This window comes from Phocoena phocoena, chromosome 9 (genome assembly GCF_963924675.1).
Source record: "Phocoena phocoena chromosome 9, mPhoPho1.1, whole genome shotgun sequence".
NCBI lineage: Eukaryota > Metazoa > Chordata > Mammalia > Artiodactyla > Phocoenidae > Phocoena > Phocoena phocoena.
The window spans coordinates 99,801,591-99,872,636 of record NC_089227.1 but is presented as its reverse complement, the minus strand read 5'-3'; the positions used below and the strand labels follow the sequence as shown (position 1 = coordinate 99,872,636).

The 71,046-nt window shown below is 44.6% G+C and overlaps 4 protein-coding genes across 4 annotated transcripts; 2 read left to right on the top strand and 2 right to left on the bottom strand.

Annotated features, from left to right (window-relative positions):
* Positions 1–17,470: 17,470 nt before the first annotated feature.
* Positions 17,471–19,347, top strand: LOC136127993 (GTPase IMAP family member 5-like). Its single transcript, XM_065883622.1, has 2 exons — positions 17,471–17,513; positions 18,467–19,347. Exons 1-2 carry the CDS (start codon positions 17,471–17,473, stop codon positions 19,345–19,347), a joined length of 924 nt encoding a protein of 307 aa, XP_065739694.1.
* A 3,506-nt stretch (positions 19,348–22,853) lies between these two features.
* LOC136127992 (GTPase IMAP family member 8-like) lies at positions 22,854–36,380 on the bottom strand. The gene is made up of 6 exons (XM_065883621.1): positions 36,338–36,380; positions 34,493–35,349; positions 29,231–29,399; positions 27,562–27,590; positions 25,228–25,276; positions 22,854–23,740 (listed from the first exon to the last, which is right to left on the bottom strand). Exons 1-6 carry the CDS (start codon positions 36,378–36,380, stop codon positions 22,854–22,856), a joined length of 2,034 nt encoding a protein of 677 aa, XP_065739693.1.
* Positions 36,381–53,291: 16,911 nt separating this feature from the next.
* On the bottom strand, positions 53,292–53,646 carry LOC136128351 (large ribosomal subunit protein eL43-like). Its single transcript, XM_065884164.1, has one exon. It carries the CDS (start codon positions 53,619–53,621, stop codon positions 53,343–53,345), a length of 279 nt encoding a protein of 92 aa, XP_065740236.1. The 5' UTR covers positions 53,622–53,646; the 3' UTR covers positions 53,292–53,342.
* A 7,158-nt stretch (positions 53,647–60,804) lies between these two features.
* LOC136128463 (GTPase IMAP family member 7-like) lies at positions 60,805–61,686 on the top strand. The gene has a single exon (XM_065884310.1). It carries the CDS (start codon positions 60,805–60,807, stop codon positions 61,684–61,686), a length of 882 nt encoding a protein of 293 aa, XP_065740382.1.
* Positions 61,687–71,046: the final 9,360 nt, after the last annotated feature.

Sequence of the window (71,046 nt, the reverse complement as noted above, 5' to 3'; positions counted from 1 at the left end):
TTTTTTTTTTTTTTTTGCTGTACGCAGGCCTCTCACCGCTGTGGCCTCTCCCGTCACGGAGCACAGGCTCCGGACGCGCAGGCTCAGCGGCCATGGCTCATGGGCCCAGCCGCTCCGCGGCATGTGGGATCCTCCCGGACCGGGGCACGAACCCGTGTCCCCTGCATCGGCAGGCGGACTCTCAACCACTGCGCCACCAGGGAAGCCCCACACAATTGTTTTTTAACCTGGGAAACTCTGAATTATGCCTTTGAACAATTCCTTTCCCACATTCTCCCTAATATTTCCTTCTGAAATTTTGGTTTGCCGCATGTTAGACCCTCTCACTCTAGCTTCCTTGTCTCCTAACCTGGTTTGTGCTTTTTATTTTTCATCTCTTTATTTCTACCTGCTGTGCTCTGGTTAAATTCTTCATAATTATTAACCAAGTTACCCAATTTCTGCCTCAGTTATGTATAATCTGCTTTTTCCGTTCCATTAAATTTTAAGTTCCATTAAAATTTTCTAGATATGATATTTGCTTCTTTTTCAGATCTTCCTGCTCCTTCTTGATATTCTCTTGTTCCTGAGTCATGCCACCAATGACCTATTTTATTTCTCTAAGCTTACTACATTATTTTTTTATTTTCTGTAAGAGAAGTACCAAATTTGAAGTCTTTGCCGTTTTTTCTCCCAACTCTCCCAACTCTCACCAGTACTGTCTTATTTATTTTATTAACATCTATTTATTTTTATTAATTTTTTTTTTTTTACCATTTTGACCATTTTTAAGTGTATAGTTCAGTGACATTAAGTACATTCGCATTGTTGTGTGACCATCACTACCATCCATCTCCAGAAATTGTTGTTATCCTAAGTGGAAACTCTGTACCCATTAAATACTAACTTCCCATTTCCCCCACTCTCCAGCCCCTGCTAACCCCCATTCTGCTTTCTGTGTCTATGAATTTGACTATTCTATGTACCTCATATAAGTGGAATTATATAATATTTATTATTTCGTGTCTAGCATATTTCACTTAGCATAATGTCTTCAAGGTTCACCTATGTTGTAGCTTATATCAGAATTTCCTTCCTTTTTAAGGATGGACAGTATTTCATTGTACATGGCACATTTTGTTCATCCATTCTTCTGTTGATAGGCAATTAGGTCTTGAATTGTAATGCTAAATAAACCCTCCTGTCTTGTCTATACAAGAGTGATATTAGAGGGAGTTGGGAGGACAGCTTCTAAATATTTGCTGGATGAATCAATAAACGGCATGAATTATTTTTTGCAGTGTGAGTAGGGTTTTGTTTGAACTAATTATACTGTCTGCGGTGGGATCAGTGGAATGTATTTGCGGGGTAATTGAGTAGGGCAACGATTCTCAATGTGGGATTAGAATAACATTCCCACTAGGAATGAGAACCACCTGGAGGCTTTCACAAGCTATCCTAACGTTCTTGGTTGAAATATCTTGGTTCCACCTCTGGAACCAATGGACTAGTGTCAGTATGCAGTTTCATAAGTAGATGGCCCCAGCATTCATCATTCCCCAATCTTCTAGGCACAGCCCTAGATTTCCATTTGGGGATCCAGTTTTTCCTCATTGTCTGGCTGTGTGTTCATGGTGGGGCTTTATCCTCAGTTCCAGGCATAAGGCATGTGACCCAAACTTAGATTAAGCGCAGATCATTTCCCGCAGACCACGGTGATTGTTTCAGGAGTGGGCCCATGGCCAAGTCCGTCACATTACAGCAAATCTTAGGGCTACCTGGAAAAGCTCTTGCACTTGAAGAGTGCAAGGTTCACTTGAAGAGTAAACTTGAACCTGCAAGGATGTAAAGTTGGAGCTGTAGCAGCCACCTCGCCCCCACGAGAGGTTCTCCTGGAGCTGCCAAAGACCACACCCCCTCCACGGGCTCGAGAATGAGGACAACCTGTGGAACGCAGAGCTGAGAGGTGGGAAAGAACCACTCCTGAAGGTGTTGCTCGAGCTCTGAACTCAGCAGTGCCTGAAGCTGGATTGAGCCTTGACATTTTAGTACGTGCCCAAAAGTAGTCTTTTGCTTAAGCCTCTTGCAGTTTGAAAGAGTTCTAATTAATAGGCTGAGAGACTGGGCTAAGGTAACTGGCATTTAAATGGGTGCCCAGGAGTCCCCAGGTCCCACATCCTAGGGTGCTGCACTCAAAACCGCCTGGGTGGGCTGCTGTTTTGTGGGGGTGAACCCAGGTGTACTTACTCCGTTGCTGTTACTTGGGGGGATAAAACATTGTGATTTGGGGGTTGGAGGGAAATCACATGTGCCCCAATATGGTTTTTACATTCTACTGCCTCCCTTCCCCCCATTTTCCATGCCCTTAGGAGAGAATTTGGTTACAAAAATATATGTACAGCTAACAAGTTGTATATATTCTTTGCAACGAATGCAAATATACACATGCATATATATACGTATATGTATTTATATACTCATAGGATCGGTTTTTGGAAGGAAACACCAAAACTGGCTACCCTGATTGCCTGGAGGGATGGAAATTGGACATCAGGAGATGAAGCAGGGGGACTTTTCATTGTAGACTCATTCCTACATTTTGAGTATTCCCTAATCAGAAAAGCAGTTTCAATTAAATTATTAAAAAACTAAAATATTTGAAGACTTCCAGTAGATCCCTTCTATCCTCGCTAACCCAGTGCCTGCTCGGCGTTATCACCAAGCCCATCTGCTTTGTCACTTTACTACTTTAAATGGAGACGACAACATGACACGATCCAGGGATGGTCCGCATGCGCAGAGAACCCAAAACACAGTCAGGCCCTAGGCAAAAGAGCACAAAAACCACGTCAACTGCCAAGAGCCTTTCTCTAAAATGATTGCGCAATCTCTCTGGGGAGAACTGAGATTTCAAGTAGGGCTATGATACTGCATAGGAAAGCCCCTGTTTCTGACATTTGGGGGGTTGGGAGTCCCTGCCTGATGGACCAGAGTCGCTAATCAGGCTGCCTGGGCAGGGAGGGCCCCCCGGGAAAGTTCCCGCGTGGAGGCCACAAGTTCAGGCTGCCGCCACCTTCATTTGTAGGAATGAAGACCAGGTACCTGAGGAAAGCAGAAGCCCAGTGAACTGACAGAGAAGCCCTGAGAGATGCAGAAGGGAAATTAAGACCATTCAAATAACATCTTTAGCAAGATGAGGAATTGCATTAAACATTGCATCTATCAGCTTAAGAATGTGCTATCGATAAGGACAATTAGCAGACAAGAGTTACTTAGAGACTAAAAATATGGTTTCTAGGGCTTCCCTGGTGGCGCAGCGGATGGGGGTCCGCCTGCTGATGCAGGGGATGCGGGTTCGTGCCCCGGTCCGGGAGGATCCCACGTGCCGCGGAGCGGCTGGGCCTGTGGGCCGTGGCCGCTGGGCCTGCGCGTCTTGAGCCTGTGCTCCACAGCGGGAGAGGCCACAGCGGTGAGAGGCCTGTGTACTGCAAAAAAAAAAAAAATATGGTTGCTAAAGTTAAAAAAAATCCAAAGAAAATCTAGAAAAGAATGAAAAAGAGGCATGAAATACGAGAGAAGAAAATAAGAGCAAAAGAAGGCCATCCCTGTGGCCATGGCTCTGTTAGAGAAACATCCACCAATAGCGGTGTCTGCAAGAGGGAACAGAGGAAAATCAACAGAAAGAAAACTGCAGAGTTAAGAAACTTTAATTTGCAGAGTGAGAAGGCCCATTTAGTGGCCAGCACAAGAAATACGAAAAAAAATAGACTCTTTCCCACGCAGACCCATCTTCATGAAAGGATAAGAAGATTCCAAAAGTTAAATAACAAAAATAATGTTTTGGTTGCTTGCAAAGGTATAGGAGTTAGATTGGCATCAGACCCAATCAGTCTGAGCTGGAGGACGAATGGAGAAATGTCCTCAGCATTTTGAGGGAAAATGATTTTGAATCGGCGTTTTGAAAGTGCAGTCAATCCAGTCCTTGAATGAAGGGGCAGAGAAATACTTTTATTTTCACAACATCTGGAATTCAGAAAGTTTGCCTCCTACTCACTCTTTAGTGATAGCTATTTGAAGGTTTGCGCTGGCAAAACTAGGGAGAGACCCACCCAAAGGAGAGATGGGATCTCCCAGGGCATGTGATCCAGAAGAAGAAGGACAAGAGGTGCGGTTGGCGGCAGGAGGGAGGTGGAAGTTGGGGGGGGTGGATGAGGGAGGAAGGGCAGGGTGAGGATGTTTCATCTTCCCTGTGAGAACCTAGAAAGTCACTCCTGTTGATGGAACAAGACCGGTACTCATAGATAATGAAGGCATCATTGGCCGAGAAAAAAGTAAAAATGCCAAAGAAAACTCGAAAATAGCTTAGAAAGGGCATATATGAACTTAAGTTATGCATAAATAAGTCCTCAAACCACATCATCTTGGTGTGCACCAACGTTATCAATACATGAATGAAACATTCAATTTTGATTAATCTTTATTGTCTACATACTTCATTTTATTTTGAATATTTATAATTTCAAATAGCATTACTTAGGGATTGAGCCCTAAAAATACAAATGTTAAAGGACATTTTCAAGCACACAAAACTATAGCCAATTGTAACACACCGCACCCACGCGCCCTCAGAACACATTTTCTACTTTCAGCGATCGGATCTAGTTTCATCTATATCCCCCTCATATTTCCTCTCTTTGGAGAATTTGTTTTATTGTGAAGGGTGTTTGCTGGTTTCTGTAGTGAAGAGCTGTGTTTAATACCAGATGAGACTCGCATTATCTCCGCTTCCCAAACTGATCTTCAGAGGACCTGGTTTCAGAAAATAATACAGGAAGGATCTGCAAATGTTTAGTGATTATTTCTGGTATTGCATTTTTCATCATTCGTGGACTGATGACCATTTATGGAAGATGCTGGGAGTCAGAGGAAATCACGGCTACCCAACTGGAAGAATTAGCGGCATGTGTAATTAATCAGGATCAAATTGAGGCTTTAGCAACAGAAAAACGGAGAGACGCCAGCTCAGTATGATCTTATATCAAACCTGAACATCTTTGGGTATTTGGGCCTTTTAAAAGTTTCTTGAACACTTAAAAAATAGAAATAAATACTGGCCTTAAAAACTTAAAAAAAAATCTGATTAATCTTTTATGGGTGACATCACTAAGCGTTGGTTTTTCGGCAGCTCAGCATGCATTCCTGCTCTTTCTGGGAACAGGCCCCTGGTCTCCTTTGGAAACAGTCCTCCTCGGCTGTAAGCCCCTGAACCTTAACTAAGTGACTCTGACTTCACCAGCTCTCAACCCAGGACTGGCAGGATGCAGGGCATCGTGCGATGCGGGGTAATCGGCGTATCCCAGCCCCATGGCTTAGGTATGGGCTTGGGCTCCAAGGCTGTCCCACAAGACTCAGTCCTGGGATTTTTTTTGTTGGAGAGTTGAGGAGAGAGGGAATATAGCAATGACTGAAGCTAGATAAATTTCCTTTTCTGTTTAAGCTGTGTGAGCTGTACTTCTGTTTCCTGCAGCAGGAGGGGCCTGAGGGATTGATTAGCTTACTTAGAACTAGAAACAAAATTGTAAAAGTGTTGAGAATGTTGCCAAGCACACAGAACAGGCCAGGCTGACGTCATTGCTGAGAGTGGACCAAAAAGTAGGAGAGCGCACCAAAATTGGCAAAGGCATCTCAGGTTTCAGAAAGTTATCCACAGATATCCGTCCCTGATCCTGGGACCGGACATAATTGCTTACAAGTAAGTGAGTTTGGGGCTTCCCTGGTGGCGCAGTGGTTGAGAGTCCGCCTGCCGATGCAGGGGACACGGGTTCGTGCCCCGGTCCGGGAAGATCCCACATGCCGCGGAGCGGCTGGGCCCGTGAGCCATGGCCGCTGAGCCTGCGCGTCCGGAGCCTGTGCTCCGCAACGGGAGAGGCCACAACATTGAGAGGCCCGCGTACCACAAAAAAAAAAAAAAAAAAGTAGGTGAGTTTGAAAGACAGCAGCCATCGTGCACAAATTGTAAAAACGTGTAAAACCAATCACTGGAACCAGTAATTTAAAGTATTTTTTCATATTTTCAACTGTGACCCTTTCATACTTGCTTTGATTTTCAGTGCAGTATTTTTCTTCTTTTCCTTTCTAAAATCCCTGGTCACTCCTTTGGCCAGCCCCGCCCATTCCCAAGTGATGTGTCTTAACGACTGATGCTTGTTTGTACTTTTCTTGGTACTTGCTTATCTCTATTGAGGTATAATTGATACACAGTGAACTGCCCGTAATTACAGGATGCAATTTGGTACGTTTTGACAGATATACACCACGATTAAGGTGATGAAAATATCCATCACCTCCCGGAAGTGTCCTTGTGCTCCTAGGCAATCTCTCGCCCCTGGCCCTCCTCTCCCCCCATCCCCAGGCACCCCCTGATTTGCTTTTCGTCAATGTAGATTAGCGTACATTTTCTAGAGTTTTCTATAAGTGGAATCATACGATGTGTGTTCGTTTTGTCTGTTTGTTTACTTCTTTCCCTCAGCCTAATGATTTTTTTTTAGTAAACCTGATTTTGTTTTTTTAATTTAATTTTTATTTTATATTGGAGTATAGTTGATTTCCTAAGCCTAATGATTCTGAGAGCCATCCACGTTGTTGTGTGTCAGTAGTTCATTTCTTTTTATTTATAATGCTATTCCATTGTGTGGATATACCGAAGTTTCTTTATCTGCTCACCTGTTGCTGGATTTTTGGGTCGTTCCCAGTTTGGGGCTGTTACAGGTAAACAATCAGGTACAAGTCTTTGCAGACATATGCTTTCTTTTCTCTTGGGAAACACCTAGGATTAGAATGGCTGAAACATCACAGGTGTATGTTTAGTTTTTCTTTTTTTTAACATCTTTATTGGAGTATAATTGCTTTACAATGGTGTGTTCGTTTCTGCTTTATAGCAAAGTGAATCAGTTATACATATACATATACCCCCATATCTCTTCCCTCTTGCGTCTCCCTCCCTCCCACCCTCCCTATCCCACCCCTCCAGGCGGTCACAAAGCACGGAGCCGATATCCCTGTGCCATGCGGCTGCTTCCCACTAGCTATCTACCTTACGTTTGTTAGTGTGTATATGTCCATGACTCTCTCTCGCCCTGTCACAGCTCACCCGGTTAGTATGTTTACTTTTTAAGAAAGCTACCAAGTGTTTTCCAGAGCCATGACACCATTTTATACCTCAACCATTTCCCTCACATGCTCACCAACACTTGGTGTGGTCAGTGTATTTAGTTTCAAGCATTCTAGTAGTCCTTTTTAATGGTTGCACAATAATTCCATGATATCCTTACCGAGGAACTTTTACCTCACTACCTGTATTTTTGCCTCTAGAAAAAAAGCTGTGCTCCTGGGCTGCGGTAACTGGAGCTTTTACTGCTGTGAGATGGAGTCTTTGGAATAGGATCACTCATTAAAGGGTACAGCTATTTAAAAGTGCAATAAATATTATCAGAGAGCTTTCCAAAAAGGCTAGAATCATTTTCATTTTACCAGCAGTGCATTAAAGTGACCTTTGTCCCTCTCCCTAACCTCACTACTGACTTTTGCCAGTAGGAGATATTGGAGCTCATTTTAATTTTTGCAAATTATTTTAACTTTCACCTCCTTGACTATTTATGAAGTTGAGTATCTTTCCATATATGTATTGGCTCTTTATTGTTCATCTTTGAACAATCTACACATATATTGCCCAGTTTCCTTGATTTTTGTGAGCTTTTTTTATGACATGCATTTTAAGATTTCATTGTATTTTTCAAATCTGTTTTTTTTTTTTTTTGTCTTTAACTTTGAGGCCATAATAAAACATTAAAGAATCTTTTCTTTGATAACTTCTGGCTTCATGTCTTGGTTAAGAAAGTATATCCAACTCTTGTACATACAGTTTCCTATATTTTATTTTATTATTATTATTATTTTTGTGGTACGCGGGCCTCTCACTGTTGTGGCCTCTCCCGTTGCGGAGCACAGGCTCTGGACGCGCAGGCTCAGCGGTCATGGTTCATGGGCCCAGCCGCTCCGCGGCATGTGGGATCCTCCCGGACCAGGGCACGAACCCGTGTCCCCTGCATCAGCAAGCGGACTCTCAACCACTGCGCCACCAGGGAAGCCCTTTTGGTTTGTTTTGAAGTATAATTGACCTACTACACTATGTTAGTTCTTGTTGTACAACATAGTGATTCAATTATTTTGATACATTTCAAAATGATCACCATTATAAGTCTAGTTATTACTCACATCTTCTTTATCCATTCATCTATTGATAGGCACTTAGATTGCTTCCATATCTTGGCTATTGTAAATAACGCTGCAATGAACATAGGGGTGCATATATCTTTTCTAATTAGTGCTTTTGTTTTCTTCGGATAAATACTTAGGAGTAGAATTGCTGGATCATATGGTAGTTCTATTTTTAATATTTTGAGGCATCTCCATACTGTCTTCCATAGCAGTTGCACCAATTTACATTCTCACCAACGGTCATGAGGGTCTCCTCTTCTACACATCCTGGCCAACACTTGTTATTTATTGTCTTTTTGATAATAGCCATTCTGATAGGTGAGAGGTGATATCTCATTGTGGTTTTGATATGCATTTCCCTGATGATTAGTGACACTGAGCATCTTTTCATGTGCCTATTGGCCATTCGTATGTCTTCTCTGGAAAAATGTCTATTCAGATCATCTGCTCATTTTTTAGTCAAATTATTTTTTTGATGTTAGTTGTTTGAGTTCCTTGTATATCTTGGATATTAACTCCCTTTTGGATATATTATTTGCAAATATCTTCTCCCATTCAGTAGGCAGCCTTTTCATTTTACTTTTTATTTTCCTTTGCTGTGCAAAGCTTTTTAGTTAGATGTAGTCCCATTTGTTTGTTGTTGCTTTTGTTTCCCTTGCCTGAGGAGACAGATCCAAAAACATATTACTAAGACGGATGTCAAAGAGTTTACTGCTTATGTTTGTTCTAGAGGTTTTATGATTTCAGGGCTTAGATTTAAGTCTTTAATCCATTTTGAATTTATTTTTGTATATGGTGTGAGAAACTAGTCCAGTTTGATTCTTCTGCATGGAGCTGTCCAGTTTTCCCAAAACCATTTATTGAAGAAGCTGTCTTTTCCCTATTGGATATTCTTGTCTCCTTTGTGTAGATTAATTGCCCATGTAAGTGTGGGTTCATTTTGGGGCTCTCTATTCTGTTTAGGCTAACTTTTTCTTCTTGAGTGAGTTTTGGTGGTTTTTGTGTCTTTCCAGGAATTGAAAGACTATTTCACCTAAAGTGTCAAATGGATGGGCATATAGAGTTGTTCACAGGATCTACAGCCACCTACATATTAAATAGCCATCTAATAATGGCTATTTAATATCTGTAGGATCAGTAGTAATGTCTTCTCTTTTACTGGTGATATTAGTAGTTTGTGTCTTCTCCCTTTTTCCCTTGGAAAGTATATTTTTAAAATTTTTTACATAATATTTTTTGTTTTTGGCTGCACTGCATGGCATGTGGGATCTTAGTTCCCTGAACCAGGGATGGACCTGTGCCCCCTGCATTGGAAGCATGGAGTCTTAACCACTGGACCACCAGGGAAGTCCAGGAAAATATTTTTTAGATGTTTATTAATTGGTCTTTTCAAAGAATCAGGTTTGGGGTTCATGTTGTTTTTTCTGTTTTTAATTCCATGATTTCTACTCTCATTTTTATCATTTTTCAATCTTCTTGCTAGCTTTTGGGTTTATTTTTGCTCTTCTATTTCTAGTTTCTTAAGGTTGATGAAAAAATAGATTTTTTGAGAACTTTCTTCTTTTCTGATATAAGCATTTAATTCTTGCTATGGTCTGAATGCTGTGTTCCCCCCAATTCGTGTGTTGCTTTAGTGTGGTACATTTGTTGCAGCTGATGAGCCAATATTGATACAGTATTATTTACTTAAAGACCACAGTTTACATGAGGGTTCCCTCTTGGTGTTGTCTAGCCTATGGATATTGACAAGTGTATAGTGAAATGTATCCACCATTATAACATCAGCCAGAATAGTTTCACTGCCCTAAAAATACTCTGTGCTCCACTTACTCATCCATCTCCCCAAACCCTGGAACCATTGATCTTTTACTGTCCCCATGGTTTTGCCTTTATTAGAATGTCGGAGTTGGAATCATACAGTACGTAGCCTTTTCAGATGGCGTCTTTTACTTAGCAATATGCATTTAAGGTTACTCCATGTCTTTTCATGGCTTCATAGCTCATTTCTTTTCTGTTTATTTATTTATTTTTAATTTTTATTATTGTCTGCGGTGGGTCTTCGGTGCTGCGCGCGGGCTTTCTCTGGTTGCAGCGAGCGGGGGCTACTCTTTGTTGCGGTGCGCGGGCTTCTCATTGTGGTGGCTTCTCTTGTTGCAGAGCACGGGCTCTAGACGTGCGGGCTTCAGTAGTTGTGGCACACAGGTTCAGTAGTTGTGGCACGCAGGCTCAGTAGTTGTGGATCACGGGTTTAGTTGCTCCACGGCATGTGGGATCTTCCTGGGCCAGGGCTTGAACCCGTGTCCCCTGTATTGGCAGGCAGATTCTTAACCACTGTGCTACCAGGGAAACCCCTCATTTCTTTTCAATGTTGAACAATATTCCTTTGACTGGATGTACCACAGTTTATCCATTTGTCTACTGAAGGACATCTTGGTTGCTTGCAAATTTTGGAGATCATGAATAAAGCTATTATAAATATTCATGTGCAGATTTTTGTATGGAGCTAAATAATATATTTTTAAATAAAGGGATGAGAAAGGAGGGCCTTCTAAGAATGATAGAAGCCATAAAGAAAATGTTTGTTAAAATTTCCAGACTGAGCAAAAAACTTATTGTAGCTAACTTAGATGAACAGCAGGGGGTAGTATCTGCAAGACATTTGACACCAATTGACAGTTCTCTTTTACTGAGCATATTGTCAATTTAAATTAGAGACACAAGTCCCAAACTTTCTTGACTCTTTTATTTTGTTTTATTTTATTACCTCCATGCCTATGGCAGAAGAAAGAAGTATCAGTGATCTCCTTTGGATCTGTCCAAGAAACCTTATGAGTATTTAGACCTGTTAGGAATTACTAGATTTCAATTTACATCTCACAATGAGGAAAAACATTATTATTATTATTATTTAGTTATTTTGCGGTACGCGGGCCTCTCACTGCCGCAGCATCTCCCATTGCAGAGCACAGGCTCCGGACGCGCAGGCTCAGCGGCCATGGCTCACAGGCCCAGCCACTCCACGGCACGTGGGATCCTCTTCGACCGGGGCACGAACCTGTGTCCCCTGCATTGGCAGGCGGACTCTCAACCACTGTGCCACCAGGGAAGCCCTATTTTTTAAAATAAATTTATTATTTATTTATTTTTTGGCTGTGTTTGGTCTTCATTGCTGTGTGCGGACTCTCTCTAGTTGTGGTGAGAGGGGGCTACTCTTCATTGCAGTGCATGGGCTTCTCATTGTGGTGGCTTCTCTTGTTGCGGAGCACAGGCTCTAGGGTGTATGACCTTCAGTGGTTGTGGCGCATGGGCTCAGCAGCTGTGGCTCGCGGACTGTAGAGCGCAGGCTCAGTAGTTGTGGCGCACGGGCTTTGTTGCTCCACGGTATGTGGGATCTTCCTGGACCGGGGCTTGCACTGTCCCCTGCACTGGCACGCAGATTCTTAACCACTGGGAAGTCACCAGGGAAGTCCCAGGAAACACATTATTAAATAAGACAACCATAATTCTACAAGCTTTGAGAGACCAATGGTTATTTTCACAGGGCAGAGCTACAGTTTTCAAGGACTGGATATCTCACAGACTCTGTTGCAGGAATAATATTTGCTGTTTTCCTCTGTAGCTGTAGGGGCAAAGGAACAATTTCCCTCCTTTTATTTGCTGGTATTTCTTTCACCAACCATTAGAAGCACTTATGGTTTGAAGAGCCATCACTACAATTCCAAGAGCTAACACTGAAGGAAAAAGAGGAGTCCTGAATAGTCACAAAACTCTAAATAAAGAAAGGAAAGGGGCGAAAAGGAGTGTTAACCAGTGTTATATAGAGTAGGTAGTATTTTGCTTTCTTGAGTAATAAATAAAGGCCTTTCTTGAATCAACAAGAAAAATACATATAATTTAACAGAAGAAATCAGCTAAGTATATGAAGAGGCTGTTTAGAGGAAAAAGCATACAACTGTCTCCAGTAGAAAGCAGCTCATCTCACCCTATGTAGTAGCTGAGGAAATTCCTGAAGACAGAACTAAGATGATTGTTTTCAGTGATTAATTTGCATTTTTTCTAATGCACAGAAAGTAGCCGGTCAGGATCTGGAGTCTCTATGGTGTGGGGTCATGTGTATTAGCCTCAGCAGCTTAAGACAAGTAAAAGGACAGGTTTACCTCAACCGTGAAAAAATCACGTGGCAGGTGTGGATTTGCTACGGTTGAGCAATGTCTTGCGTACCAGGTATTTACAAAATGTGTGCTGAGATAACTGAATAGGTTGACTTCGTGCATAGAAGTATTCACGATAAACCAGTTGAGAGTTGATAAATGTCTAGCACAAAGAGTTATTTTTGTTTTAGAGGAGTTGATCTTTTAACCTCCTTTCCCCTACCCACCCACCCCCAACTAAAATGAGATATCAGAGGGATTTCTAGCTAGCAAAGACCAAAAATGTCTTCTGTATGTTAAAAGCATGCCTTTCTGTCCTCTACAGCAGGAGGGCATGTGTCCACCTCATTTCAGTGTAATAGCTATTATTGTTTGAAAAGTTAAAATGACAGTATCGATATGGGAGAATATTTTGTAAGTCAGGCATGGCTTTCATTGCAAATGTGAAACGTGGGTGTTATCTGCATTATAAATGCCCTCCCCTCTCAGCAAAGAACCAAGAGGTACTTGCAGCTCAATGTCCTGATTATAGCTGTTTCTCAACTTACAGTTTTGAACCCAAATGTGCAAGTAATGGTTCAAACTCTGCCCCCTTCACTCTAAGGATGTCTCCAGAGAGGTGCTTCAGCCCCTGCAACCCAGGGGCCCCCAGCAGGGCCTTTGCACAGAAGCAGAGGAAGAACATTAACCAGGGCAGTGGGAGGCGCCATGTCACCCCTATCCACTTAAGTGCCTGTCACTTTGCCCAAATCGCACTATGGGTGGGGTCGGATGTGTCCCTGGCTTCTGTGGAAATGCAAGTCCACCTAGGTGAAGAAACCTACCAAACTTTGTTTCCTCCTCAGGTCAAAGCATGGGTGACTCGAGAGCAGGGCATTTGACAGAGAAACAAGAAGGGGGGCCAGAGCCAGAGGAGGTCTCAAGCAAGATGCCTGCCTTAAGTTCAGCCTTCACTGCCATCTGGAGTTACATCTAAGAAGCTATCTTTATGCAGGAGACATAAATGGTGGGCGTGGGGAGATGCGAGTTGGTCCAGTGTGGGCCAGTGAAGGGCGGTGGATGCTTGGTTTGGGATGCAACCGTGCCCCAGATGTTCATTGGCTTCCCCGAGTCTCCAGACTAACTCAGGTAGAGACCTTGTTCTGCAGAAAAGCCTTACAGAGATGCGGTGGGGAGAAGGAAATGGAACTGTTATTAAAAAGAAAACAAAACCAAGCCAAACCAAAAAAGAAAACCCTCTTCCTCTGGCGTCTCCGAGGGCTTCTGAGTCACTCTCTGAGGACAGCTTGGTGAGGAAACTCACACATTGTCCTTTCCCTCCCCCGGGGCTCACGGTCTTTTTCTCTCTCTCTCTTTCTCTCTGGCAGGTAGAATTGGTGGCCAGGTTTTTTCATCTGTCACTCCTCTTATGTTTTTGTGAAGAGACTAGAAGCCAATGAGAGAGGCTGCCTGGGAGAGGAGGGAAGATTGCAGCAAGATTGTCTGAGAACTTGCAGAACTTTCCAGGACATACCAGGTAACAGGGCTTGTTCGTCTCTCTACCTCTCTCCTTCCCCTTCCCTCCCTCTCCTTCTCCCTCTCTGTGCAGTTCTCCCAGTAACAATCTGTGTCAATCTGCACACTTGATCTTTCTAAGCCTGAGTTTCATTATTCCTAAATTATCAGGGTCAGGAATTACATACCCTAAAGCCCCAAATAACTGCAAACAGAAAATATTACTAGTACTATATTTTTCAGAACCTAAAATTTTGAACAGAATGAGCTCAGAGAGTAGCCCTTTGGTGATACTAGCTCGTTTATTTCTCGCGTTTGTGCAAAAGTGTATCCACATAGGCACCCACATCTGGGTGCACCTATAGAGTTCTCTGCGCGTTGCTGGGTGAGGGAGGACGGTCTGACCCTCCTCCCTGCAACCTGCTCCCAGAAGTCATAGGATGCCTTCTGAAGAACAGGCTGGAAACCGGCCTTGCGATTTTAATCTGACTTGATGTCTGTCGCTTGTCTCTGTCGCACACACCACTCAACTCGAAGGCAAGTTTCTGTTTTCAAGAGGGAAAACGATTTCAGGAACAGGACAAGGTGATCCGCTTGGGTAAAACACGTGCTTTATTTCTGAGAAAGACATACAATTTATTGTTTTGAAAAATGATTTAACCTGCTCACTGACCAGGATGGAGTTACGAGGGCGTTATCCCTGGAGGATTACCCTGCTTGGCACCCTTTGACAGCGACCGGTGTCTCACCATGGCATCTTGTTTATGATTCCTAATCGGCGTGTCACCTTCTCCAACCCTCTCCCGTGGGGCCAGTAGGGAGGAGATCCTGAATACTTTTGGCAAATGAGAGTGAGATAATCTGCCTGGGTTTTGGCCCATTTCACAATTTTGCCAAGGGTGCCTCTACCTTTCCTGTCCCCACGTGCTCCTTTCAGCCCTGCCCAGTGGAGACGTCGCAGGAAGTGGGGCTTCCCAAGGGTGGTACAAGGAATCACCTTCTTTCCCTGTCTTTGGAAGGAGCTGTTCTCTAAACTGGTCCAACCGTCCTCCAAGTGTAGGGAGAGAAGTGTCTAGCAAAGCCAGGTATTTAGTAACATTTTCAATGAGTGGATGGAAGGATGATGGCTCTGCAGTGAGGTTGATGGCCAGAAGGAAGCACGATGATGGTGATGTCGGGAGGGGACTAATGTGGCGACAAGGGCACAGGGATCTGCAGGGGACAGAGTAGGGGAGGGTGTACAGCTGGGACCCGGTGGCAGCCTTCTGGCCAGAGGTGTGGCCGTTTGGACTAGAGAGGGAAAAAAAATCCTCCCAAAATAATTGAGAAAGATGGTTCTTGAGAAGGGGCCCCTTTTTTCACTTCTCTTTCTGCTCAGGCTAGACTCAGAGAGAGCAGGAATTCAAGCCTCTCATTCTTGTTCCAAGATGGCTGGCTACCAGTCGCTTGGCCATACACATCACGTGAGTAGCGTTGCTTGACCCGTTCCCGAGGGTCTGAGGGGCAGCCAGAGGGGAACATCCCTCCCAGCACACAGGGCAGGCAGCGCACTCTGGTCCTGCCTGCACTCCCAATTGGCCGGGAGACACCGTGAAGGGGTTGCCATCTCTCTCGGGTATCCCTTCAACCCACAGTCCTGGGTGCAGGTGGCTTCACATTGCTGCTGTATTCCTCATATATAAAAGACGTGGACGGTGTTACCTGATTTCTCTGAGTCCAGGCATATCAGCTCCAGCCCCCCTCCAGCTCCCCTTTCTGCAGCTCTTTCAGCATCACCTTCTCTGCCCCTTAACATTCATCCAATCACTTACCTGGTACCAGCCTGGTGTCCTCAGATGCTTGGGAGCCCCTCCTTGCTGGTCCTCTCTGGAGACCACCATTCAAGATGATCCAAGGGCAGTAAATGAGAAAACAGAGCACCTTGGTTTCAAGATCATCAGCACAGAAAACAAGCTGATATCTAAAAAACACCGGTGTCCCCATTTGCCTCCCCTATGCAATCACATCTTTTAAAAAGTCCTCCCTGTAGACTTCATGCTTGAAAAGATCCAGCCAAAGGTGAGAATTATTTTCAGGTTTGCTCCTTCTCCAGATTTCAACAGAGAGAATTAGCTGGATCGATGTATCAGTTTTCTCCAGAAAAAACGGAACCAATAGGATGTATATATGAAGAAATCTATTTGAAAGATTGGCTCACGCAATTATGGGGGCTAGTAGGTCCAAAACTGGCAGGATAGAAACTCAGGCAGGAGCTGATGTTGAAGTCTTGAGGCTGAATTCTCTTTTGGCTTGAAAATACCATTAGAACGAATTACAAGATATTACCGGGAAACTGTCTGATAGAAGCTGAATTTTGACATTCAAATTAAAATAATTCCCAAGTTATTTATTTATTAAATTATTTTTCCTTCAAAGGTAATCACAGTGGCCAGTTTCAGAGGTGGAGGGGCTAGATAACATCCTATATGGTGTGATTCCAAGGAGTGTGGAGGAAATCTACTTATTCCAAAAAGTAGTTTTTTTCGGTTCACCTGTCCTAGATGCTGAAATTCCACAATTAGAGATTCATTCTTTAGCATTAACTCCTTGAGCCTTAGAAAATACTCTAAAACTTGGCACACAGTGAGGTCCTGATGCAGTTTTGGCAAGGGTCGTGAAGTTCTTTCCCAATAGTGAAGCTTGAGTAGTCATCCTTGGATGGGGCCTGAGTGGCCCCACTCGCTGAGCACAGGAAGTAGGAAGTAGGAAGAAAGACAAAGATCAAGAAAAAGGCATATGGGGTACAATGAAAGAAGGGGAGTGGACTGGAGAGGGATGCCCCTGAGGTAGCTACTGGTCAGAGACTATTTGAGCTGAGAATATGGAAGCATAACTCTTTGGTAACATAAGAGCTGGTCTGAGCCTAACAGATCAGGTCTTCCCTCTGTTTACCGGACGTATGCTCCACCCCACTGCCCACCTGGGGTCATGACAATCTCCTACTCCTGGCATGACCAACTCGTCCTGGTTTGCCTGGGGCTCTCCCAGTTTCAACACTGAAGTTCCTTTGATCAGGGGATCCTCTCAGTCCTGGGCAAACTGGGATGATTCGTGACCCTCTCTACCACCATCACCACGGAAACTTAGGGAAGAACGTCTTTTGTGAGTTTACCCAAGGCGAAACTTTGCGAGGCAATCTTGAGTTTGGGTGCCAGGACTGAGATCCTGAAGACAGAGAGCCAGGAAGCCAGGATATGACCAACTTCCTCAGTTGGTCTTCTGGGTGGACAGCACGTTTTCAGTGCGTCCTGTTAGTAGCTAAATCCAGGCGGCGGGAAACCACGTGCGTTGCTCTTGTGTTGGGACTGTGTATATACTCTTTGTGAGGAAGTTCAGTCTAGTGCCGAGAATGGCTGAGGGTCCGCAGCCCTGGGTTTTAGTCTCGGCTCGTCCATTAAAGTATGTGTGACCTTCAGTAGTCGTTTTTTTCTCCCTTCAATCTCCTCATCTATAAAATGTGGTGTTTTGTGTCGGATGTCACATCCGACTCGAGTATGAACAGTCTCTGCCTGTTTTCCGTCTAGAACAAAATGGAGGGGCTTCAGAAGGGTGGAGAAGACACGTGCATCAAAGGTAAGATCTGGTGGAGCCCTGCACAACACCTGGGGACCATGAACTCAGCATTGGGTCAGCAAACTTCCCACCGGTAGGGAAAGGTACAAGACTAGAGTCACCTCAACACAAAGAAAATGCATGTCCCCCAAGAAATAGAACTTATTAGGCTATCTGCTGTCATGCTCTCCTTAGTGAGGGTAAGTTCTTTCAGGTAAAACCCTGCCATCTTGTAAAACAGAGACCAGGCAGGGATGGGAGGAGATGAAAGTATGCAACTGACAATTAATTTAATGGTTGTAGGAAGCTCTGAGCATCAGAAGGCCTTCAGGGTGGGAACTGAATAGGGAGAATGTTCTGGAAAGGGTGGAAAAATTCAGCATCCCAAAAGGAGCGATCCTGATGACTTTGGCCAGCTGGGATGATTTATCCACCAACCCTGCAAGACTTCCCTTTATTCTCTATGTAACAATATTTACTCTGAGCCCAGCCCTGTTCTGGGAAAAGAGAGTGTGATAGCCTAATTGATCCAGGGAGGCTATTCCTTCTAGGTCTTTTCCTTTTTATCTTTCGTTCTCTTCCTCCTAAAAAGGCATTTATTACTCTTTTTGTCAGTTCAGGCTGCTAAAACAACCACCACAGACTGGGTGGTAATCAACGAATGTTAATTTCTCACTGATCTGGAGGCTGGAAGGTCCAAGGTCGAGGTGTGGTAGATCTGGTGTCTGGGGAGAACACTCTTCCGGGTTGCTGTGTCCTCATCTGGTGGAAAGAGAGTTCCAGTCTCTTTCTTTTCTTAGAAGGACGCTAATTCCATCATGGAGTTCCATCCTCACGCCCTCATCTAGACCTCAGCACTTCCCAAAGACGCAACTTCCAGATACCATTGACAATTAGGGTTTCAGCATATGATTTTGGGGGGGACACATTCAGTCCATGGCAATGGCACATTAACTTTCTGTGTGCTCTGACAGGCGGAGGAGAAGAGAGCTTAAATCCAGGATCGTTTTGGTTGAGGATCATCCTGGTGGGCAAAACAGGCAGCGGGAAGAGTGCCACCGGGAACAGCATCCTCTGCCAGCCAGTGTTTGAGTCCAGGCTGGCGGCCCAGTCGGTGACCAGGAAGTGTCAGGGCGCAACGGGCACGTGGGATGGGAGGAGCGTCCTGGTGGTGGACACGCCCCCCATCTTTGAGGCGAGGGCCCAGGACCAAGAGGCGTACGAGGACATCGGGGACTGCTACCTGCTCTCGGCCCCGGGGCCTCACGTGCTGCTGCTGGTGACCCAGCTGGGGCGCTTCACAGAGCAGGACGTGGTGGCCGTGACCAGGGTGAAGGAGGTCTTTGGGGCGAGAGCCCTGAGACACACGGTCATCCTCTTCACCCGCAAGGAGGACTTAGCGGACGGATCCTTGCATGACTACGTAGCAAACACAGACAACGTCAGGCTGAGGGGCCTGGTCCGGGAGTGCGGGCACAGGTACTGCGCCTTCAGCAACCGGGCCTCCGGGGACGAGCAGAGGAAGCAGCTGGCCGAGCTGATGGCCGTGGTCGAGGGGCTGGAGAGGGAGCTCCAGGGCGCCTGCCTCAGCAACGACCTCTTCTTTGATGCACAGCGGCTCCAGCAGGGCGGGGGCGACCCCCGTGGAGAAGGTCACGTGCGCTACCTGGCCAAGGTGCGGTCGCATATTGCAAAGCAAAAGCAAGACCTGAAAGAGGCCCAGAGAAACCGCGCCTTCAAGGCGCTCCTGCGAGTCAAACACTGGATCTTCGTGCACGATGCTCTTTGTGTGTGTCTTGTCTGGTGCGGCTTACTTTTTCTTCTTATTCTGCTGATCATTTGGTATCATCTTTAATCCTCCTCTGTTTCATCTGTTTGTCAGAGGCTTTTCTAAAGTATCACCTCAAGGATTCTTTGTTCATTTCAGAAATAAATTCTGTTGGTCTGCAGGGGACATGGTTTGTCATCTCCGCAGCTCCCAACTTCCTTGTGGGTTTCTGGCTCGGTTCACGCCTCCACCAGTCCCTCGGTGAAGCCACGTGCCTCAGAGGAAGATGACGATGGCTCAGTTCGAGGGATGCCTGGCTGGTCTATATACAATCTCATTTTCTTTGTAGTGAGCAGCTCAGGCATAGGCCTGAGACCCAATTCAGGCCAATGGGAAGTGAGAAAAAGTCTGCAGAGCTGGGGCCAGGTTTCTGCTTGCCCAGGAAAGACCCCCATAGAGAGACAGTCTCTTCCTCCTCTGAGCATTGTTCGACCTGCGTGTAATGCTTGGAACGACAGCAGCCGTGTGGCTACCGACCTGAGGTTGAAGCCAAGCAGAATGATGGAGTCAACCCGAGCCACCGACTCAACCGCCTTGAAGCTTGCACTGTCTCTGCGTTTCCAGTATGTCAGCCAATAAATTCCCTTATTGCTTAAGCTATTGGAGTTTGGGGTCTCTTCTACCTGCATTTGAAAACATTTGAACTAATGAAGCGTTCTCCATATCCTTTTAAAAAAATCCTTAAATCTATCAGAACTTCCCTGTTTTCATGCTTCCTGTGAGTAAGTGAATTGAGACTAAATAAACGAATTTCTCTTTTCTTGTTCCCGGTATCAGGAAGGACCTCCCTCTACAGCCAAATTTCCTGCTTAGAGTAGACACTCACTGAATCCTGAAGAAAGTGAAAAATCCCTAGAGTTGCATTATTTTGGAAATGACAAAAGGAGGGGGCAGAGGAAATGGGACGATCCCTAGGGGGGTCTTTTCCATGCTTCCTTTATCCTTTGAGGGAGAAACAGAGCCATATTTGAACACTTTCCAAGGAGTTACTGTGGTGAACATTCATGTGTGAGTACAGGCTGAGCAAAACCCTTTCTCCTTCTCTGCTGTAAAATATCCTTGGGTTAACCCTCCGGCTTTATTCCTCTTGGAAATCAACAAAGGTGGAATGTCGTCTGGATCACTGGGCAACGCTGCTCCTGGGGAAAGATGACTTCTTGGTGCGGGGAGGCCTGGGAATGGACCATCTACACACCTGGAGGGAGACCGTCCTCCTGCAGCCCTGCTCTCTTAATACTTTCTTGGGCCGAGTTCCTGCCTGGTAGGGATGCCTTCCCTGGAGGGAGGATGAGACCGCCCCGCCCAGAGGGCTTCAAGGACAGCACACCCAGATCCAAAGTCTGCCTTCCTCTGCGCAGCCCACTCTCCCTCTGAGGGTCCGGGACAGTGCAGGGAGCCACCGTCACGGGGAGGCGAGACGGAAACCTGGGTCCCTCCCGACCTTGCTGCTAGTGCCCACACTGTGTCAGTTCCACCCCGTCGGTGTCGCCCCTCCGCGTTCCCTCCTCTCCTTCCCCACGCCTCGTGTTATGGCGCAGACTCTGACGGCCAAGATGGAATTCTTTTCTTCTGAATGGTATCCTTTGTTCTCAGGCTTACACTTATTTAGTCCAATGGCCACATTGCGGCAGCATGGTCTTCCTAAAATTCCTAACTTACTTAAAAGCTTCGGGAAGGTAGCCCTTGAACCCTGGGGGTGATGCCCAGGGCCCCGCCCAGCCAGGTGCCTCCCTGCATCCCTCCTACCAGGATTCTCATTCCCCGCGTTGAGCGTGGGCTCCCTCCTCCTGAGTGAGTCCCGGGTGGGAGGGGCCGGCACATTCCTAGAAGCCCAGCCCTGGCTAGGTTGCCTCTGCCCACCCCCGAACCCCACCCCCCGCCCCCCCTCGGAGCCCGCCCCCTCCTTCTGGCTGACACATTTCTCTCTCATACCCATTTTTATATGCCTTTATCCCCCTACCGCGCTGAGCATAGAGCCCGACACTCAGTGCTCACACAGGTGTTGGTGGAGCGGGACTGGATGAAGACAAGGAAGGGAGAGACCGAGTTAGGTCGGACCGTTTGGAAACACTGCATTGAGGAGGGGGTCCTTGGGCTGAGAACGCAAGAGTTCCTTGGGGTTTCAAGAGTTTGTGGAGCTCAAACATAGCACTGCTTGCACAAGATTGGAATCAGTTATGGGGTAGCGCTGTAGAGACCAACACGCACCTTAGTACCAGTGGAGGTTTGCAGAATGACGCTTGGGAATCACAGTTAAGTTCCTGAGATTCACTCTAGCGTATTCATCACTTGCCCATCCAGTCACAGGCTGCCTGGGACGACTGCGGGTCTCCCCTACAGGGTACGAAGCAGGGGCTGGGGGCGGCAGCTATCCCAAAGGAGAAGCTCAGAGGGGCCGCACAGGGCCCTCCTCTTCGGATTTCCCGTTTCCACTGACTTCGTGACTTCCACTCAGATTTCACGCCAATGTCTGCCCTCTTCTCTTTGCTACCATTGAAATGGGCAACGCCACCCTTTCCCCAAATTTCTGCAGGTATCACACACGATTGTGCTGACTTTGGGGTTCAAGATGTTCCAGTACATCAGAGCTCAACCCATGATGGAAAACTTCCTAAGACGGGAGTCGGCTAACCGCAGGCTGCAGACCTAATCCAGCCTGCCGCCCGTTTTGCATAACCTGTGAGCTAAAAAAGGGCTTTTACATTTATTGAAGGGTGAAGAAATCAAAAGAAGCAAAATGTTTCACATACGAAAAGTACATGAAATTCAAATTGCATAAAGTCGTATGGGGATGCAGCCTCGCCTGGCGCCTGCATCTTGTCCCTTTGCTCTGCAAGGGAACGGTTGAGTGGCTGCAATGGAGACCAGATAGTCGGCTAAGCCTGAAATACTACCCTTACAGTCTGGCCCTTGTCAAGCCCCGCTCTAACAAATTCCAGTTCCTTAATTTCCCAGGCACTGACTCTGCACGGACCCCATTCCTCTTCTCCCTCACCCCCAGTCCCCTCCCCCTTTCTCCCTCAGCCTCTTCAGGCCCCCGAGACCACCCCCGCCCCCCCACCGAAATGTCCTCATCTTTCTCTCTTGGGGGGGGGTGCCTTTTTATTTTTTTTCCACAGCCTTCAAGGAAGTCAGAGTACGTTTCTGAATACAATAAGGAATTCCACCACCAGCTTTTAATATAACATGTTTCTCTCCTCAACAGCAAGACTGTAAAAAGTAGGTCACAGAGGTGAGATGCCCACACAGCATGACAGTCCACTCACTTTCCTTCCTGCAGGCTCCCTAATATTTCACGACTGTATCCAGTTAGTTTATTATTTGCTTTCACCATTTTTAACAAAACAAAAAGGGGATTTTCCTTTGGATTTTACCTAAAATGCAGCTGAAGAAAATGGATGGTGTGTCTGATGCAAGGAAGGGAAATTGAAAGTGAAACTACACGAAAAGCAAATAAAGTTCCTTATCAACACAGACAAAGATACTGACTCTGACAAAATGGAAGCTGATGGCAGGTTATCATCTGAAAATGCTCAGCATTCGTGACTGCTACACAAGATAATTAAAACGGCAAGAAAACTCAAAAAGCATATAACAAAAAGAGCAAATATTCCGATGTGAGAAACGATCCAGTGTTTGACTCGCAGGAGCGCCTTGAAGGCGCGGTTTCTCTGGGCCTCTTTCAGGTCTTGCTTTTGCTTTGCAATATGCGACGACACCTCGGCCAGGTAGCGCACGTGACCTTCTCCATGGGGGTCGCCCCCGCCCTGCTGGAGCCGCTGTGCATCAAAGAAGAGGTCGTTGCTGAGGCAGGCGCCCTGGAGCTCCCTCTCCAGCCCCTCGACCACGGCCATCAGCTCGGCCAGCTGCTTCCTCTGCTCGTCCCCGGAGGCCCAGTTGCTGAAGGCGCAGTACCTGTGCCCGCACTCCCGGACCAGGCCCCTCAGCCTGACGTTGTCTGTGTTTGCTACGTAGTCATGCAAGGATCCGTCCGCTAAGTCCTCCTTGCGGGTGAAGAGGATGACCGTGTGTCTCAGGGCTCTCGCCCCAAAGACCTCCTTCACCCTGGTCACGGCCACCACGTCCTGCTCTGTGAAGCGCCCCAGCTGGGTCACCAGCAGCAGCACGTGAGGCCCCGGGGCCGAGAGCAGGTAGCAGTCCCCGATGTCCTCGTACGCCTCTTGGTCCTGGGCCCTCGCCTCAAAGATGGGGGGCGTGTCCACCACCAGGACGCTCCTCCCATCCCACGTGCCCGTTGCGCCCTGACACTTCCTGGTCACCGACTGGGCCGCCAGCCTGGACTCAAACACTGGCTGGCAGAGGATGCTGTTCCCGGTGGCACTCTTCCCGCTGCCTGTTTTGCCCACCAGGATGATCCTCAATGAGGACGAGGCTGCAAACAGCTTATGTTCTATCCCGCCTATAAAAAAAAAAAAAAAAAGAGTTTTTCGTGTTTTACTAAGTCAGTGATTTAAAAATTTTTTATTTTATCTTGGAGTTTAGTTTATGAGCAATGTTGTCTTAGCTTCAGGTGTGAAGCAAAAGAATTACTCTATACATACACGAGCATCGATTCTGTTTCAAGCTCTTTTCTCATTTAGGTTATTTCGGAATATTGAGCAGAGTTCCCTGTGCTATACAGTAGGTCCTTGTTGGGAAAGTTAGTGATTCTTAAGATTTTTAGGTCACGGACCTTTCATGGTATCTCATGAAAGCTATGGACCTCTCTCCCTGCCAAATAGTGATATTTAAATACATACAAATGTTTGCATACAACTTTAGGCGACTCTTGACTGGCAGGAAGCCACACTGGGAGCCCGAACTTGGACCCATAGCCAAGAGTAAGAACTGCTACACCATGAAGGATGCTCCAAGGACTTCATCAGGACCAGGGAAAATACAGCTTTCAGAAAGCTGGTCCCTGAGCTTCTCCAGGGATGGTGCTTAGCCCAGTTTCATGCTAAATAAATGTGAGATTAGAAAGAGGCGGAGGATGAGAAGTCATCAGTGAGAAACTATGATCACCTCTCTTTCACCCACCAATTAATTCCCAGGTACACAGGCTGCCAATCACATTCATCTGAACCTTGGGGGTAAAGGAAGTCTCAGATGTCAGAGCTCCAGTGACCAACCAACGAGGACCAGCTGAATGTCCCCGGGTTTCCTCTTTTTGGGTGGGGAGTTGGATGTTTGAACGTGAGCCTACAGAAGTCTTGTCGTTAAAGTCAAGGACGGAGTCTGACAGATGACCCTGGATCGGTGGCTGAAGAAGAGATGATAAGACCATCATGTATGAGAAATACATGCGTTGGAAAGATCGTCAATTTGGCTGATAGAATGACAGGAAATTAGAACAAAAGTGGTGTTGTCGAGGGTGACCCTGCATCAGGAGCTAAAATCTTCTAGGGATGAAGAGAGCGAGAATCCGAGGATGTCTGGAGTTCTCATGAGCTCAAATGAATTAAGTTCATTTTAGTCTCCTAAAATCTGTTATTGTTATTCCTGTAACTCTGTGTTGGTTCTTCCCTTTCTTAAGTATCCTGGATTTTTTTTTTTTAGCAAACACGATCACTAAATCTTTATGGGGAACTTTTCCTCTTTTCAGTTGAGTGCAGGCAGGGAAGGATATCATTTTCACAATTTGTTTCCAAGTCCCCCGACTTCTGACTTGAAGTTTCATTTCCTCATTTCCCATGCATCAGGGCACAGGGGAGAGCTTCACACTCGGGTGTGTGTGGCTGTGATGATGGTGGGGAAGATAAGAACATGGTAGCTGCCTTTTCTTCTGCAGTGGAAAATAACTGGGTTTCTTTTCTGTCACTGTGTTTGAGGTGAGGGAAAGGAGGAGAGAAAACAGTGACTCTTCCCTGATGCCTAGAGCTCTTGAGAATTTGGAGGCTTTCTTACCTTCAGCCATAGTCCCGTATCTGCTCCTCTGAAGCCCTTCCATTCTCTTCTGGAATAAAAAAAGGAAAGGAATAAAAAGCAGGTGTCCATATGGGACTTGGTGAGGCCTGAGAACACCTCCAATTCAGACAGCCAAGAATAATTATCCTTAGATGAGCCGTTTCCATCGCTAATTTTTTAACTTATATTTTACTTTCAAATATCCATATATAACTTTAAGCAAGCCAGGTGACGCTAGGTTGTATTAACACAATGAACTCCTGCTTTTTCCTCATCCTATAGGAAAGCATGAAATGTTTGAAAACAAGTCAGTTGATTATCTCCCCTCTACTTGAAAAGGCATGAAATAAAGAAAGTCTTCTTCTATGGAATGAGAAGCAGGATTTTGTTTATTGTTTTATTATCACTATTGTTATTGGAATCAAAGTAAGCAAACTTGCTAGACTAGAGAACAAAAATTGCCTTGCTGTAAATGACATTGGCTTGTTTGAAGTACTGGCCATTTCCAGCCCCAGAAACTCTTTGTACCAGATGGATATCCCAGTGGCAAGGAGGAAACTACAATGTACCTTCCAATGGGAGTGTGGAATTGGGGAGCCAGGGCTCCTTTGAGCAGGGACATGAGAGGATGCAGTAGAAGACGGAGGAGCACAGCCACCATCCTCCCTCCCCTCTGAGCAGCTGGTGGAGAGAAGCTGGTGCCATGACTGAGGGCCAGAGTCAACATTCAGGACAAATTCAAGATAAATTCATTTCCTGCTCAGTTTTAAACCACATGTCCTTCCTTGTGGGTCTCCCAATAACCACTTAAAAATTTTTCCGGTAGATATACCCAGAAATTGGCAAAACTATGGGGATAAATGTTTCATTCGGATGAGACATAATATTGTGTCGTTCTTCTTGGTGCTAGAAAGGGCGAGCATTAGAAAAGGCAAGCATGCAATGTGCCACTATAATTAAGATGATCTCCGAGACTGTATTTTATTTATTCAGTTTTAAAGATTATGCAGTTCTGAAACAAACATTTTAAGGAGAGAAATACACAGAGTAGTGAAACAAATGCCCACTAATTGCAGTGAACAGATCTAAGTATTTTGGCATTTTCACTGCTGCTGTTTGGTTTGACTGAAAAAGTTAAAACATTACACATATAGTTCCATTTATTTATTTTTTGACTCCCCCCAACCCGTCTCATTCTCCCTCTTCCCTTCAGAGGCAACCAATATTCTGAGATACACGTGTATGTATAGGTAATACATAGTACTTTTTGGCATCTTAATCTTTTATGCCAGTGACATTATTTATGTAGCATTTTATCCAACTCAATTTTATTAACAAACACTTGGTGTGCCAAAATACGTGCTTGCTACTACAAACAACGCTGCAGAAGAATCCCCCTACACGTCTCCTTGTGCACATGGACGATTTCTCTGGGATATATAGTTTCCACCTGACAAGATACTGCCAAATATGACTCCAAGAAGCATGTGCTAAGTCATACTGGCAGCAGCCATGGGTGAGGATCCCCCAAATCTTCACCTACGCTGGGTGATATTAGACTTTTCATATTAGACTTTTCATGTCATCCTGATGGGCACATACTAGGATGTCTTAATTGGCTTAAAGGTGCATTTTATTGATTAACATTGAATTCAAAACGGTTTCCATAGTTCACTTGCTATTCAGGTCGATTCTGTTATCTCTGCCTCTTGCACATGTTTCTGTTCACTCAGGAGGGAAGAACAGAAAAATGGCCCTCATTAGGGAAACCAGCCCTTGTCACATTCTCAGAATTTATTAAGGCAACTTCCTTCCTTTCCTTTTCCTTCTGCACCACTTTCCTTTCCTTAAGCCCAGAGAAGAGCATCTTCCTCACCACGTTCTCCCACACGCTGTCCTGGCCTCTGGTAAATAACACTCCAGCTTTTGCTAAAACTGCTCAAATCCTCTGACATCTTTTCTACTTCAGACGGCAGTTGCTATATATTGGAATCAACATATCGATGTGGTAAAGCCGATGACGACAGTGGTGACAATGTCGATGATGAACTTTACCATGGTAGTAATCCTCTGTGCAGCCATTTGTAATTTTCAAGTTTCTTTCATGTCCATTCTTTGAATCGTTCTCCTAAATTCCCTATGATGTGATCAAGATAGGTATTAAAGTTTCTATTAAAATATTAGGAAACTGAGTCTCAACTGACCTGCCCACGATCACACAACTTCCATGGAGCTAAGACCAAAACATGGCTCGTTTTGCCTGTGTATTCTCCTAGATTTATCAGGGTGGAGAAGAGATTATACAGTCAATGAACCTCTTGGAACACCACATACCATGCTGCCATCCACGGTCAGGACATAAACTGAGGCAGGCAGGCTGGACGCTTACCCTAAAACTAACAAAGAGAACTGTATTGCAAAATCTTGAGTGCACAATTTCAAAGAAAAAAAAGAATTATTCAAAGGTAAAATCGCAGGGCCAGAAGTTGCTCGGAATGGAAGTATCTCAGTTTAAAGCAATCTGGTGTTTCCCCATGACTTGATGATCAGTGTGACCCCAATGGAGCTCTGTGGCCTCACAAAAGCCAGTCGAAGTTCAGGTTACATCAGCAGAGGCGCGCACGGTCCTCCTGAACCGTCTTCTGAGTGGGTCAGGCTGCCGGGGGAGACACGTCCCCCCGAGGAGTGGATTATTTTGGACAGATACTAACAAATAATAAAGTGTGCAGAGGCTAGTCAGAAAGGATATTGATGGAGATGCTAAAATGAGTCATAGAATATTAAAAGGACAGAATCAAGCCTAAGAAAAGATCGGGAAACATCCTAAACTCGAAGGAATGTGACATGTGTCAATCACATAGTAGACAGAAGAGGGAGAATCGGGAGTGGAGGCAGATTTCTTCTCCACAAGGAAAACCCTTTTAATGTTCCCCCAGGCGGGATCAGGAACCATGAGGGAGTCGCGGGCAGTATGCGGGCAGAGATTATAAGAGTATCTGACAGGAACAGCAGGACGATGTAGCTTAGGTAGGAGGTTGAAGCCAATGAGCATATAATGTACCTCCTGATTTGTACATTACACGAACCTGATTTTATCTTGACGGCACCTTACTTTATCAAACCATTGGAAAGCAGGCTCTCTCATGCTGTTTTAGGAAAGATAAAAATATTTTCTGTCTTCCTGATTCATATTCTCCTTCGCCCATCTGCCCCCTCCCTCTGTTTCCTGGTATCACTTGTGTCAGAGTTCAGCATTGTGATTTCATAACGCGGCTCTCACAGGAGCTTTAGCAAAGGGTTGGTTCCTGTACACGCTGGAATCTGTCTGCCGTACGGTCGAGTTCGACATCGTGTCGTAGGAAAAGTGTGGGTATTTGGGGGAGAATGGGCTGGTTTGCAGAAGATCAATGGAACAATGTTCACTGAGAGGTTCCGTTTGGAGCGCGTGGCTCAGTGAGGGCGGGAACATAATGACCCCGAACTTGTCCTGTGGAGCCCTAGGAATAGACTCTCGGTACCCAGGCCTCTGCGGGTGTGGTGCTTGTCAGGGATGGGGCGGGGCTGGTACGGGGAAGTTAAGAGCTAAAACTGAGACGTCCGCCCCACCTAGTTAGGGCACCTGGTGAGTTTCAGTTTTCTCATCTGTCAAACGGGATGAGAATCTTAGTGAAGCTTTATGAAACCCCGTGAAGCTTATGAAAGTCAGAAGAGCTAAGAAGTAGGCAACTAGACGGAAAAGACCTCCACGCTGTGGAAAGCTGTGGGCCGTGAACGCGGGGTGAGCGGTTCCCGAAGCCGCTTCCCTCCCGCTAGGAATCCGCGGTTGCCCATAACGCTCACCATCGGCGCCCCGTTTCACTGATGGGAGAGCCCAGAAGTATGGTAACCGGTGTCAGATCCCACGAGAAATCAGTAGCCCTGACTCAACGGCGGCCTCCAGGACGCGCCCCCCCTCCCCGGGCCTCCACCCAGGACGCTGGGACCCCCGCCGGGTTCCCCTTACCAGGCGCGGCGCTGCGGGCTGGGTGCCGGCGGGTCGGCGCGAGAGCGCGGACGAAGGTTTCATGGAAGGGGTGCAGGGCAAGAAGGAAAATGGGGCTAACGGAGTGCACCCCCTGTCCCCGCAGCTGGGGACACCCCCTCCGGATGGGGCGGAACTGCTGCTGCGGAAACTGGAGAGCAGCGAGTTCGGAGCGCGCTGTCCCCCTAATGGGATGCTTCCTGTCGGAGCCCGCGAGCCCCTCGCCCACTCCCATTTCCTCTTTAAGACGTGTGCAAAGAAGTGATGTTTGGAGCGTGAAAGAGAAGAACACGGGCCCCAATCCTCCCAGTTCCCCCGTTGCTAAAGACCCCTGTTGCCTCCGCGGGCGTGTCGTGCTCTCCGGCCACCATTCCCGGAAGATCAACGTTTCATCTCTCCTGTTGAGTCCAAGTACCTCTCACTCTAACACAGACCACGCTGACCTGAGTCTCCCTGTGAAAGCACCTACAAAGAAATCTACTGAGAAAATTAGTTATTTTCTTTGGCACAGGAAAGAATCACTGGCTTTTCAGGAAGGAGGACTTCTCTACCTTCGTGAAAAGCTGGAGCCCAGATGTGGAACAGGTTAGAATGGAGCCTTCCTCCCTTCCAGAAACTCCCCAGGGCTGGGAGGCAGAGAGTGACTACCCTTGTCTTTTGTTTCTTGGGGTTGGGTGTCTCTTCTTGGGGGTGTGTGTGTGATGTTTGAGGAGTGGTAAGCAGTTCTCTTCAGCGTATCCATGAGCTATTTCGCCAGCATGTGGAAGAATAGATCTTAGGTGTTTTCAGATGTACTAAATCAAGGTATATACACGATTTAACACTATTTCCAAAGTAAAAAGGAGTGCCTAAAATTAATGGTGTAAAGAGTGAAAGGAAATGTAAAATAAATAAGAGTTGGGCCAAGAATGAGCTTGAGTGTTAGGTATAAAGATAATTAAGACCCCAAATAATGATTAAAACAAAATACATCATTTTGGAAGATAACTACTTAAAATAAAATAGAGGTAAAAGACAAATTTAGAAAAAAATCTCAAAATATTTTATTGCTGGAATAAGCAAGCACAAATGCAGTTGTATAAGAAAAGGCAAACATTGCCACTAACAGGTGAAGGCTCCCAGGGCAGAAAAAAAGAGTCTTGGGTCATAGTCTAGCTCTGGCTTCCCCAAGGAGTTATAGGAATTCCTCTTCTAGGGAGTTCAATCCATAGGATATTCTCTGGAAGGCGTAGTGGCGTCTGCCCAGCCAGGTGATGAATATTGAATATTGTACAAGAATTGAATATTGTACAATACTGAATATTGTACAAGACTATATAAGAGGGTATGCATTGTTTGAAATCTTCTGCTTGACAATCTCATCTTGGGGGCTTCCCTGGTGGCGTAGTGGTTAAGAATCCGCCTGCTGATGCAGGGGAGATGGGTTCGAGCCCTGGGTCAGGAAGATCCCACATGCCGTGGAGCAACTAAGCCTGTGTGCCACAACTACTGAGCCTGCGCTCTAGAGCCTGTGAGCCACATCTACTGAAGACCGCGTGCCTAGAGCACGTGCTCCGCAAGAAGAGAAGCCACTGCAATGAGAAGCCCGCGCACTGCAACAAAGAGTAGCCCCCTCTCACCGCAACTAGAGAAAGCCCATGCGCAGCAACGAAGACCCAGTACAGCCAAAAATATAAATAAATTTAAAAAAAAGAAAAACTCATGTCCAAAAACAACTCTCAGAAGTAAGTCAACTATGAACCTCTTTAGATAAAATGACAGTTGATCCAGGCAGCAGGGCATGGAAATATGAAAGAAACTTCATCAGCACACGATCAACGAATTTTTATTCTTGAAGAGATAAAAGAAAAGGTGAGGAAAAAAAAAGAAAGAAAATGAGAGGACATGTAAGTAGTCGAGATATATATGTGTATATATATATATATATTCACTCAAATAGACAGTTTTTGAGAAGTTATAGCATTTTGACCCTGTGTGTCTGGTTCAGGAAACTCTTCCTATAGGACAATAAGGAAAAATAAGTTCCAGTTCTGATTTGCCACGTTTTGCCCTTAGAAAATCACTTGACTCTCAGTACATTACTTTCCTCTTCAAATAAAAGGCTGTTAATGATAATTACCCTTCATACCTCATGAGGTATTTTTCATCATAAAATATTAAGGCAATAAATTGTCATTATATTATAGTGTTCTCTCTACAGCTTCTGTTTTCTATTTTATGATCAGTCTTATATTATTTTGTTTTATGATCTATCTTGTATAACATGTGTAACATTAAATTGTATATATTTAAAATTTTTTTGGCTGCCCGCGCATCACGCGGGATCTTCGTTCCCGACCAGGGATGGAACCCGTGCCCTCTGCAGTGGAAGCGTGGAGTTTTAACCACTGGACCTCCAGGGAAGTCCCTAAATTACATTTTAAAAACTAAAAATTGTGTCTTCCATTTACTTATGAGTCATGTTGCATAGTTCTAAATCTAAGGGTTAGAAACTAGCAATATTTTAGAGAACAAATACAACTTTGACCGCACTTTGTAAATATATTTGATGACTAATCATGCCGACCTTATATTACCACTAGCTCCCAACTCTATACATAGAATAATGAGGAGTAGTTATTGTTATGAAGAATAAATGCGGAGTATTCATGAGTGTGAAATTTATGTATTTATGAGTATGAGATTTATTTATGAGGATTATTATGAGAAGTTTCTTCTTAGACTTTTTGTTTCTGTACTGTATTCTTATGGAATTTAACCTACAAAGTGCTTTCACTCATGTTACTTCATCGTACGTGAAAGCTATAAGGATTAATATTAATATATACATCTCAAGAAAAGCTGAATCCCCTTGTGCCCAAGGTCCTGGAGCAAGTTCATAGGGGACCGGCTTTGTCACACAAGCCCTCTGCACATCTCCTGCTCTTTCCACTGTCCCGCACAATGGTCCTGGTGATGCCCCAAGCAGGGTGTTTTACCCACGGATGTCAAGCCTTCCTCTGATCCTACACATTTCTATATGCTACAGTCCGCATGAGAATTTTACAATCCTAACACTCATATTTATTTTAAAAATCACATGTCCATTTACAAACAAGACAAAACTAATAAGCAATGACAGAAACTGGAGGGCATATGTGGACACCCTGACGTGAGAAAACGAAAAATGAAAGAACAAGCAGGTTACAATCAACCCCATGGTAAGCGAAGTCTTTGGCTTACAATGTATGCCCGTGCGCACGTGGCCCTGGATGGGAAGCTGCGGACACAGGCGGTCTCCGCTACGTCGGCCCCTTCCTGGGGCCCTCAGGGTGTGGGAAGAGTCCCTCCATGGCCGAGAGTTCTTGCATGGGCCCAGCACGACGCTGAAGGCAGGAATTGATAATGGACTTTTTTTCCAGCCAGGCTTCACAGAGCCCAACTCCCTGCCCCACTACTATGGCCCTCAGGTACCCCCCCCACCCAACTGCAGGCCACTCTAAGCCCATAGTCATCCTGAGTCTCTGCAGGCCCTTAACCCGAGGTGGCATCGAAGTGCATGTGCATAGGCCCCTTCTCCACGTGGAGCGGGGATGGCCCTGGGATGCCTGTGCACCACCTCCCGGCCCTGAGCACCCCTGAGCCCTGGTAGTATTGGGATATCTGCCTCCTCCTGTATCCACACCTCCTAACTAGCACGTGGCTGATAGAAAGACTTCCTTTAAAGTGTTCTGTCACAGAGAGTGGGAGGGAGGGAGACGCAAGAGGGAAGACATATGGGAACATATGTATATGTATAGCTGATTCACTTTGTTATAAAGCAGAAACTAACACACCATTGTAAAGCAATTATACCCCAATAAAGATGTTTAAAAAAAAAAAAGTGTTCTGTCACATTCAGAAATATGGAAATAAACAGATCCTAGCGCTTGCTTACACAACGTAAGGATGGCATTCACAGACTTATGTGGGTTGGCCCATCCCCTGTAAAAACCCCACGGTACAGCCACACCTAACCTCCGGTGCTCTGTGGCTCTCTGCCGATGACCCTGCCACCCCTCTCTTCTCCATTTTGAGACAGGCGCTTTATTATTATTATTATTATTATTTAAAAATCCAGATAGATGACTGCATTGAAGACATTGCATGTTATTTTCCCCAAATCTTACTTCATTTTGGACAGACATGAATCATAATACATGCTAGAAAGTTGGAAACTGTGTTATTTTCAGTGTAGTTACATTTAACTTCTTGATACTAAGCCATTGTACTGGTAAATAAACCAATGTATCAGAAGTAAACATTAATATGCATGACTGTGACATCTCTTTCCTTGATGATAATAAAAATTTACAAGGATCAGGGGCTTCCCTGGTGGTGCAGTGGTTGAGAGTCTGCCTGCCGATGCAGGGGACACGGGTTCGTGCCCCGGTCCGGGAAGATCCCACATGCCGCGGAGCGGCTGGGCCCGTGAGCCATGGCCGCTGCGCCTGCAAGTCCGGAGCCTGTGCTCTTCAACGGGAGAGGCCACAACAGTGAGAGGCCTGCGTACCGCAAAAAAAAAAAAAAAAAAAAAATTACAAGGATCACTGAAGGGAGATATCTACCCATAAGAACGAGAAAACATCAAGAAGAGAGAGTGCAGGCTATGCTCTGAATGTTTGTGTCCCCCTCCCCAGCATTTACATGTTGAAAACCTAATCTGGAGAGGATGGTATTAGGAGATGGGGTCACCGGGAGGTTATTAGGTCATGAGGGTAGATTCCTCATGATTGGGATTAGTGCCCTTGCCAAAGTGCCCCTTCCATCAAGGTGAGGACACAGCCAGAAGTTGGCAGTCTGCAATCTCAGAGAGGGCTCTCCCCCAAACTGGACTGTGATTTTGGACTTCCAGCCTCCAGAAGTGTGAGAAATAAATGTCTGTTGTTTCTAAGCCATGCAGTCTGTGTTTTTTTGTTTTTTGTTTTTTTAAATAGCAGTCCAAAGGGAGGAAGGCAGTGTCTAAACAAACACAAGCTCAAAATAAAAATAGCTGTTTTCCCTTTGCTATGAATCCATTTTCTACTAAAAATCACCAGTCATTCCGTTATTTTTCAAGAGAGGACCGAAACATCAAGCTAACTAACACGTTTTAAGGCCGTTTTAAAATTGCACAACTTTATTTTAAAACTGTTTACTGGAGGAAATATGAAACTCTTGAAAACTCTGATTCCTTTGAAATCCCCCTTCAGACCCAAGTGTTCAGTTCATTTCTTGCCAGGTTACCTGCAAGGCCTCTGGCCGGTGCCTGTAGAGCAGGCAGAGCAGGACCAGGGCGCCCACTAGGGTGCACACGCCCAGCTTACGCCAGGTCCCCCGCGCCTTGGGCCACCGCCACAGCCAGGTCAGCGGCCAGCGCTCCCGCCGCCTCTGCGCGCAGAAGGCCACTCGCTCCGCCACCCTGCGCAGCCTCTTCTCGGGGTCCGCGCCCTCCAGGGCCTGCGCCAGGCTGTACAGGTCGTTGGTGTAGGGGGCGCCGCCGTGGTGCCTCACCAGCTCCTCCACCAGCCCCATCAGCGCCATCACCTGGGCCTCCCGCTTCCCGCCGGTGGCTCGGTTGTCGAAGGCGCAGAATCGGTCCCCACACTCGGCCACCAGTTCCCTGAGCGCGCGGTTCTCGGTGTCGCGCACGTAATGCTGCAGCGAGCCCCCAGCCAGGTCTTCCTCGCGGGTGAAGACCACGATGGTGCGCGTCACGATGCCGTCCCCGAACAGCGCCTTCACCCCCCTCCAGGCCTGCTGGTCCTGGGCCGTGAAGCGGCCCAGCTGGGTCACCAGGAGCAGGGCGTGGGGCCCAGGCGCCGAGAGCAGGTAGCAGCGGCTTCTCTCCGTGCAGTCCGGGTCTGTCTGGGAGACTTCGGAGCTGAAGAGGTCCGGGGTGTCAATGATTTCCACGTCCCACTTGGCCCACCTGCAGCTGCCCGTGGCGCAGGTCCGGGTCACCGACGTCGCCCCGAGCCTGGAGATGAAGCGCTTCTGGCCCAGGATGCTGTTTCCCGTGGCGCTTTTCCCAGTCCCTGACCTCCCCGCCAGGAGGAGCCGCAGCCTGGGCTCCTGCAGGGCAGACTCGCGGGCTTCTAAACCTGTGAGCACCAATGATCTGTAAGCTCCCGAACCTGAAAGCACATATCCTGGTACCCGGGTCCCCTGGATGCCTTTGAACAAAGGAGAACAGAGTGCTTCGACTTTTGCTTTTCGGACCAAACCTTTACTGAGTACCCTGGTCGGAGATTTGTGAACTCCGGGGGATCTCTACCCGTCTATTTCTTCCCTCTTTGGCGTCACACATGCACCTGTAGGTGCGCCAGCACCCGGTGAACGTTTCTGTAGAGGACATCCCTGTATAATACAGGCCATTACTTCGTGTGACATGACCTGTCATCCACACTGGGCAGAGCTGCTCCCTATTTCACAACTTCAGTGGCCTCTGCCTTACTTCCCCAGATACCCTCTTACTAAAGAAAGGCAGGAGGGGCAGTGGGTCTGGCCACGAGGGCTGTCTGGGTCCCACACCCTGGGTTTGAATCACAGCCCCACCCCCGGCCAGCCGTGTAACCCTGGGAAGATGCTTAATCTAAGTGCTAAACCTCTTCTGCGCAAATGGGATCATTAATGTAGCGCCGTCCTCATAGGGCTGTTGGGAGGATAAGATGAGACCATCTCTTCTTCCCTCCCTTTCCCCCCTCATCCTCTCCTCTCTCTTAAACCTGCTGCCTAATAAGATACCTGGTTAACCCTCCATCCTTGTTCCCTAACACCTTCTACCTGGTGAATTATGTTCCCTCTAGTATATAGTTGGATTCCCTCTACAGCCCCTTCTGTGGAGATCAGAGGAGGTTTATTCATTTTACTTTGGGAACGGAGGTGCAGGTTAGTCAAAGAACTCAATATCTCACAGCAGGTCAGGGGCAGAGATCTAGGTCAAATGCCAGCCCCAGGGCTCTTGCTGTTTCATCCCAGCATCGAGAAAACTCTGGGGCTTCCCTCCATTCAGTGTTGAGATAGCCCATCCCCCTTACTACCCGGAGCTCACACCTGGGGGCAAACACGCGTTGTGAGGCATGTTCTTACCATAGGCGTTTTCTTCATCTCTTGCTGTCTTCTGTCCTCTCATGATTCCCTGAAAGTGTCCCCAACACAAGTTATTTATTTTTCCATTTGTTCACTCGTTCATTATTCATTCATAGGTAAAACTACCCACTATGTGTCAGGCAAAGCCCAAAATGCTGGTGACACCACAGTGAAAATGTCATAGTTCCTGCCCTCTCCGAGCATCAGAATTTAGGGAAGACAGTGGAACAGCTTGGTCTGTGGTTGGGGCGATACTATGAGAACACCTGGTGAGCTTGTGCTGTCTTTTCAGGGCCTCGAAATGCACAGAGCAGAGGGGAGATGACAACACTTCCTCTATGTCAATGAATAAGCTTTTGATGTTCATTTTCCCAGGTAATTCTATGTCAGTGACGTAAGTTGTAGAAAATAAGTTTTCCCTGGAGGTTCAGCGGCCAGGGGTGGGGTGGGGGGTTTGTCAAACCCTGAGAACAAGAAAGTTTGCTCACTGACTTAAGACCTACCTTAGGGTTGTTGGCCTGGGAAACAAGAAGAAACTTGGGATTTTGGTTTTGGAAATCAGAAAACAGACATATTTCCCAAGCTGACCTGGAAAGCTCCTGATTCTGTGCTCAGAAAACCACAACATTTGGCTCGTCCTAATATGTCTAGGAGGTGGGATCCAGAAGGTGGAGGAGGGAGACCCCAAGCTCACCTGCCCCCATGAACACATCCAAGCTACAACTACACAGAGAGCAACTCTCTCTGAGAATGACCTGAAGACTAGCAAAATGGCTTTTCTACAATCAAGGCTGTAAAGAAAGAACCACATGGAGTCTGGTACAGGGGGAGGAGAAGCAATCTGGTTGGGACCTGAATCCCTAGTGGGGACCTAGAAGTGGAAGGGGCTATCCCAGGCTTGGGGATTCTCCCTGGGGAGTGGGGGGTCTGAGCCACATATTAGGCACCGCAGGCCTGGGCTTGACACTGGGAAGATGAGCCCCCTTAGCTGGTTTGAAAATCAGTAGGGCTTACTGGAGGGCTGTAAGAACCTGAGACTCTGGTCTTGAAGAGCCCAAGCATGCTTGTTGTCAGTCCCAGTGCAGAGGCAGTACACTGAAGACTGCCTGGTGCTCTGGCCAGCCTGCCGGGACGGCCCCAGAGCACCTCCCAGCCCTCTCCAGGCTCCCATTCCAGCCCCCCACAAAGGCCGAGGCTGCCATTGCCAGTGGGCATGTGTGCACCAGGGAAGGAGCAGAGAGAGCTCCGGTGTGTGGCTCCAACCCCCCTGGCTCTCTATCCTGCCTCTAACCAAGGGGTACACACTGAGGAAAAAGTAGAAGCAGCTCAGAAGTGCAGCCTCAGGCTCTCAGGCCCTGGCCACCTCCCCAGCCAAGGTGAAGACTGTCATCACATCTGGGGGAACCCAACTCCCTTAGGACTCCTGCCCAGCCCCTTGGTCCTTGACTCTTCCCACAATAGGCTAACAACTAGCCCTGAGCCGAGGAGAAGCCCTGGCTGGCACCTGGCTCTGGCTCTAGCCCTCTGCCTCCAGCCTTGCTTCCCACCAAGGTGGTGGCCGCCAGCACACTGTGGGAGAAGAAGCAGTCCCCGCTCACTTCACGTCCAGCTCTCCCACCAAAGCCACTGGTGACAGGCACACTGCAAAGGGTTGCTACCCACAAGGACATGCCTTTGAGACCTGGACAGGTAACCGTTTCACCTAATTTCATAGAGACACACAGAGAAAGTCAAACAACATGAGAAAACAAAGGGATATATTTTAAATGAAAGAACAAGATAAAACCCCAGGAAAAAACCCCTAATGAAACAGAGATAATAATTTACCTGACAAAGAGTCCAAAGCAATAGTAATAAAAATGCTAACTGAACTTGGGTAAACAACAGATGAACACAGTGGGAACTTCCGCAGAGAATTAGAAAATGCAAAAACCAGTCAGAGCTGAAGAATACGATAACTGAAATGAAAAATTCGCTAGAAGGAATTAAGAGCAGATTAGGCGATGTAGAAGAACACAGAAGACAGACTAGTGGAAATCATCCAAGCAGTACAGCAAAAACAAAAACACATTTAAAAAAATGAGGAGAGTTTATGGGACCTCTGGGAAAAGGTCAAGTGTGCTAACATTCACATGATAGAGGTCCCAGAAAAAGAGAGAAAGGGGTAGAAAATGTATTTGGTGAAATTGTAATTGAAAACTTTCCTAACCTGAAAAGGGACAGATATCAGGTACAGGAAGCATGGAGCACCCCTGTCAGAATGGTGTCATCCAAAAACAAGAAACAACTGGTGTTGTTGACGAGGATGTAGAGAAAGGGGACCCTAGTACACTGATAGCAGGAATGTCAATTGGTACAGCCACGGTGGAAAACAGTATGAAGGTTCCTCAAAAAATTAAAAATAGAACTACCATATCATCCAGCAATTCATTCCTGGGTATATATCCAAAGAAAATGAAAACACGAATTCAAAAAGATGTGTGCGCCCCGATGTTCATAGAAGCAGTATTGATAATAACTAAGATATGGAAGCAACCTAAGTGCCCATCAACAGATGAACGAAGAAGGTGTCATATATATACAGATAGATAGATAGATAAAATGGAATATTACTCATAAAAAAAGAATGAAAAAGATAAAAAAGAATGACATCTTTCCATCTGCAACAACATAGATGGACCTGTAGGGTATTATGCTTAGTGAAGTAAGTCAGACAGAGAAAGACAAATGCTGTATGTTTCCACTTATATGTGGAATTTAAAATAAAGTAAACAGAGGAATATAACAAAACAGAAATAGACTCACAAACACAGAGAATAAACTAGTGTTTACCATTGGGGAGATGGGTGGGGGAAGGGGCAAGATGGGGAAGGGGATTTTAAGAGGTACAAACTACTGGGTATAAAATAACTAAGATACACCAATGTAATGCACAGCACAGGGAATATAGTTAATTAATATTTTATATTAACTTTATATGGAGCATAAGTATAAAATTGTAGACTCACTATGCTGTATACCCGGAAGTAATATAATATTGTAAGCCAATTATACTTCAGTAAAAAATAAGTAAATAAATAAGTCTAAATATAACCTGTGTGCTGGAGAGACTGGGATGCTCCCCTCCAGCTCTTTATGTTCTTGCCTCAAACCTGAGGCTTTTTGAAGTAAAATACCCACTCCGACATTATTTAATTCAATTAAACGTTCTGTGGTCAAGTTTCCCTGATCACACGAGTGCCTGAACACGACAGCACAGTCTCTCCTCAGTCTAGTCCAGCCTCATTCCCACCTAATCCGCTCCCCAGTCAGCCCCTCCACAAACAGCAGATTGCAGGGCCTTTTCCAACCCACCTTGTGGACCATTCATCCCACCACACACTTCTGCCTGAGTCCTGTCTGTGCTTCGACGTCCATTTCAAATTCTACCTCTTCAGGTCGCCCACCTGGTTCCTACAGGTAACTGTGTTCTCCCCCTATTGGCACCAACAACGAAGCAAAAGCAAAGGGAGAGGTTGGCTGAATAACCTGTCTCTGGCGAAAGGGCTCAGATGGTAGGTTTGCCTAGAGCTCAAGCCAAAGCTGTGGGTGTCTCTGCAGTAACTCTCCTGCCGCCGCCCCCCCCCACTCCGTTACCCACCCCACCCCCATCACCCCACCCCCCAAAGCTTCTGTAAAGTTTACCCCAGGGCTAAATCACATAATGTGATTCGTTATTTTGTGTCTAGAAATCAACAAACTCCCTTAATTGACACCAGAGCAGCCCACAGAGCCCAGTCTGGGGTGGGGAGCAGATGTTCAAGTGATCATGTAGGGCAAGGGCTGAGGACCAAGTTCACAACCTCAGCTGTGTCTTGCACTATTGTGGCTAGTGTTAAGGAGAGTGGAGGTTTTAGGAGGGTCCGGCTCAGATATATACCGAATTTTCACTTTGTAACTTGCTCTGAGCTTAGCTTCCCTGTGAGTCCCCAGGAATGCCTTTTGCTCTTGCTGCACATGTATTTGCGGAATGTTCATTGCCTTCGCAGTAGTTCTAGCAGAAGGACTGAGGGAGCAGGGACGGAGAGAGAATTTAGTCCCGAAGAAGAGCGTGTGTGCATCAGAGCTCGAGAAGATGCTCACCTGTTCTTCTGAACTTACTGTGTTTGACACTCAGAACAACCTTACAAACCTAGAGGCACATGAAGTTACCGTTTCTAGATCCTGCCCCCCTTTCACATACCTGCCAGAATGCAGCTTCACACAGGCAGAGCTCTTCCTGTTCCCCACAGGTCCTGCTCCGGGCTGGTTCCTTTTCCCCTGTGCTCACCGTTCCTGCAGGATTGGCGACAGGCTCTAATGCTGGCTCCAAGAAGCTCCTGACCTACCGCCTGCCCTTGGACTGTGGGTGCAGTGGGCGGTTTCCTCTCCACACATGGAGGAAGTCTCTGTGCCTCTCAGACCTCAGAGTTCCGGAAGCTCAGGGAGGGGGAGCCCAGCGGTGATGACTTAAAGAGACAGAAACATTGGCCAGTGAGGTGGTGGGTGTGCAATGCTGTCATTGCGAATCCCACCCGCTGCTTTGGGCTATGGTACTGTTTTCCAGAAGTTCCTGTGACACCAGCATGTTGTCCCTGGCAGGTTCTATAACCTCAGCGGGGAAGAGCACTTTAGGTTTCTGAGGACTCGTTTTGTTTCTGACCTTTGACCAGCAATCTTATCTCCAGTTGTCTTTTGCTTTTCAGGCATTTTTAAAAAACAAAATAAAATGGCCTTCCTTCCCCAGGACAGGAATTTGAGAGGAATCTCTGAGTGAACCTCAGAGTGGACAATGCCACCAAAGTGGTCCTACCTGCTAGGAACATCACACGCAAAGTCTCATCATTCTGAAAAAAAGGAGGGCTTTTCCAGCTATTAAAAATAGGACAGCCGGCAGAAGACAGAAAATTTTTATACAGGGCTTAACCTAGCCATCTCTGTTAGTACCTCCAACTCAAGTGACTGTTTCTCCTCTTAGGAGGGTCATGAGAAAGGTGAGTAAAATAGCCAATCATTGTGTGGAGAGAAGTATTTTGGTGACACACGCCCTGGACCTGGTTAGATTATTAACAAACCGTGTGATCTTGCCTAACTCACTTCAACCTTCTGGAGTTGACTTTCCACGGATATAGTGAGGGGATTAACTTCATCTGAAGCTAATGGGCTGGGGTGTGATGTTCACCCATTCCTGCCAGCTCTTTAGTGAAGAACCCAACTCCCACTGAACTCCACCCGGTCACCCCCCCCCCACTCTGCCCCCTGCCCATACCCTCCAGCTTTATTGAGGTATAATTGACATATAACAATGTATGTGTTTAACGAGCATGATGTGTTGATTTGATACACTTTTATATTTCAGAATGATTACTGCCATAACATTAGCTAACACCTGCATCATGACACATAATTACCATTTCCTTTTGGTGGTGAGAACGTTTAAGATCTACTCTCTTAGCAATTCTCAAGTAGATAATACAGAATTACACTATAATCACGGTGCTGTGCATTAGATCCCCAGACCTACTCATCTTCTACGTGGAAGTTTGTACTCTTTGACCAACATCTCCCCATTTCTCCCATTTCCCAGCCCTTGGTAATCACCATTCTACTCTCAATTTCTATGAATTTGGCTTTTAAAAATTCCACATAAAAAAGTGATATCGTACAGTATTTGTCATTCTCTGACTGCGTTGGCTATTTGAAATATTTTGTGCTTCCTTACAAATTTTAGGATTGTTTTTTCTGTTTCTGAAAAACACCGTTGGAATTTTGATAGGAACTGCATTGAATCTGTAGATACTTTTGGGTAGTATGGTAGCATTTTAACAATATTAATTCTTTCAATCCATGAGCATGGAATACATTTTCATTTATTTGTGTCTTTTAATTTCTTTTATCAATGTCTTATAATTTTCATGTGCAGGTCTTTGACCTCCTTTCTTAAATTTATTCCTAGGTGTTTTATTCTTTCTGATGCTACTGTAAATGGGATTATTTTCTTAATTTCTTTTTCTCATAAATCATTATTAGTGTTTAGAAATGCAGCTGATTTTTGTCTATGATTTTGTATCGCACAGCTTCATTGGATTTCCCTATTACTTATCACAGTTTTTGAGTGGAGTCTAAAATTTTCTATATATAAGATCATGTCATCTGAAAATAGAGACAGTTTTACTTCTTCCTTTCTGATTTAGATGTCTTTTATTTCTTTCTCTTGCCTAATTGCTCTGCCTGGGACTTCCAGTTCTATATTGAATAGAAGTGGTGAGAGTGGGCATTCTTGTATTTTTCCTGATCTTATAGGAAAAGCTTCTAGCTTTCCACTGTTGAGTATGATAGCTCTGGGCTTATTGTATATGACCTTTATTATTAGAGGTTTGTTACCTTTGTATCCAGTTTCTTGAGAGATTTTATCATGAAATGATGTTGAATTTTGTCAAATGCTTTTTCTGTATCTATTGAGATGATCATATGGTGTTTTTTTTTTTGTTTTCTTTTTTTAACATCTTTATTGGAGTATAATTGCTTTACAATGGTGTCTTAGTTTCTGCTTTATAACAAAGTGAACCAGTTATACATATACATATGTTCCCATACCTCTTCCCTCTTGCGTCTCCCTCCCTCCCACCCTCCCTATCCCACCCCTCTAGGTGGTCACAAAGCACCGAGCTGATCTCCCTGTGCTATGGGGCCGCTTCCCACTAGCTATCTATTTTATGTTTGGTAGTGTATATATGTCCATGCCACTCTCTCACTTTGTCACAGCTTACCCTTCCCCCTCCCCATATCCTCAAGTCCCTTCTCTAGTAGGTCTGTGTCTTTATTCCCGTCTTGCCCCTAGGTTCTTCATCACCTTTTTTTTCTTTTTTTCTTAGATTCCATATATATGTGTTAGCATACGGTATTTGTTTTTCTCTTTCTGACTTACTTCACTCTGTATGACGGACTCTAGATCCATCCACCTCACTACAAATAACTCAATTTCATTTCTTTTTATGGCTGAGTAATATTCCATTGTATATATGTGCCACATCTTCTTTATCCATTCATCTGTCGATGGATACTTAAGTTGCTTCCATGTCCTGGCTATTGTAAATAGAGCCGCAATGAACATTTTGGTACCTGACTCTTGTTGAATTATGGTTTTCTCAGGGTATATGCCCAGTAGTGGGATTGCTGGGTCGTATGGTAGTTCTATTCGTAGTTTTTTAAGGAACCTCCATACTGTTCTCCATAGTGGCTGTATCAATTTACATTCCCACCAACAGTGAAAGAGGGTTCCCTTTTCTCCACACCCTCTCCAGCATTTATTGTTTCTAGATTTTTTGATGATAGCCATTCTGACTGGTGTGAGATGATATCTCATTGTAGTTTTGATTTGCATTTCTCTAATGATTAATGATGTTGAGCATTTTTTCATGTGTTTGTTAGCCGTCTGTATATCTTCTTTGGAGAAATGTCTATTTAGGTCTTCTGCCCATTTTGGGATTGGGTTGTTTGTTTTTTTGTTATTGAAGCTGCAAGAGCTTCTTGTATATTTTGGAGATTAATCCTTTGTCAGTTGCTTTGTTTACAAATATTTTCTCCCATTCTGAGGGTTGTCTTTTCGTCTTGTTTATGGTTTCCTTTGCTGTGCAAAAGCTTTGAAGTTTCATTAGGTCCCATTTGTTTATTTTTGTTTTTATTTCCATTTCTCTAGGAGGTGGGCCAAAAAGGATCTTGCTGTGATTTATGTCATAGAGTGTTCTGCTTGTGTTTTCCTCCAAGAGTTTTATAGTGTCTGGCCTTACATTTTGGTCATTAATCCATTTTGAGTTTATTTTTGTGTATGGTGTTAGGGAGTGCTCTAATTTCATACTTTTACATGTAGCTGTCCAGTTTTCCCAGCACCACTTAATGAAGAGGCTGTCTTTTCTCCACTGTATATTCTTGCCTCCTTTATCAAAGATAAGGTGACCATATGTGTGTGGGTTTACCTCTGGGCTTTCTATCCTGTTCCGATCATATGGTTTTTATTCTTTATTTTGTTAATGTGGTGTATCACATTGATTGATTTGTGGATATGGAACCATCTTTGCATCCCTCTTCACGTCGTTTTTGAACAGTGTCTTTTCTTACCTAATTGCTCTAGTTAGAACCTCTGGAACAAAGTTGAAATGAAGTGACAAGAACAGATATCCTTGTCTTATATCTAATCTTAGCAGGAAAGCTTTCAGTCTCCCATTATTTAGTATGGTACTAGCTGTAGAATTTTCACAGATGTCTTTTACAAGGGTTGTCGAATTTTCCTTCTCTTCATAGTTTGTTGAGTGTTTTTACTATGAACCTGTGTTCAGTTTTCTCAAATGCTTTTTCTAAATCTATTGAAATGATCATTTTTTCCTTATACTATTGATATGGCTTACTACATTAATTGATCTTAAACCAATATTGAATTTCTGGGATAAATTCCACTTGTTCATGGTGTACATGCCTTTTTATATATTGCTGGATTCTCTTTGCTTGTATTTCGTTGGGATTTTTGCATCTATATTCATAAGACATATTGGTATATAGTTTCTTTTGTTGTGATGTCTTTTTCCGGTTTGATATCAGTATAATACTGGCATCATGGAGTGAGTTGAGACGTGTTCGTCCTCTTCTATTTTTTGGAAGAGATTGTGAAGAATTGGTATTAATTTGTCTTAGATGTTTGGGAGAGTTAATCACTAAAGCCATTTGGGCCTGAGTGTTTTGTTTGTGTTTTTTGTAGTAATATTTTTTATTAGTAATTGAATCACTTTAAGTGTTATAGGTCTGTTCAGACTTTCTATTTCTTCTTGATTCAGTTTTGATCGCTTATGAATTTGTCCATTTAATCTAAGTTACCTAATCTGGGGGCCATAAAATTGGTCATAATATTTCCTTGTAATTGTTTTATTTCTGTAAGCTCAGTACCAGTGTTTCCTCTTTCATTCATGATTTTAGTAATTTAATTTTCCTCCATGTTTTTTTGGCCAGACTACCTAGAGATTTGTCAATTTGTTGATCTTTTCAAAGAATCAAGTTTTGGTTTTGTTGATTTTCTATATTGTTTTAATATTCTCTAGTTCATTAATTTCCACTCTAACTTTTATTATATCCCTCTTCTGACTGCTCTACATTGTTTGCTTAATTTCTTACTGCTTTATTATGAAATATTAGATTATCGTTTTGAGATCTTCTTTGTTTAATATAGGTATTTCCAACTATAAAGTTCCCTCTAAGCATTGTTTTAGCTCTATAAATTTTGCTATGTTGTTTCTTCATTTTCATTCATCTCAAAGTATTTATAATGTCCCATTTGATTTTTTCTTTGACTCATTGGTTATTTAAGATGGTGTTTAATATCCACATATTACTGAATTTCTCAATTTTTAAATTGATTTCTAATTTTACTCCATTTTGGTTGGAGAACACACTATGTACGATTTAAAGCCTCTTAAATTTATTGAGGCTTGTTTTATGCCCTTGTAAATGATCTATTTAGGAGAATATTCCTTGCGCACTTGAAAAGAATGTGTATTCTGCTGTGGCTGGGTGGAGTATCTTGTGTTAGATCTAGTTGATTTATAGTGTTGGCCACATCTTCTATTTCTTTCTTGACTTTCTGATTAGTTGATCGATGCATTATTCTTAGTCAGGTGTTGGACTCTACAGCTATTACTGTTGAATAGTCTATTTTGCCTTGATTGCTGTCATTTTCTGCTTCATGTGTTTCAGGGTTCAGTTGCTAAGTTCATATGTTTATAATTGTTATATTTTCAAATTCATGGATTCTTTCTACTGTCAGTTCAAATCTGTCATTAAGCCCTTGTGGTAAATTTTTAAATTTCAGTCCGACTTTTGAACTTCAGAATTTCTATTCTGTTCTTTTTTAAAAAGTAATTTCTATCCCTTTATTGACATTCTCTATTTGATGAGATATTGTCATGATAGCTTCCTTTATTTCTTTAAGTGTGATTCCTTCAGCTCTTTAAATATATGTATAATTGCTGCTTTGAAGCTCTGTCTTCAAATCCAATATCTGGGCCCTCTCACAGGCAATTCTTGTTGCCTGATTTTTTCCAGTACGTGGATCACACTTTTCTGTTTCTTTGTATGTCTTGCAGTTTTTGTTAAAAAACTGGGCATTTTAGGTAACATAGTATAGCAACTCTGGGTATTGATTCACCTCCTGCTTTTCTGGGGCTTGATTTGCCGTTGTTCCCTATTTGTTTAGTGACTCAGCTAGACTCTTCTAGTGAAGACTATTTCCCCCGCAGTGTGGAATCTCTGATGTTGCTCCTCAGAGGGTGCAGACTTTGGCATTCACACAGTCAGCTGGGATGAAAAGTTTTAGCAGTGCTCTCTCTGAATGTCTGTTTCCCTAATCTCTTTGTTAATCTGTGTGACTCTATTGGTATTACACCCTGCTGTTAGGCTTACTAACTGCCATTTGATTGCACTCTAGTTTTTGACCAGGTTCATGAGCATAAATTGCTCCACAGTCTGATCTAATTAAATTTGGTGTCCTTTGCAGGGGTAGTTTTCACGGCCAGTTTTTCAGGTTTTCTCTGGCCCTAGAAGGACTCTTCTTACCTGTCTATTTTTCTGGTTCTTGCTGGTAAAATTGTAGGCCTATGGTTTCTCTTATGGCTCTCACAACGTTACCAGTCTCCTCTAAAATCTTTATCATTTTCAGAAATACGCTTTCACTTGAACTTCCCACACTCTATTTCAAATAATTGCTTCCTTTGGGGAGGGCTTTAGAGTTTTCTGTTATTATGAACTTCTTTTCATCCTGAACAAAATCTTTGAGCCACAGCTCCAAGCCCAGAGCAGGGGATGGTAGCCTCTGGAGTTCTCCACTTGCCTCTCCTAGCATGAAACATCTATCTTAAGAGGGAGCTGGAGTGTGGGCAGTTGGGGCCTGTCATGCCTAGGGTAGAGTGTCTGCCCTATGAAAAGAGGAGCAATAGGGTACTGCTGGCTGAACTCACCAGAACTTTAGTCTCTGCAGCTCAGTGTTAGAGGGGATGGGAAATGTTGCCAGCCTGGCCCTGTTGGTACTATACTATATTCTTGCTGGGTAGCTGAGGGGAGAGGGAGCCCCATCTTCTCGGCCACCCCTGCCTAGAATGGAGTTTCCTTCAAGCTGAGCTGAGGATGGGTTGGGGACGGAGAAAGTGGGTCACGGCTCAAGCACGATACAGACTCTCACTGTTCTTACTCAGATTCAGTAGACTTTTTTTCAATAAATGTCTGTTCACTTGTTATATGATCTTGGGACAACGTCTAGAGACTTTGCTTTCTTTAAAAAGAATTTCCACTGGTTATGGTTTTTCACCAGTAATAAGCTTGCAGGGCTCCCCACAATGCTTTCTGGAGTTGGACACCCTGTCATTAGTTTAAGTTAAACTTTGGCCATGTCGCTAGCTCCACTCTTCTTCCTTCCTGCTGAGTGCATGGGTTTTGTAGAGTTTAGTTTCCCATTCTTGTTGTTCTTTATTGTAGTTGAATGAAATATAGTTAACAGGGACCTAGGTGGCAGCTGCCATTGTCTTCCAGATTGCTATTTTATCTGGAATCCTTGGTTTTCCACTAAAGACAAACATGCTCTACTTGCAGAGGATAAGAAAAATGTTAGTGTCTCCTTATATTTCCAAATAGTCACGTGCGGCCTCTCAAAGCTTAAAAATGAGTCATTAAGTACCAGTGAGGCTGCTCAGCTGTTTATTAGCTACTTAGGCTTTGAGAACTTCGTTGTCAGGATTTTGAAAGACAGCAACACCCATACACACCTATTCAAGTCTAGAGCAGAGTTTATTTTGTTTCGTTCAGTCAAAGTCAAAAGTGCTGACTGCTGGACCTGCTTTCAACGAGGCCCTGCTGTGGGTTCGGAAACTTACAGGAAAACCCTTGCACTTCATCCTCAGGCCAGGGCAGCCTGAGGAGGGCTCTGAAAAGAATCCTAAGGAGAGTTCAGTGCAGTTTCCACGGTGAGATTTCTCTTTGGCCTAGCCCTTCTCCTCTCCCTTCTGAACACTTCAGCAGGTACCAAGAGGGGGACCTGGACCCCGTAATCTAGCCTTTCATAGCCTGTGCTATGACCACAATTTCAAGTGATGGATAAGACAGAGTGGTGAGGAAATGCAAGCAGGAAATGGCTGCAGCTGAGGCAGGATGTGGGTTGTTCTCTGCACAAGCGAGGGTAAAATAGAACATCCTGTCGCCCACTTCTTGAAAATCTAGGGATTTACGGGAAACAAAAAGCAGTTTGTGCTGTGATATGCTGAGGTGTACATTGCAGTGGTTCCCTTACCCCTTGTAAAAGTTTTATTTATAGCACCCATCGTTAGTAAGAAAGCACTGAAGAACAATGTCTTTACAGGAGGATTGAAGGGAAGCAACAAAAGCTGTCAGATTGAAACCAAAAGGAAGAATTGAAAATAAGAGCAGAAATCACGCAAACCAAATTACAAACTGCAGAAAGAAAGCAAGTTATTGAATGCTATCGGGTGACTATGGCAGCCTCTAAATTCTTTCCCAGCTCTTGTTCTCCTAATCGGGCTCTTCCACCATTAGGATCATGGAATGGCTAAGAATCCAGGGGATTTCTAAGCAGACATTGTGGGCTTTGGAGGTGTAGGACTAAGAAATCTAGGTAGGCAAAGAAGGAAGGGAACTGTGGGTTTCCTGAGAGAAATAGAAAGCTGTGGGTGAAAAACCCATTTCCTTGCTGACTGCTTTTTTGGCTATTGGAGCCAAGTGGTAAATAAAGCTGATATATGTAACTGTCTGTAACCATCCATTGCTCTGATGACCCTCGGAACTCAAGAACACCGAGAAGGGAGGGCCTGTACTAATATTGGTCCCGCATCCCAAACCCCTGAAGCCAAGAGCCTCAGGAATGTTCCCCCCAACATGGTGGTCTCCCTTTTCTGCACCACTGCTGGAAGTTTATAACTATAACCAACTGATATCTGAGAAGCAGTATGGGTAAGCAGGCCAGGGTTCATGATCCGTGCCAGTGGGAGAGTCTGGGGATTTGTTCTCGTTGGGCAAGGCCCAAATATTAGAGTATGATACAATTCCGCGATAGACATCTGACGTCAATAATACTTCCTTATCGTCTCATCTGTTAAGATGATGGGCTCAGAGGGGTCATATTTTTCTCCCCCAAACCATAGATCTCGCTAGTGGCAGAATCAAGACCCACCTATGTTTCCACTGTCTGCATTTCATATGTTAATGGAGAGACCTGGTGCCCATATGCTAAATGAGAGTGTATGACTGAGTCTTATGGAGTCAGACAAGTGTCAGGGGCTCACAGGGGGATGCTGAATGCCGTTAAACCATCAGACAGAGATGGTAGTCCTGCACTGCCAGTGTAGCCTAGGGAGAAGCCCTCCATACCTTTAAATGCATTAAAGCTTGTTTTATCTTATTTTAAGGGATAATGTCCTCCTCTTCTTATTTTTTCAGATAAAACAATTCTTTTGTGTGAATTTGGTATTCTGTAAAAGTGTGGGCTGGGCCCTTGGTGGTGGGACTGGGACATGATGTAAGGCAGGTGGTCTTATAACTCACTGAGCTCATAATATCCTGGCAGTCAGCCTGTTCCCCTTAAGAGTTTAGGAGACCTCAGGGCTTCCCTGGTGGTGCAGTGGTTGAAAGTCTGCCTGCCGATGCAGGGGACGTGGGTTCGTGCCCCGGTCTGGGAAGATGCCACACGCCGCGGAGCGGCAGGGCCCGTGAGCCATGGCCGCTGAGCCTGCGCGTCCGGAGCCGAGGAGACCTTAAATGGCACTCCCAGGCCTTGGTTCCTTCAGCTTCTCTTTAAAAAAAAAACAACAATTTTTTGGTTTTTATTTTGGTGTTGTGAAAGAAAAATATTGCTTGCCATATCAGCAAACAATGGATACCACGGCCATCAGGTGAGCAGCCCCTACCACCGCCCTCCCCACCCCCACGGTGAGTCTGAGGGAACTCAGGATGGAGATAAACAGGCCGCCTGCTGCCCCGCCCCCAGCCACTGCAGACCCCCAACCGGGTCCCCTGAGGGGACTCAGGATGGGAGAGAGCAGGATACTGGCCCTAGACAGCTAAGGTGCATATCAAAGGAATGATTTCCATGAGCCCAGACTCTTGCATCTTCCCAGATAGAGAAAAGCACTAAATTCATTGACTTGTTGTCTGATTTTTTTTTTTTTTTGAGTTAACAGTAATCTTTTCAAGTTCTGACTACCTGGGCTTTTTTGGCAAAATTCCTATACATCCTGGCTCCTCTCTTACCTGTTGGGAGTCAAACCAGACAACTCATCTCAGAACTTAATGAAGCTCAGGTTCTTTATGTCTTGGTACAGAAATAATTCGGTGAGGGACAAAGTGATGGGTAAGGAGTGGACTTATTAGTATAGGATGCTTGTGAAGGATACAAGGGTGAGGCAAGAGGGCCTGCCCCGAGAACTAAGTGGGCTACATTTTTATCATCAATGGATAAGTGGGGAGAGGGAGAAGACCACTTTCTTCCTCATTCTTTGAGTAGATGGCAGGCTTACATCATTAGCTCCTCCTTTGCACCAGGTGGGGGAGTTTTTGACCCTATATGGTCCAACTGGGACTGTCATGGCGCTATTCAAATCAGCAGAAGGGTGGTAACATATACTCAAATATGTTAAATCATCTCAGGTTTCAGTATAATGAGGGTCTTGTACTTTGGAATGTCACCTTTCCCTTAATATTCCTGTCCTTGTGTTACCAAACCCAGGTTCAGCTGCTAGCCGCTCAGAAGTCAATAGTTTAAAAGGCAAGTGTTAGTAGAAAGGAAAAGTGTTTTAATCAGAAGAACTGGCAATCTGGAGAGAAGGTGGACTCACGTCCAGAAACCAATTCCGAAGACTCTGCTCAGCCATGACAGTTTTTAAAGGGAAAAACGGGGGACAAGAACCTCAGTGAATCGTCAAAGCAAGAAGTTGGATTCTGCATCCTTCTCCATTGCGTGCAGGCTGGCTGGCTCTCTCTTTAGATTTTATTGATTGATTGATTGACTGATTGATTTATGGCCGTGTTGGGTTTCGTTTCTGTGCGAGGGCTTTCTCTAGTTGTGGCAAGCGGGGACCACTCTTCATTGCGGTGTGCGGGCCTCTCACTATTGCGGCCTCTCTTGTTGCGGAGCGCAGGCTCAGTAGTTGTGGCTCATGGGCCTAGTTGCTCCGCGGCATGTGGGATCTTCCCAGACCAGGGCTCGAACCCGTGTCCCCTGCATTGGCAGGCAGATTCTCAACCACTGTGCCACCAGGGAAGCCCATCTCTTTAGATATTATCTTGCCCATGTGATCTGCCTGCAGGATTGCCAAGGGGGCTATTGGGGGCAGAGAGCTGGTCAGTCCTTAACCACTTCAGTCTTCATTTAATCTAGGAAAAGGATCAGCAGGTTAGATGAGGCATGGTGTGCATTCAGGAGAGCTCAGGTCAGGAGTTAGGTTAAATTGCCTAGTGATCTCATTCCTATAATTAGGTTATTTTAAGGTTAGAGGGGAACAGAAATAGGCAAACAGGAAAGTGGCAAAAGAGCTGTTTTCAATTCCCCCCTGTCAAAGACCATTCCATTTCTATGGGATTAGGGGCAAAGATTCTTCTCCTATAACTTCACGCTGACATAGGGTGCCATCTTCTCAGAGTGGAAGATGTTGACATGATGGGTCTGTAGCACCTCTTTGCTGACAATTTTAGTTGCCTGTTTACATATATGAGCAGAAAAGCTACAATTCTTTGGCTGCCCGCAAAGATATAGATTATTATGAGCAGTAATGTTAATCCCATTCTCTTGAGGCCAGTTCCTGGAATTGTGCTGGCCCTAGATTCAGTACTGCTCAAGATGGAGCAGCTTATGTCATGGCTACAGTCTGGTTGGAGGGGGCGGGCACTTCAGGGTTCTGTGTTCTGCTCCGTTCCACTTGGTCCTAAGAATCGGTATCTTGCTGACCGTGAATATCTTGTGCTTTTATATATGGCTTTATTGTTAAGCAAGCCTGCTTTGTTTCACGATGTTCCCATAGCTTTCCTGAGTGATCATGAACTTAGAGTGGTCTCCCAAAGTTCCCTAAAGTTCCCTGTCTAACTATAATCCCCTAGTGGGATTTCTAAAACTACCTGTGTAACTACCCTACTCTATCCCTATCACTGGTATTTAAAAATGGGTAAGTAAAATGAATGTTAATAAGATTAAAGGAAAAGGTTTTGATAGAACATGACCTAAGGTTGGATGGTCCAAAAGGACCCCCCAACTGGTCCCCAACATTAAAAGGCCCCAATCAAGTCCACTCTATTTATCGCAGTTTAAAATAAATAAATATGTGTATCTATAATAATCTATATATGTGAAAGGCAGAAGGAAAATTACACTGAGATACCGGAACAACGATTACCTGAGGCAGCAGTTAGGCCAGTTAGTCAAGTTTAAAGATTGACAACAGGGCCTGGGTCCCTTGGCTCAGCTCCTCTCTGGGGACCCAGAGCCTTTTTGTTTTTTTAATTAATTAATTTTTGGTTGTATTTGTTCTTCATTGCTGCGCGCGGGCTTTCTCTAGTCGTGGTGAGGGGGGGCTGCTCTTCGTTGCGGTGCTCAGGCTTCTCATTGCGGTGGCTTCTTTTGTTGTGGCTCGCGGGCTCTAGGTGCACGCGAGTGCAGTAGTTGTGGCGCACGGGCTTAGTTGCTCCGCGGCATGTGGGATCTTCCTGGACTGGGGCTCGAACCTGTGTCCCCTGAGTTGGCAGGCAGATTCTTAACCACTGCACCACCAGGGAGGTCCCTGGGAACCCAGAGTCTTTTATACAAAATAGATTAAATGGTTGGGGATAAAAAGAAAAAAAAAAACTTCTAGGAGTCCCTGTAAGAACAAGCTTTGTTTTTTGATTTTGTTGCTGTTGTTACATAAATTAACCCATTTGTTGTAGGCTAGCAATGTTTCAAATGGTGGCGCTTCTACTGGTCCTTCAGTTCCTTCCGTCTTCTGATGGCTGACTTTACTGTGGCGGCAGAAGTGGTGTCGTAGGTCCAGGCACCACCAGCTACCGTTTTCATGCGGGAACCACAGTGCAAAATGCCCACAGCTTGTCTCTTCATCTTGGTTTTGCCACAGAAGGAGCAAGTGTACTTGGCGTGCTGGCTGATTTCAATTGTCTTCACCATTTTCCGGAGGGAGGCACCATAATGGGTCCCGTATTTACCCACCATTCTGACCTTCTTGGTGCATTTAGCCATGTCGCCACCACCTAGGTCTGAGCCCAGAGAGGAGGAGACCTGTTGATTGGCTCCTAATGGAAACTAAAGGTAAAGGTATAAAATCATAACATTGAGATGAAAGTTAATACATATTGGCATATGTAAATAGGCTTTATATAAGATGGTTACATCTCTTTTGCTTAATTATATTGTAGGATAGACATGTTTCACTGGGGATTACTTCCCCTGTGTGGCATTATAAGACAGGACTTACAGACCTGCCCCTCAGGAAACATTTATTAAACAAACTAAAGGAAACTGATAGTGTTACCTGGGACCATACAATATAAAGGAAAACTAAGAACTGATATTCAGGGGCTAATAAAAGTGACAATAGTGATTTGCTCTTGGTCTAACCTGTGCACTTACAAGAGGGTCTTTACTGAGTACCTACCGTAGGCAAGCTTTTGAAGTCATGATAAATTAAACCCTAAAGTTCTAAAACACAGAACTCTTAAATTTCAGTTTTGTTGAAAACCTTCTCACTGATAAAGAAAAGCAAATTAAAGCAAATGCAGTTATGCAAATGCATTTTTAATAGCATTTCCGTGACAGACGACTTCTATTACTGAAGCAAACTTGGGTCCACTCGCTTGCACAGTGAAACCGATCTACTGACACTGGATTGTGGTGGAGAAGAGCGCCGTGTCGATTGTAAAGATGCCAGTACCAGGCTCCTCTCTTACGTCTTGGGAGTGGTCCCTCAGAGCTAGCTGAGAGGCTGCCTCCCGGGCCTCAGGTCCTCAGAAAGTCTGCTGAATAAAACAGAATTCTCAACTTTTCGGTTGACAGTGGTGTGTACATTGTGGACAAAAGCTAGAGTCTCCAGAGAATTTCAAAGCTAAACTCCTGAGAAAGCTACAACCTCTCCCATCACGGAGACTTCCACGGTCCATCTGGGCCAGACGTGTGGGTAGAGAATGCGGAAGAGCACATTCTAGTAAATTTTCACCGCTCGGACCATGTAACGCAGGAGGGGAGTCTTTGGGTGGTTAGGAGGAACAGAAAGCAGGCAGGGGAAAAGGTAGAGGAAAAGAGAAAGGTGATGGACTAGATTCCTAGAGCTGCTCTAACAGATTATTACAAGCTATGAAGGTTCAAAGCAGAGACATTTATTGCTGCATAGTTCTGGGAGTTCACACTGAAAATGTTGGCAAAGCCATGCTCTCTGAAGCCTCCAGGGGAGCTCGTCCCTTGTGTTTTCCCAGCTGCTGGTGGTTGCTGGCAATCTTTGGCATTCCTTGGCTTGTAGCTGCATCACTCCAGTCTCTTTCCTCTTGCATTTTACTATAAGCAGTAAGGAGAAGCCAGGCTGCACCTTCCACACTGTACTTAGAAATCTCTTCAGCTAAATATTCAAGTTCATCACTTACAAGTTCTACTCTCCACCCAGCAATAGACTGGCGCTACCCCGAGGATACACCAAGCCACGTGTCTGACTTCTTTCTTCCCCGAAGAGCCCTGCAGTCTCCCACTGCACCCAGGAGAGATGATCAGACACTGTGATTGGCTTTCAGGGCAAGATTTAGGTCATTTACTAAGGGCCTTTTGGATCCACCACAATAACCCCAAACAACAAGTATAACTTTGGAAATGTTGGTGTGATATCAGGCACACGGAGAAAAAGCTTTCAACTTGTCAAAGCTGAAGCACCCACCAAGTTATGGTGCAATATTTCTGTCTCTTTAAAGGCAAACAGTTCCTTCAGTGGCCCCACCCACTCTGCTTCCTGGATCAGAGGTTTCAGAGGGTGCAAACTCCTCATAGTTAAAGCAAAAGCACCGGCTCGAACAGCTTCTTTGGAGACCACTTGACAACTCATCAACCCCTTCGAAAGGTGAGCCTGGCTGAGAAGAGGCCCCAGAGGATAGAGCTGAGAGGGGCAGTAGGATACGGGGAGTCTGCGTGGGGGTGGGCTCCGGCGTGAGAAGGGACCAGGTGGTGTGCAAGCAACGCGGTAAGGAGGATGCTGCCAGAGTGCTGGTGGTGGAGGGGAGAGGGGAGGAAAGATGTTTATGAGATAATGTCCATACATCTCATAGTTAACATGACAAACTTTTGCTGAATACTGCACCGTCTGTCTAGTTGCTGTTGTGATAGCTATTGAGTACCAGTTGATAACCCGGAGTTTTCCCTTAGTAGGAAATGAGTGTCCCCAAGGCAGGTCTTCAGAGCTGGAAGGCAATTCAGAGGCCACCCAGTCTAAACCCCTGTTTCTTTTTTTAAATTTAATTTTTATTTTATATTGGAGTAGAGTTGATTTACAACGTTGTGTAACTTTCAGGTATACAGCTCAGTGATTCCGTTATACATATACGTATATCCATTCTTTTTCAGATTCTTTTCCCGTATAGGTTATTACAGAATATTGAGTAGAGTTCCCTGTGCTATACAGTAGGTCCTTGTTGATCTTACTGAAAAAGAATCAGAACCCCTGAGAGCATGGTGACTCTCCAGGGATTACCCAGGTCACTAATGACACAGGAAATCTAGAATTCACTTTGAATGCTTTCTGACACTTCACAGAGAGAAGCTGTGTCCCTAATAGGGTGACATATGAGTCGAGGAGCGGGTGCTATGCAGAGAGGATTAGCTATGCTAAAAAAAACATGTATGTGAGACCCCCTCCTTGCCTTCCCTAATTATAGTCTTGCTAACCAGTTCAGCATTCGGGAAACAGTGTGGACTGTCTTCCCCTGATCTGCCTCTGACCTGACGTAGACTACAGAATGACGGGTCCGAGAAGGAAAAAGAAGAGGCCGTAGTGTGCAGTGCTTAAGAGTGAGCATGGTAGTCAGGCAGACTTTGACTCAAATTCCTGTTCAGCCCAGTACCTTTTAGCACCATGACCTTGGGCAAGTGTCTCAGAATTCTTGAGCCACATCAGTCTCCTCATTTAAAAAACGCAGGTAATAAAGTTAGCTTCCTTGCAGGTTATTTTTGCGAGTAAGTGAGACATAGTTGACCCTTGAACAACACAGATTTGAATTGTGCGGGTCCACTTATATGTGGATTTTTTTTTCAATAAATACACATTCAGCTCTCCATATCCCTGGTTTCACATTGGCAGGTTCAACAAAACAGGATGGAAGTTTCCCTCCAAGGTAGGTGGAATCTGCCGATGTGAAAGCCCTGATATGGAGGCCGACTGTACTAGTCATTTTACCTGAGATATTTGAGCATCTGCAGATTCTGGAACACGTTGGGGTCTTGGAATCAATCCCCCCTCCACACTGATATGGAGGGATGACCGTAATATACAAAACATACTTATTAGGGTGCTCGGTATACAGTACACATTCAGTAGCGGTTACACTACACCCAGGTTTTTTTTTTATTGTGGAATTTTTTTTAACTTATTGAAAGATAGAGGGAATAATATAAGGAACTTCCATGTACCTATACCAAACCTCAACGATTATCCGTTTATGCCAGTCCTGTTTCATTTATATACTCACCACTCCCCAGCCACCCCAGATTACTTTGAAGCAAATGTCAGACCTTGTGTCACTTTATCAGTAAATATTTGAGTATGTATGTCTGAAAGATAAAGACCATTTATAAAAATTACCAGAATCAGACTTCAAAAAGCAATGAGAATTTCTAGAAAATTACCAGTTATATTCACATTGCCCTGATTGTCTCATAATTTTAAAAATTGTTTGAAGTTGTGCCCAAAGAGGTCCATAAATTGCAATTCACTGATATCTCTTAATGATATATCCTGGAGATGTCTCCATACCTGGACATAAAGATAGATCTCATTCTGTTTTAGTTAGCTAGTACTGCACTGTGTGAATATACCTTAGTTTATTCAACCAGGCTCGTACTGATGGGCATTTGATAGGTTTTGGTCTTTTGCTGTTTCAAATAGTGGTGCAGTAAATAGCCTTCTGCATAATTTTGTTCTGTATTTTTGTCAGTGTACCTTTGGGATAAATCCCAAAATTGAGGTTGATAATCAAAGGGTAAATGCACATGTACTTTTGCAAGATATTGCTAACTTCTCCTCTAGATGTTTTACACTGCTTTTCCATTCGCACTAGCCATGTGGGAGAGCACCTGTCTCCCCTATACCTTTTACCAGTATATTATGCCAGCAAACTTTTGGATTTTTCCCAAACCTGTAGGTGAGAAATCGTATCTTAGTGTAATATCAAATAATTAATTTAATTTTTCTATGTTTTGATATATTTTTCTCTATTACAAGTGAATGTTAGTCTCTTTTTATATATAATGGGATATTTACATATTTTAAAAAAACTGTTTATTTATATCTCTTTCTCCATTTTTTATCGTGTTGCTGGTCTTTTGTTTCTCTACTTTTAGATATTCTTTGCTTTCTTTTTTTATTTTGTAATTCAATTATAGTTGATTTACAATACTGTGTTAGTTTTAGGTGTACAGCAAAGTAATTCAGTTATATATATATTTTTTCTGATTCTTTTGCATTATAGGTTATTACAAGATATTGAATATAGTTCCCTGTGCTATACAGTAAATCCTTGTTGCTTTTGTATTTTATATATAGTGGTATGTATCCATAAATCCCATATTCCTAATTTATCCCTCTTCCGCCACTTTCCCCTTTGGTAATCAGAAGTTTGTTTTCTATGTCTGTGAGTCTGTTTCTGTTTTGTAAATAAGTTTATTTGTATCTTTTTTAGACTCCACATGTAAGTGATATCATATAATATTTGTCTTTCTTTGTCTGACTTACTTCTCTCAATATGATAATCTCTAGGCCCATCCATGTAGCTGCAAATGGCATTATTTCATTTTATTTACGGCTGAGTAATATTCCATTGTATATATGTACCACATCTTCTTCATCCATTCATCTGTCAATGGACTTTTAGATTGTTTCCATGTCTTGGCTATTGTAAATGGTGCTGCTAAGAACATAGGGGTGCATGTATCTTTGCAAATTAGAATTTTGTCCAGATATATGCCCAGGAGTGGGATTGCTAGATCATATGGTAACAATATTTTCAGTTTTTTGTGGCTCTTCCATACTGTTCTCCATAGCGGCTGCACCAAGTTACATTCCTACCAGCAAGGCAGGAAGGTTCCCTTCTCTCCACATTTTCTCCAGCATTTATTTATTTATTTATTTTGCTGTACGCGGGCCTCTCACTGTTGTGGCCTCTCCCATTGCAGAGCACAGGCTCCGGACGCGCAGGCTCAGCGGCCATGGCTCACGGGCCCAGCCGCTCCGCAGCATGTGGGATCTTCCCGGACCGGGGCACGAACCCGTGTCCCCTGCATCGGCAGGCAGACTCTCAACCACTGCGCCACCAGGGAAGCCCTCCAGCATTTATTATTTGTAGACTTTTTGATCATGGCCATTCTGACTGCTGTGAGGTGATACATCATTGTAGTTTTGATTTGCATTTCTTCAATAATTAGTGATGCTGAGCATCTTTTCATGTGGTTGTTGGCCATCTGTATAGATATTCTTGGTGTAAAAGGAAAATTGCCCCTTGCCCCTCTTTTATATAAGTTGGAAAAAAGAATTTTCCCCTAGTTTGACATTTGTGTTTTAATTTGTGTATGGAGGATTATTTACTTGTTTGTTTGCCTCACATTATCTTTTTGATTTTTATGTAATCAAATTTAGGAGTCTTTTTCCTTACCCTATTTCAAATCTTAGAAATAGTTTCCCACCCCAGGTTACAATGATTTATCCATGTTTCTTCTATTATCATATGGATTTTTTTTTACATTCAAATTTCTGATCTATTTGGAATTTGAATGGCGTCAGGAGGTGGATGCGGTTTTATCTTTTTCTGTATTGTTATCTCAGTGTTGCTCATTAGTCCATCTTTTTTCCCATTGATGTGAGATGCTGCCTTATTGAATATAAATGTAATATAATATAACTGAATTGAATATAAATGAATATAGCGTGATCAGTTTGGTCTGCTCCTGAATTTTCTGTTTTTGTTTCACTGTTCTCTCTATCCATGCACCAACATCATACTGCTTTAATTATAGAAACTATAATGTTCTACTATCTGGTAGAGCTAGTCTTCCCTCATTTTTCTTTTCTTGATTGCCAAGGCTAATTTTCTTTTGTCTTCATCCAAATGAACTTTATAATCAACTATTTTAGTTGCATGAAAAAAAAAGCGATGAAAAAAATTTTTATATTTATGTAAAATCATGTTAAAGAAGTATCTATTCATTTAAATTTTATGATTTAAACATGAATCAGTGTTGGACTTCCCTGGTGACTCAGTGGTTAAGAATCCTCCTGCCAATGCAGGGAACACGGGTTCGAGCTCTGGTCCGGGAAGATCCCACATGCCGCGGAGCAACTAAGCCCGTGCACCACAACTACTGAGCCTGAGCTCTAGAGCCCGCGAGCCACAACTACTGAAGCCTGCGTGCCTAGAGCCCATGCTCTGCAACAAGGGAAGCAACTGCAATGAGAAGCCTGCACACTGCAATGAAGAGTAGCCCCGGGTCACTGCAACTAGAGAAAGCCAGCAACAAAGACCCAATGCAGCCAAAAATAAATAAATACATAAATAAATTTATTTAAAAAAAGAACATGAATCAGTATTGAATTTGGCCAAATGTCTTTTCTGCACCTGGTTCCTTTTCTTCTTAACCTATTAATGGGATGTGTTGCAACAACCAATTTCCTCATGTTGAACCAGCCTAGTATTTCTGAAACAGTAATACTTAATCAACGTGTATTGCTTTTTAGTGTCTAATAATTTATTTAGGATATTTGAATCAATACTCACACATGAGATGTGTATCGCTTTATTTGTTGGTGAAATCGTGGTTAGCTTTTGGGATCAGCATTACACTTGCTTCATAGAAAGAGCTGAACGTTTTCCTTCCTTTTTATGTGATCAGGAATTGTTTAAGTAGCACTGAGATTATCAGATCTTTAAAGGTTTCAATTAATTCCATGTGAAACCATCTGGACATGACTGTTTTGTGGGGATACTCTTTAAGTACTTTGTTATTTCTTCCACAGCAATTGAGCTGTTTATGTGTAATAGAATATTACACATTTTCAGGGAGGAAAAGAAAGAAAAAAAGAGTTGGGAATGGTTCCAACTTGCCCAAATTGACCCTTTTTCCCTCTCCTTCTTTTTCTTAAGATCTTGTGGGTACCTAAGCCCCAGGGCCTCTTGATATAAACATGGCTGATGCCCAGGACAATGCTCTGAGGATCGTGCTGGTCGGGAAGACTGGAAGTGGGAAAAGTGCCACAGCAAACACCATCCTCGGGGAAGACAAATTCATCTCTAAGGCTGCTCCCCAGGCTGTTACCAAAACTTGTCAGAAAGCATCCCGGAAATGGGAGGGGAGAGACCTTCTCGTTGTTGACACCCCAGGGCTCTTCGACACCAAGGAGAGCCTGAGCACCACCTGCAAGGAAATCAGCCGCTGTGTCCTCGCCTCCTGCCCGGGACCTCACGCCATCGTCTTGGTCATGCAGCTGGGCCGCTACACGGAGGAAGAGCAGAAAACCGTGGCGTTGATCAAGGCTGTGTTTGGGGAACCAGCCACGAAGCACATGATCATCTTGTTCACTCGCAAAGAGGAACTGGAGGACCGCAGCCTAAGCGACTTTGTGCGGGGTGCGGGCATACGTTTGCGAAGCATCCTCGAGGAGTGTGGAGACCGCTGCTGTACCTTCAGTAACAGGAGTACAGACCGGGCTGAGAAGGAAGCTCAGGTGCGGGAGCTGGTGGAGCTGATAGAGAAGATGGTGCAGAACAACCAGGGGGCTTACTTTTCCGACGCCATATACAAGAACACAGAGGAAAAGATGAGAGAGCGGGAGGAAGTCTTGAAGAAAATCTACACTGATCAATTAGAAAAGGAAATTAAACTAGTAGAAAAGGAATATGCCCATAGACCACAGGAAGAAAAGGAGGAACAAATAAAATGGCTAATGAAGAAGCATGATGAACGAATGGAAAATATAAGGGAAGAAGTCGAGGAGAATTTATTTCAAGTTGTTTTCAAGGAGATTAAAAATGTGCTTTCAAAAATATGGCGAATGTTTTGGAAGTAGTTTCAATTTTATTTTTACTTCTCAATTTACTATAACTTGTTAATGTGGCAGTTTGCATTTCCCAAAGAGGACTAAAACCATAAACTAAAACCATATCTTCTTTCTGACGTCTTCTTACAATCTGACCTTGTTACTCTTTCCATTGAGTTATGGGTCTATGTCCCCTGCCTTGAAATTGGATGGACTTTGTGACCGCTTCGATAAATTCTGGGTGGTTGAAGCAACACCATGTGACTTCCAAGGTTAGAAAGGGAAAATGCCTCCTTGCTGTCTCGGGGTGCTTGCCCTTGGAATTTGGCCACCATGTTGTGAGGAAGCCCCAGTCACCCACACGAAGAGGACTTGAAGTCACTGGCCCATTCCCCTAGCTGATATTTCAGCTGCCAGCCAGAAGCAGCTTGCCGGTCATGGAAGCGAGGTGACACCGAAGTGCATTCTCCAGTTGCCAACTGATGGAGCCGCAAAGAGCAAAGATGAGCCATCCCCACGGGGTCCTGCCCACATTTCAGATTCATGAGAAAAATAAATGATTGTTGGTGTTTTAAACCACTAAGTTTGGTGATGGTTTGTTACGCAGTGAGAGCTAACCAGAATGAAGTATCTTCCCAGCACATTCCCCACACACCCGGCTCCCCGCTGTCCTTCTACAGAATGCCAGTGAATGTAAGAGGCTATGAAATTGACATAAGCAGGCAATGATCTATTTCAGAGAGTTCAAAGAGTCAATTTAGGAAGATTCAAATAAGAAACCCTGCATACCTTCAGTGTCAGCCCCACTGGTAGTGTGTCTTATGTCAATCCACATCTATGAGTACTTTGTTAGTGAAGCATCCGGCTTCTCTGGCGCCATTCCTCTGTGGTTCATGGAGATGTGGACATTGATAAATCCTCTTATTTTTTTTTTCTGTCTCTCTTTTTTTTTTAAGGTACCATCCTAACTTTAAATGTCCCTGCTGTACCTTAGAAATCTCTTCTGTGCCAAATATTTTTCTTGCCTCTGCAGATCCACAGTTCACCCTTCTTTCACTCTAGCTTTTTGCCTGGGAGGCTGATCTATATGGAGTACATCAGTGGGATCTCCTGCTCTCTGACTTTTGCTCCGTTTCTGCCAATGGGAAATCCAAGCAGGAGAGCTCTTGATGATAGAAAAGCAAGGTCAGGGTATCTGTTTTCCTGCCTCTCTCCCTGCAGGGGCATCTCCCACTAGCTGCAACCCTAAGCCGAAGCACATAACTCCTCCCCTGGAGGCTCTCTACCCAGCTCTCCTTCTGGGTTCCAGCTTCTGTTCACCCCTTAGGGTAAGGATGTAATTTCCTCACTGTTACTAGCCCTCTCCCTTGTCATTTCCACACCACAGCTTGTAGGAAGCCCCTTCACTAGGCTCTCCTCCAATTACTTCATTATACTAAGCCATCTGTTTTCTGCTGGAATCCTGATTGATACATCTTATGATACCTACTTCTTTTTCTCTTTCAGAGCATCCCCTGACTTTCTATGTTGTTGTTGTTTTTCAATTCCCTCTAGTGTTTTCTGCCAGCAGAAAAATCTCTCCTGACTGTTGAAATCTCTGGGACAAGTTTACCCACATGGACTGTGACATTGGCAGTGAGCAGATAAAAGGTTCTGTCTTGCTAAAATAATTGCAAAACTTCAAAGTTAGAGGGATGATTCTATACCATTTATAATGATGGCAGATAACCCAAACTCAAATTGTTGGAATTTTTACTGCTGTCCTTTGCTTTCCCTATGAATGTGACTGAGGGTATTTACTGCGCTGGTGAAATTTAGGGAGGCAGGGATTCGAGATCAAATCTGGAGAAAATAGGATCCCAAATACCTGCTCATTCTAAGGTTAATCACAAATATTATGAATGGAGTCAAGACAGCAGGGAAGAAAAGCCCATTGTGAGAAAACGTTCATAATATATGTTGTGACATAACACCGCTCGTCCAAACGGCTATTCCCGATAACACAATTCTTATATTTAGAGGTAGTTCCTTGTGAGCGATTCATCAGTGCAATATTATCTCTGGAGAGCGAACTGTTCATGCGCTGTCCTGACACCTTTCATTTAAGAGCCGTTTAAATGATATTTTCTCTCAGCGACTTGCAGAAGCATTATTCATTCAATTAACTTGTGTGTATCTAGGCATACGTTAGGGCCTATGGACAATGCAACTTATATTCCGCTTTGGAAGGTAAGACATGCCCAGAGGAGAAATGAGTAAATCAAATAAAAACCATCGACATTATCTTCTCCCGTGTCGAAGGAATTCTTGCCCGCTCGACTATCTTCACAACCCTTACATCCCAGTTTTCTCTGAAGGTGGTTCTGAGTTCTGAGGTCTCTGGAAATTCCAGCATTTTTTGTGTGCATCATTCCTATTGTTGAAATATGTGAGAGCCATGACCCATCATTGGGGAATTAAAGTAGGATTCATAGGAGAAGACTTGAGGAAGAATTCAGGGCTTGAAATCTCCTGTGAAGGATGTATAGGATGTGTCCATGTGGGTGCCTGGAATGATTAATCACGCTTGTCTTCAGAAACAGGAAAGTTAGGGTCTGCAGATAAGATCATCGGGGTAGATTCAGGAGTGACAGTACTCAATTAGGTTTGTGACAAGCTGAGTAGCAGACGTCAAAGGGCGGGTCCAATGTAAACATCCTACATTGAAATTTTGGACTGAAGGTTATGTGAGAGGCCTGGGGTGAATGTGACAGGATATTAACATAAATGTGAATTTCAGCTGAGTCCTCAGTATTGCCAACACCCCCACATTCCAAAGGCATACACTAGAAGATCTGGGTAGGTCCTGCCAAGGAAGGAGCTGGAAACCAGTTAGGTGAGGTTTAGCTCTTCAGCTAATTCGGTAGGTATTTGAAGAGGTCAAGAGGAAAGGGCTTTTGAAAAGAGAACATTCTGATCATAAGAACAACAACCTTTAGGATTGGCAAATTCTTGGGCTTCTTCTCGAGAGTAATTGGCTCCCTGGTAAAGAGGGGGATCTATGTGTACCCGTGTGATTTAATAAGGGAGGCTCCACGGGGACTCCACTTGCGTGCCCTACCCAACAGGACGCTTCCCTCTCACCTCCCAGCAAGTAAGGTGGCCCCTTGGGCTTTGATGCTGCCAGAGGACATGAGTGGTGTATGGTAAGAGATTCCTGGGAGGACCTGACCTGTGTCCTTTGGAGTTCAGCTTTGGAGTCGGGTGCTCCTGTGGGAAATACAATACAAAAGGACGTTACTATTTGTCAGAGGGTAAAGACTGAAGAGGCTGAGTGGAAGCAACCATAACTTTCACTGACTGTGGGGCAAAAGTATGTGCTCCCCATAAGTCAAATGCGGGCCACACAGGAGGGAGCCAGCCAAAGGCAGCTTGAAGGGGACTTGCCCGGAAGTCCACCAGGGATCGCAACTGTGCCCGGAACTGGAGTTGAAGTGACCAGCTGGGGGGAGATGGTGGCTATCAGTCGCACTTGCGATTGCAGATTTCCAGGGAGACTCTGGGAGGAGTCATTAATGGGGCCCCATGAGGGAAAGAGCCACGAAGTGTGCCTCCATCCCCCAAAGCCAGATTACACCTGACTTGTCTTCAATGGTTTTTCCTCTTCTCCTCCAACCCACGAGGAGTCACAACCAAGGTGAGTGACGGGGGGAGGAGGTGGCGAAGGGCAGGGTGGGGAGAGATGGAAGAAGCCCTGTGCACACTGCCGGTCCTTCAGCGCAAGCAGGCACCAGCCAGGGGAAGGAGAGGCTTTACCCTGCAGTGAAATTCCGAGTTTGATTATTGGGTTGGATGTTGTAATTACACAAATGGGACTAACAGAGACTGGAGAGGGTTTGCGCTTAGGGCAGAAGCTATCCAAGACTTCCTTCATGAGGCACTGATGGACCCAGTTTGATGGGCCAGTAGGAGACAAGAATAAATGTCTTCCTTCTTTGCCCTCCCTTCTTTGTGAAGCCTGTCTTACTTAATCACAGGCTCAGCCACAGATCACCTTCTTTGCTATGGAGCAGATCACTCTAGAGAAGAATGCCAAGGTCTTGCCAATCCTCCTCCTGTAAGAGTGGTGCTGCGTGCTTCCCGTGAGTGGTGTAGCAGGAGTCCAGGGAAGCGCACTGCTCGTGCAGATTATGGAAAGAAATCTGACATGACCACATTCCCAGAGGGGTACTTATGTGTACATCCCACACAGTCAAAAGATTCAAAGGGATGGAGTAGGGCTTGCAATATCTGAAGGGGGGGAAGTGTCCCTAAGAGCCCTGAGCCTTATTTTCTCACGGTCAATCCGAGCGGAGCCTCACCAGCTAAAAATCTGTGCCATGGAGTCTCCCCGTCCTTGGGAGAGGACAGGCAGTAAGGCTCACTGCTATGAATAGGAGACTGTCACCGCAAGTTTATGGTATGAGCTGTGGCCAAAGTTCCGACCGTTCTTAGAGATCACAACTTGACCTATGGAGAATGGATTTACCTTGTGCCGGGGTCTCAATCTGGTGAACAGGGTCAACGACCCAACTTGAAAGCATGCTTCTGGTTGAAAATAAAAAGAAGCTACAGGGCTTCCCTGGTGGCGCAGTGGTTGAGAGTCCACCTGCCGATGCAGGGGACACAGGTTCGTGCCCCGGTCCGGGAGGATCCCACGTGCCGCGGAGCGGCTGGGCCCATGAGCCACGGCCGCTGAGCCTGCGCGTCCGGAGCCTGTGCTCCGCAGCGGGAGAGGCCACAGCAGATAGAGGCCCATGTACCGCAAAAAAAGAAAGAAAGAAAAAAAAAGAAGCTACAAATCAGAGACTTGTTTTCCACTGTGGCTTTTAAGTTCAAAGATGACTCCAGCAGAAGGGGTTCCAGAGGTGTTGAGTAATGAGCCCCAAGGTCAAAGGAGGCATGTTTGAGACAGAGCAATCATTTGTAAAGTGCTGCGTATATAATCCACGAACGACCAAAAGTTCATTGGAAGGGTAATTTGTTGAATATAGAGGCAAAATCGCATCCTTTCTGGAAGGTATACACACAGAGAAGCCCTTGATAAGTTCACCCAGCAAGTCTTGAATGATAGCCAACAAAGCCTGTCCTTACTGAATGCTGACATTTCTCTAATGAGAAAAGCTGCCCTCCAAACTAGAACGGCCTCGTACGTGATCCCTGCCTGGCAAGGAGGCACCCGTGCCATTGTCCAAACAGAATGCGGTGTGTTCCTACCGATGAGACTGTTAATGTGTCACCTTTATTGAGTCACATGAGGGCACAAGTGAACCCCCTGAGCGATCCGACCCCCCTACCTGGGGACCTAGTAAATCAGTGGTTCCGATCATAGGGTTCTTGGTAGAAAAAGTTGGTCATTGATTTGGGGAATCATTGTCTTAACCTGCGTTTTCTCTTGCATGTGACTGTATTGTTGCTGTGACATCTGCCACCAATGCAGCCAGGGAGCTACCAAAGGAGCCACCTCCGTGCTAGCGAAAGCCCGTGCTGACCGCCAGGACGCGTTGCGCGAGCCGTGAGCCTGTGACATCGCGAGAGCGGGTCACAGGGCTTGAGAGTTGGACCTAAGAACTAGACCCAGCCAGTTGGGGGCTCCCCACCTACTCCGCTGTCCTCGATTTGTGTGTTCTGCTTGGCTTCCCCACTCCCAGAAGCCTCCCAAGGATACAGCCTTGAGTAGAAATTGACACTATCTGGATGCTAGACAGGACCGAACCCACTGAAGGCCTCTGTATAAAGGTTGACGATTCTGGCAGACACGGGTGGAGAGCTATTCTCCTCGTGGACACTCAGGACAAGCCTTGTAAGTTCCTTGCTTATTAAACCTGCCAGCTGCCCACCTGGAGTGGTCTGCCTCACCGTCGGGTTTCAGATGACACCTGGGAAGATCCCGAGGACGTTGCAAACCAACGTATATTTTTAAACATCAGTCTCATCTATATTTATAAACAAATATAACAAATGGAATATCCAAGGCAATTGTTCTCAAAGTTCTCTCTTCCTGTTCAAAAGCGTCTCGATTATCCAAAACTCTTCCTAGATTGGGTTGCATTCTCTGAGATTTGCAATCAGCAAGTTGCCATGTTGCAGAATAGGACTTTGTAGGTATTCCCTTTCCACGCTGTTGACGTTTAACCTGCCTTCTCACTCTTGGTCCTCTTTACCATATGTTCCCTGATTGTTTTTTCTTACATAAGCGAACATCTTCTATAATTATTTTATAATTCACACACTATTCCTTTTTTGCTTCTTTTCTGTCCCTTCAAGGAACACTGAAAGGCCCGAAGGGCAAGGATCTTTACCTGCTATTTGCTAAGATACCCAATTGCCTAAAACAGTGCTTGGCACATAACAGGCTCGCAAGAAACCCTGAATGAAAATTCTATCTCATTTGATATTTTGTTCATGTTTGTTTAGAATCAGATTGCTGTATTTGCCTCTACTTCTGCTTTCAACCTATCTCAAGTTTCATGTTTTAGATTTGGATTTCCTTTGCAATCCACTCCAAACAATATTTATTTTTGGTCGGAAATCTTTGGTGTATTTATCGTAGTTATAATTTATGATCTATTTGGAGGCATTTGTAATATTTTATTATTTGCTTTCCACTTGTCCAACCTGTTTCATAGTTTGTTTTTCTTTCTTCTTTGTGCCTTAAGTTGGATTATTTGGTTCTTCTTTTCACATTCTATTTTGTTTTCTACTCAGTTGGAAATTATACACACTCTTCCTAATTTTCTTAGTGGCCACAGCACATATTATTTTTTCAAAAATTAAAAATTTTTATACCATTTTTAAGGGTTACATGCTATTTACAGTAAGTACAAAATATTGGCTATATTCCTCATACAACATATATTCTTAACAAAGTCTAAAGGGAATCTATATTTTAACCTTCCTCTTATACAACAAATTACTATAGAACATTTAAACTCCATTCCCACCTTCCACCCCATCTATGCATTATTGTTGTGTATTTTTATTTTCTTATTTTTTTCCTTTTTAAGCCCTAGAAGTTATTACCATTATCTTCTCTCCCTTTCTTTGTCTTTCCTTCCTTCTTTCTTTCCTTCCTTCCTTCCTTCCTTTCTTTCTTTGTTTTCTTCTTTCTTTCTTCTTTCTTTTCAACCTCTGATTTACTATCTGTGATTACTTTCCTCTTGCCTCAAGTACACTCTACAAATTCTCTTAGTGAGGTTGTGCTGGTGGCAAGAACTCTCAGTCTTTGTTGTCAATGTGGTTTTGAGAAGCAGACTTTAAATTCTCCAGGGCTGGTGAAGTATCCTCAGAGTGACAGCTGGCTGCTGTGCTCCACTTGCCCACCTTCACTTAGTTCTGCGTCTGAGAAAGGTTATTTTCTTGCCTGCTCACCTGTGCTTTTAAGAAAATGTGTGTAGTATTTTTCAGTATTGTTCGTTGATTTCAGTGGGAGGATTAGTAATCTAGATATCTGAAAGAGAAGTTGATTTTTATGTTTGGTTAGTCTTTTCCTGGTTTTGTTTCCTGTGTGTATGCTCCCTTTCGGGTTATTTTTGCTGTTTATCGTTGTCTCTTTCAACTGTCTCTCATATGGCAGTTTTTCGTGAAACAGCAGCTCTCCCTGACTGCCTCTTCGTAGTTTGGAATAAATCATTAGAAAACCTGGAAGTTCCACGTCTGAGTGAGGGTGCCGACTGCAGGCTTCACCTGAGGTGACCGCAGGACAGGTTGTTATGTAGAGGGAATGCAAGATGCCAGAAGGCAGAGGATTTTCTCTGGAGATGCTCTAACCTTCAGGGGAGATTCCTTCAATTACCCACTCAGGAAGAGAGACCTTGAAGTGTGAGGTTCTGAATGAGGGGGAAGTGAGGAGATGACTGGATCATGTGTCTCATACTCACTTCTTCCACGAATGCCATGCTTTCAACCCTACAGCCCCATCCCCTTGGAGCGGAAATTTGTGAAGGCCACCTCCCCAAGGTGCTTCTGTCAACGTCCGCGGGCACCTCAGGACAGCCTCTCTGGGGCCATGTTGGCCGTGGGTGTTCAGCTCCGATGCATCCTTCCAGAAATCTGTTGAAACCTCTCTTCTCTGATACTTATACTCCTAATTGTCTATGGCATCCTGGTTTTTATTAGGGTTTGCAGAAAGAGAACGTCTGTGGTAGATAATTGATCTCAGTCCATTATCCAGAAAGCTTGGCATATGGCCAGTTTGCTATCTGGACGCTGAAATCCCTGATCTGTTAAATAGAAGTAAAATGCAATGAGAGAGAATGAGCAACATTTACATATTTATATTTACACAGAATTATTTGTGGCCATTTACGACTTGGAAATAGAGAAATTCTAAGATAAATTTCAAGTTGCTATTACTTCAAAATAGGCAATGATAAAAAATTGACTTGTTAAGTTTTCTTTATAAAGTTTAGGCTTTTCAAGTGTAGTGAAATAACTGAGGACATGGAAAGGAGACGTGACCCATAGGCCAGAACCCCTCTGCAAGGCAAGGGGCTGGCACCCCTCGGCAAATCGAGGGTGGGGGAATAAGCCAGGACTGCAGGCAGTCCTGGATACTCTGGGCACTGATCCATGAAATGACCTCAGTATAATCAGAACACAAGGAAACGTCCTTGTGCTACTTTAGTATAATCAGAATGATGGGAACACAAGGAGATGTCCTTGTGTTGCTTCTGAGCTCAAGGACGAAGCACAGCATGTCTTCAAGAAAGCCCACTGTTGCTTGTATAATCAATAAAAGCATATGTTGCTGCTTTGGCATTTCTGGAATGTTAAGAAAGCGAGTCTTAAGATGTAAACATAGATAATGCGTAAATAAAAGCTACCACAGCAGGACGGACGGCGCTGTTTTGCCTGAGCGAGCGGCAGCCCTCTACTGCTGTACTTCGGCACAGTTCATCCCGTGTGATGAGGTTGCTTTCGGAAACCCTATCATAAGATAAACTGCAACATTTGGCGCCCGAACAGGGACCAGAAGGTAAGTAATCGCGTGATCGCGGGACCGAAGGGGAAATTGGTCCGCTCAGAGTAAGCGAAACCTTCGGCAACAGTAGGGTAACTGAAATGAGGAATTCCCAATCAGTAGAATTTCAATGCATTAAACTCCTGAAACAGTTATTACGGAGTTCAGGAGTGAAAGTGAAACCAGAATCTTTTAATGAATTGTTTGCGCTGGTACGTAAACATTGTTACTGGTTTCAACCTACTAGTCATAACCAGTTGAGTTTAAAAGTTTGGAAACAGGTTATGCGAGCCTTAAGAAGAGCTCATCAGCATGGAGACCTTATATCGGTCCGTGTTTGGTCTCTCTGTAAATTAATTTCCCTTGCCCTGGAACCATTACAATCTGAAACAGAAAGTAAATATGGGGCG

Bases quoted from the DNA above. Each gene is read 5' to 3' on its own strand.
- LOC136127993 (XM_065883622.1), top strand. From the start codon at position 17,471: ATGGAGGGGCTTCAGAAGGGTGGAGAAGACACGTGCATCAAAG. The intron at 17,514-18,466 runs GTAAGATCTGGT...GTGCTCTGACAG, and splicing joins AGAAGACACGTGCATCAAAG to GCGGAGGAGAAGAGAGCTTA.
- LOC136127992 (XM_065883621.1), bottom strand. From the start codon at position 36,380: ATGAGAGGACAGAAGACAGCAAGAGATGAAGAAAACGCCTATG. The intron at 25,277-27,561 runs GTATGTGGTGTT...TTTTTATTCCAG, and splicing joins TGACCGTGGATGGCAGCATG to AAGAGAATGGAAGGGCTTCA. The intron at 23,741-25,227 runs GTAAGAAAGCCT...TTTTTTTTATAG, and splicing joins ATACGGGACTATGGCTGAAG to GCGGGATAGAACATAAGCTG.
- LOC136128351 (XM_065884164.1), bottom strand. From the start codon at position 53,621: ATGGCTAAATGCACCAAGAAGGTCAGAATGGTGGGTAAATACGGGACC.
- LOC136128463 (XM_065884310.1), top strand. From the start codon at position 60,805: ATGGCTGATGCCCAGGACAATGCTCTGAGGATCGTGCTGGTCGGGAAG.